This window comes from Coregonus clupeaformis, chromosome 17 (assembly GCF_020615455.1).
Source record: "Coregonus clupeaformis isolate EN_2021a chromosome 17, ASM2061545v1, whole genome shotgun sequence".
In the NCBI taxonomy this organism is placed as follows: Eukaryota; Metazoa; Chordata; class Actinopteri; order Salmoniformes; family Salmonidae; genus Coregonus; species Coregonus clupeaformis.
The window spans coordinates 41703055-41763222 of record NC_059208.1 but is presented as its reverse complement, the minus strand read 5'-3'; the positions used below and the strand labels follow the sequence as shown (position 1 = coordinate 41763222).

Below are 60168 nucleotides of genomic sequence, written 5' to 3'. Positions count from 1 at the left end.
ACACACCCTGTATATAGTACCATACCACTGTAAAGCAGGGCAAACTTTCATTGCCTCATTCAAGAGCTACAGTGACAGTGCACCAAAAGGCTGATACTACCAAAGTTACTTCCCCAATGCCCTCAGTGCCTGTGATTGTTGACAGGGATGGATAGAGCAGTTTCACTTTGAGAAAAGTAATGGAAATGGGAGGTGTTGGCATTCAAGCCAAGACTGGCCACTTTGAGACACTGTGAATCGACCACACCTTTGACCTTCGACCTTTGATGGAGACAGGTGATAAGGAGGAGACTAAAATAGTTTGAGATAGTTGTGAGGGCATTGAAAACCCACACACTGTAGCACTTTACACACTAAAGGACACACACACACCAAAAGTCAAAAACAGACCGTGAGCAGGTGATAAGGGTGAGGAGGAAAAGGTGCAGGAGAGGGCAGGGCTAACCTGTGATCGTTACAAAGCAGAGAGACATGAGGAAAGAGACGCACAACAACAGAAGAAAGAGATTGACAGAGAGGCTGGGAAAGTGGGAGACGGCAAATAGCACAAACTGGAATTATCACATGGGGATTATAATACAATGGAGTGTGACAGACGATGGTTAATATCAAACGTGAAGCTTTGGATGCTGAAGACATTAATACCATTACACAATAATTGAGATTCAGCCTTACACAGGGAGCATGCCACGTAAGTTGACACAATAAAATGAGTGAAGAAATGTACACTTATGGTTCAAATAAAGGGTAGAATACATTGTCGGTTAAAATACAAGGTAAAATATATTGAAACCTAAAAGTTCCATGTTTAGTATTATATGCTGGGTGTGTATGTGTGTGGGGTTGTGTGTGAGAAGTGCATGTCAAAGAGCAATGCTGCTAGACTGGTTGAGTGACACAAACATACTTGGAAAGAGATGAGGGAGGGAAACGCAGAAATGCTGTCAGAATGTGCTTCCTAACAACACACCCTAAGCCTGTATATAACCAGATATAACCACATCCAGGTAGATAGTAGTACTGAGTGTCACGCTCGATTATGAAATACGATACTGTGGATGAGAGGGGAACAGGTGACCTTCAAGTGTTGAGTTTATCACTTTTCATTTGATTTATCCTTTTTTAGACAGGTTGAACTTGTGACCTGAAATAAAGTAAGGTAAGATGGACATAGCGTGGGTGCCAATTTGTTTCTACCATTGTCAACTTGTTGTCTTGTATGATAATTTGGCAAGACAATGATATAACATTGTTGAGTAAATACAGGTCCCCCAAGCTAGGCAGCCATGCTGTAAGTAAATAATGGTATTATAGTGTTATAATCCTAAATATGAATGTATAAACAACACAACTTGCGTAATTGAACTGGTTCTTAAGGTGACAGTATTTGATAACTTTTACCATTTTGAACGTTTACATTTGCACAGCAGTAAATCTATCCTCAAGCAAGAGGAAAGAGAATTGGCCCACTCGCTGTCCTCTCAAGTTGATTCAAATGTAGTTCCATTTAAGAAACAAATGTCCGGAGAACTGTCAATGGGCCTCTACTTGTTCTATACAACCAGTTGTTGCTTTATCTCTGTGGTGACTAACGAAAACAGGGGATGCGTCTGAAATGTCACCCTATACACTATGTAGTGGGGCCCATAGGGCTCTGGTCAAAAGTAGTGCACTATACAGTGAGGGAAATAAGTATTTGACCCCTCTGCAAAACATGACTTAGTACTTGGTGGCAAAACCCTTGTTGGCAATCACAGAGGTCAGACGTTTCTTGTAGTTGGCCACCAGGTTTGCACACATCTCAGGAGGGATTCTGTTCCACTCCTCTTTGCAGATCTTCTACAAGTCATTAAGGTTTCGAGGCTGACGTTTGGCAACTCGAACCTTCAGCTCCCTTCACAGATTTTCTATGGGATTAAGGTCTGGAGACTGGCTAGGCCACTCCAGGACCTTAATGTGCTTCTTCTTGAGCCACTCCTTTGTTGCCTTGGCCGTGTGTTTTGGGTCATTGTCATGCTGGAATACCCATCCACGACCCATTTTCAATGCCCTGGCTGAGGGAAGGAGGTTCTCACCCAATATTTGACGGTACATGGCCCCATCCATCGTCCCTTTGATGCGGTGAAGTTGTCCTGTCCCCTTAGCAGAAAAACACCCCCAAAGCATAATGTTTCCACCTCCATGTTTGACGGTGGGGATGGTGTTCTTGGGGTCATAGGCAGCATTCCTCCTCCTCCAAACACAGTGAGTTGAGTTGATGCCAAAGAGCTCGATTTTGGTCTCATCTGACCACAACACTTTCACCCAGTTCTCCTCTGAATCATTCAGATGTTCATTGGCAAACTTCAGACGGCCCTGTATATGTGATTTCTTGAGCAGGGGGACCTTGTGGGCGCTGCAGGATTTCAGTCCTTCGCGGCGTAGTGTGTTACCAATTGTTTTCTTGGTGACTATGGTCCCAGCTGCCTTGAGATCATTGACAAGATCGTCCCGTGTAGTTCTGGGCTGATTCCTCACCGTTCTCATGATCATTGCAACTCCACGAGGTGAGATCTTGCATGGAGCCCCAGGCCGAGGGAGATTGACAGGTTTTTTGTGTTTCTTCCATTTGCGAATAATCGCACCAACTGTTGTCACCTTCTCACCAAGCTGCTTGGCGATGGTCTTGTAGCCCATTCCAGCCTTGTGTAGGTCTACAATCTTGTCCCTGACATCCTTGGAGAGCTCTTTGGTCTTGGCCATGGTGGAGAGTTTGGAATCTGATTGATTGATTGCTTCTGTGGACAGGTATCTTTTATACAGGTAACAAGCTGAGATTAGGAGCACTCCCTTTAAGAGTGTGCTCCTAATCTCAGCTCGTTACCTGTATAAAATACACCTGGGAGCCAGAAATCTTTCTGATTGAGAGGGGGTCAAATACTTATTTCCCTCATTAAAATGCAAATCAATTTATAACATTTTTTACATGCGTTTTTCTGGATTTTTTTGTTGTTATTCTGTTTCTCACTGTTCAAATAAACCTACCATTAAAATTATAGACCGATCATTTCTTTGTCAGTGGGCAAACATACAAAATCAGCAGAGGATCAAATACTTTTTTCCCTCACTGTATAGGGCATAGGGTGTCATTTCAGACACAAGCACAGTCTCTTCCTACTATCTAGCCCCTAATAATTACTTCTCACATTGACCTGCCCTGAACCTGCCTACTGAATTTGAACAATGATATTCTGTCCATTTTCACTGTTGGTAGGAAGAGGTTATCCACGATTCAATTGGAGAATACTAGTCAGTCATCCAGCCAGTCTGTCTTAGCATTTTTCAAATGTCATGCCCAAATCATGTGAAAATAACTTGTCATCAGAGAATGAATAGTGACCAAAAAAAGTCGGACTGTGTTTGATAATGAGGCCTATAAAATATGTAGTTGAATGTAACATACTGTACTGTACCCAGGCCTGAATACCACCAATGCTGCGGCACTGTCATGTAAAAATCTTCCCAGTGAAATAGTTCCCAATCGTTCTGATCGTGTTCTGATTGTGACGTCATGCTGTAAAATCTCTACCAGCGTGAAAATGTTCCCAGTTCAATAATTGCACGCGCATCTCTTTGTGGATGGCTGAGCTCGTGCGGATGTTTCTCTCACACCCTCCCTCGACCTCAAAAAACGATTCTGTTGGCACGCACATTTTCTTCAACATCTGCCAATCAATGGTGGCCATGATTATTGACTGACCAATCAGAAGCTTGTTGAGGAGTGAGGTCTGCATATAAATACCCGGACTCGCGCGTCACGGTGCTGAGGGTTGATGTGAGGAGAGTTTTTGCGATTGCAAAGACTTGGGTGCGATGTTTTCGATTGACAGTGCATGTTTGTTTGCTATACTGTACAAACAAGTTAAAACTGCACACCTCTGAGAACAACCCATCTCGGCCAGTTTACAGCTAATTATGCTCGTTAGCTAGCTATATCAAGGGCGAGGGGGTGGGAGAGAAATATTTACACGAGTTCAGCCATCCACACTGACGCGCGTGCAATTATTGACTAGGAACATTTTCACGCTGTGAAATTTTCTACAACATGACGTCACAATCACAACGATTGGGAACCATTTCACCCTGGGAAGATTTTTACATGACACCCGGCATGCCCAACCCATCCAGGGTTTTACGTGATTAGGACACACATCCCAAATGCCAAGCGTGGGTTAACACTCTAGCCTTGCCAAGTTGGTGCCATATTGGACGCCCCCTGCGGAGCTATCAATATTACCTTCTTCTTGTGATTATACTATAGCCATAGTCACACTACTGTACCTTAAATTGCCTTAGCATCAGATCTACCCAGATACCATAGTTACTTGGGATTCCAATATCTAGAGTTAATCTAGGTTATTCATTCAGAAAGAAATATCTCAGATTACATAAGTGATACTAGCACTGTCAAAACATATGTACACGGAATAACAAATACATGTACCAGGGTTCAAAATACTCACATTGTCATCGTTATCGATTGGGAAAAAGTGTAAGCATGGAAATTGTATGACAAGTGTACAACTGTACAGTCTTTTTCCTTTCCCCTAAAGTAGGATTGATTAGCCTAGATCAGAGGTACTCAACTCTTACCCTAAGAGGTCCGGAGCCTGCTGGTTTTCTGTTCTACCTGATAATGAATTGCACACAACTGGTGTCCCAGGTCTAAATCAGTCCCTGATTAGAGGGAAACAATGAAAAAATGCAGTGGAACTGGCTTTGAGATGGAGAAAATGGACTCCAGATGTCATTACATGTGTCTTGTGTGACAGTAGAAGGTGTTGGACACTCCATGCTGTGTCGTTACACTGACCGGTGGTAATCTAATGATGATATCTCTGTGTGTGTGTGTGTGTGCTCCCACTCCTCAGGATGTCATCCTACTCTGATGCCGATAATCAGTGTCAACCGGGGGACACCATCTGTGGTAAGTGCTCCTCTCGCAACTCTTCTCTCGTTATCCTTTTTCTCTACCTCTCCTGTGTCGCCTTGTCTTGCCCCTTCTACAACTTATGTCCACTAGCTGTTGGGTCTCCAAGCCAAAGGCATTGACTAAAAACACTCCATGAACTTGGTATCTTAAGATTCGATAGACCAGTGTTTCCCAACGTTGGTCCTCAAGTACCCCCACCAGTACAACTTTTTCTTGTAACCCTGGACAAGCACACCTGATTCATCTTGTCAACTAATCATCAAGCCCTCAATGAGGTGTGTTTGTCCAGTGCTACAACAAAACTGTGTGCTGTTGGGGGTACTGGAGGACCAGGGTTGGGAAACACTGCAATAGACAATGCTATGGAAATAATGAAATGTTTAACTAGGTTATATGACATCTAGCTGTCCACTGATATATTTATGGGGAGTTTTGCCAAACTTTCTGTCAGTGTTAAAAGTGGGCTGTAACATTGTCACAAACTGGTTGTCCATTTACTGAGATTCTATTTGTGCTTACATATGATCAACATCACAGTCAATTTTACACAAGATCTTATCTAAAGATAATTTGTCAAATTGAATAAATATGGCAATCTCCCTAGGGTGGCAACTTGTTCCCTTTCCCAGCCTTTACCAAACAGAGCTGTAGCAAAGGAGCTGCAACCAATACGATAAAGCCACTTCAACCGTCTAGAAAACATTTTGGATACATAAAATGCAACGTAGATAGCATCAGACATGTGAAATATAGATTACAGGGGCTGGTTTTATTAGGCACCAAACAAATAAAAAGGAAACAACCTAGATTTGTCCAATAAGAAACACTCATTTTTGTTTTCTGCTGTGTGCCCTAATAAAACACTACAATACAATATTTTTTGATCCGTTATACAGAGATAACAGAAATGTGTTGTGTTTGTCACAGTACTCAGATCCACCATGCATACAAGACAGGCTGGGAACAGTACAGGGTCTGCCGCATTGTCAGCTACATTGTCAGTCGCAGAGCAGCACAGGTTAGGGGAAAGAGAGTTCAGACTCTCCAGAAGCTTTTAAGGAACAAGAAGAATGAAACACCTGAGAATTCTGAGTTCTTAACAATTGGCTTTAAGCATTCCAGTTACTTTGGATGACACACAGTAGGTAGACTTAGCCAGACAAGGTGTGGCGCAAACATATTGCACCACCACTTACACCTTTTTCAGTATGCTATTTCCGGTGCACTTAAAGGCCCAATGCAGTCAAAAACTAGATTTTCCTGTGCTTGAAACATATTTTCACACTACGAGGTTAGAATAATATTGTGAACATTTTGATAATGCCCTTTTAGTGTAAGAGCTGTTTGAAAAGACCGCCTGAAATTTCAGCCTGTTTTGGTGGGATGGAGTTTTGGCCTGCCTGCCCACATCACCAGGCGGTAAATTATTTAATAGACCACTAAGAAAGATAGTTCCAAACCTCTCTGCCAATAACAGCTAGTTTTCCCCTCTCCACTCAGACCATTCCCAGACAGTCCTAGCAAAATTGTTGCTTGAGAAGCTATTTTTGTTGCTTTTTGACAATTTTTTATTGAAAACAATCACAATAAGGTACTTCATTGTTACCCAGAAATGATTTGATATTGATATAAAAACAGCTGCATTGGATCTTTAAATGAAGGCAGTGTACATACTGTAAGTAGCTTATGAAATAAGATGATGGGAATGAGGAGCACTAAATCACCACTGACAAACAGTAATTAATAGTGTCTGAAATACATTCCTATTGGCATGTACTGTTCTTGCTACTTCAAGTGTATCCTACTCATGTTTGTGACTATCAAAACAAATGCCAGACCACACCTGTTTGCTTTTAAGTGTCATGTACTATAATGTTGACATAGACATTACAGAACACAAAGATCACCATTTCAGGGAGACAGATAAAAATAATAGTATTGAAAAATAAGCTTCTTCATAGTCATCCTCAACCATTTTCATTATATACTTCTTTGGTTCTTTTCCACTCTATTGCTGCCCATTGTGATTCAGAAATGTTGTCCTTTTGCAGCACAGGGTCAGCTGTAGCAGGTTAGAGGTTAAGTGCCTTGTTCATGTGCCCAATGGTAGTAATACTCTATGACTCTGATATTGATCTCTCTCTCTCTCTCAGATGTCACAGTGTACAAAGAGGAAGTCATCATCGTGCCCATCCTGCTCCTTGCAAGCTTCCTGGTCACTCTGCTAATCATTCTCCTGCTGAGGTACTGCCCTGAAAAGGGAATCCGCAGACGACCCAGCGTAATCCTAGCCCGACCACACAGCACCAGCAGGTCGAGCAGACACACACAGAGGCGAAGTGCCAGACAGAACCTACAGGGCATTGAGGGTAAGTTGGTGTGCACATTGATGTAATGCCAATGAGCTTGGCTGATGAGTCAGCATACTTGTATCTTCCCACTCTGTACAAGTCTCTCTAGACAGATGGGTTGCAATGTATTGACGCTCCAGCTTAATACGTCTTTACAAGTTGTTGGGACAGAGAGGACGAGTCAGAAATGGGACGCACGTCACCGGTAACGTCACTGCCCTATTTAAACATGAGCACAATTCCTGCTGACATTTTAAGCCCCTCCTACCCAAACTCATGATTTGTTGGGAGAGTTGTTTGTCTGAAAAGGACCCTCCCCTGAACACTTTTCCCTCCGCTTTCAAAATGTCATAGAGAAGCCGACATCCTCTCCAGACCTTGTGCCATTGCTGCCTCATTTCAACATGGAAATGTGGGTAATATTTGGTTGAGACGTTGATCAATGGAGATTTCAACCTTTATTCACCCAATCAAAAAGACAGAAGTTTGTTGAATTCCCAATGTGTTATCACTATGCTTTCAACCATCTAAAAGTATGACCAAATTCCAATGGAAATACTATGTCAGATTTTTGGTTTAGTTGTCATCTAAATGTGTTATCACTGCGCTTTCAACCATTTAAAAGCACAACAAAGTTAAAATGGGAATACAATGTCAGATATGTTTTATTTATACAACAACTTAATGTCTTATCACTGTGCTTCATCTAATAGTACAACCAAATGACCTGGATTGCAGTTGAGATTACATTAAAATTACATAGTGTAAGTGATCGATGCTGTTCAAGATTCTTCACAGATTATTATAGCAATTGTGAAGATCTCCACAGACCTGCAAGCAGACCTGCATTTTTAGTTACAGTAGGCTAACTTCTAAATGTGGCCATGGATGTGTTACTCATTTTAAGGTTGAATAAATATTGTTACATTAGTTTGTAAAATAACTTAACTTTAGGCTATTTAGTGTATTACAAAAGTAATATTGAGTTGTGTTTGGTTGACAATGCAGCCAAATATCAACATTTAAAGGATATCTAATGCTTGGATAGTTTCATCTGAGCCACTGGTTTAATCCTATTCTTTAACTTTTATTTTTGGTTTAGTTGGAGATGTGAATCCAAAATATCAATCAAATGTATTTATAAAGCCCTTTTTACATTAGCAGATGTCACAAAGTGCTTATACAGCAACCCAGCCTAAAACCCGAAACCGCAAACAATGCAGATGTATAGTCGTGGTCAAAAGTTTTGAGAATGACACAAATACTAATTTTCACAAAGTCTCCTGCCTCAGTTTTGATGATGGCAATTTGCATATACTCCAGAATGTCATGAAGAGTGATCAGATGAATTGCAATTAATTGCAAAGTCCCTCTTTACATTTACATTTTAGTCATTTAGCAGACGCTCTTATCCAGAGCGACTTACAGGAGCAATTAGGGTTAAGTGCCTTGCTCAAGGGCACCAACAGATTTTTCACCTAGTCGGCTCGGGGATTAGAACCAGCAACCTTTCGGTTACTGGCACAACGCTCTTACCCATTAAGCTACCTGCCGCCCGAAAATGAACTTAATCCCCCAAAAAACATTTCCACAAAAGGACCAGCTGCCATCATGTCAGTGATTCTCTCGTTAACACAGATGAGAGTGTTGACAAGGACAAGGCTGGATATCACTCTGTCATGCTGATTGAGTTAGAATAACAGACTGGAAGCTTTAAAAGGATGGTGATGCTTGAAATCATTGTTCTTCCTCTGTTAACCATGGTTACCTGCAAGGAAACATGCCGTCATCATTGCTTTGCACAAAAAGGGCTTCACAGGCAAGGATATTGCTGCTAGTAAGATTGCACCTAAATCAACCATTTATCGGATCATCAAGAACTTCAAGGAGAGAGGTTCAATTGTTGTGAAGAAGGCACCAGGGCGGCCAAGAAAGTCCAGCAAGCGCCAGGACCGTCTCCTAAAGTTGATTCAGCTGCGGGATCGGGGCACCACCAGTGCAGAGCTTGCTCAGGAATGGCAGCAGGCAGGTGTGAGTGCATCTGCACGCACGGTGAGGCAAATACTTTTGGAGGATGGCCTGGTGTCAAGAAGGGCAGCAAAGAAGCCACTTCTCTCCAGGAAAAACATCAGGGACAGACTGATATTCTGCAAAAGGTTCAGGGATTGGACTGCTGAGGACTGGGGTAAAGTCATTTTCTCTGATGAATCCCCTTTCTGACTGTTTGGGGCATCCGGAAAACACCTTGTCCGGAGAAGACAAGGTGAGCACTACCATCAGTCCTGTGTCATGCCAACAGTAAAGCATCCTGAGACCATTCATGTGTGGGGTTGCTTCTCAGCCAAGGGAGTTCTCAACCTACAATTTTGCCTAAGAACACTGCATGAATAAAGAATGGTAACAACACATCCTCAGAGAGCAACTTCTCCCAACCATCCAAGAACAGTTTAGTGACGAACAATGCCTTTTTCAGCATGATGGAGCACCTTGCCATAAGGCAAAAGTATTAACTAAGTGGCTCGGGGAACAAAACATCGACATTTTGGGTCCATGGCCAGGAAACTCCCCAGACCTTAATCCCATTGAGAACTTGTGGTCGATCCTCAAGAGGCAGGTGGACAAACAAACCCCCACAAATTCTGACAAACTCCAAGCATTGATTATGCAAGAATGGCCTGCCATCAGTTAGGATGTGGCCCAGAAGTTAATTGACAGCATGCCACGGCGGATTGCAGAGGTCTTGAAAAAGAAGGGTCAACACTGCAAATATTGACTCTTTGCATAAACTTAATGTAATTGTCAATAAAAGCCTTTGACACTTATGGAATGCTTGTAATAATACTTCAGTATACCATGGTAACATCTGACAAAAATATCTCATAACACTAAAGCAGCGAACTTTGTGAAGATCAATACTTGTGTCATTCTCAAAACTTTTGACCACGACTGTAGAAGCACGGTGGCTAGGAAAAACTCCCTAGAAAGGCAGGAACTTAGGAAGAAACCTAGAGAGGAACCAAGATCTGAGGGGTGGCCAGTCCTCTTCTAGCTGTGTCGGGTGGAGATGATAAGAGTACATGGCCATTAAGGCCAGATTGTTCTTCAAGATGTTCAAATGTTCATAGATGACCAGACGGGTCAAATAACAATCACAGTGGTTGCAGAGGGTGCAATATGTCAGCACCTCAGGAGTAACTCAGACTCCCGAGTGGCGCAGTGGTCTAAGGCACTGCATCGCAGTGCTAGCTGTGCCACTAGAGATCCTGGTTCGAGTCCAGGCTCTGTCGCAGCCGGCCGCGACCGGGAGACCCATGGGTGGCGCACAATTGGTCCAGCGTCGTCCAAGGTAGGAGAGGGTTTGGCCGGCAGGGATGTGGGTTCGTTTCCCACGGGGGCCAGTATAAAATAAACAAAAAACAAAAAAACATGTATGCATTCACTAACTGTAAGTCGCTCTGGATAAGAGCGTCTGCTAAATGACCAAAATGTAAATGCCATTTGGCTTTTCATAGCTGAGCATTATTATTTGTTAACTTGTCCACAAAAAAACATACCTAAGTATTCAGACCCTTTGCGATGAGACTCGAAATTGAGTTTCCATTGATTATCCTTGAGATGTTTCTACAACTTGATTGGAGTCCACCTGTGGTAAATTCAGTTGATTGGACATGATTTGGAAAGGCACACACCTGTCTATATAAGGTCCCACAGTTGACAGTGCATGTTAGAGCAAAAACCAAGCCATGAGGTCTAAGGAATTGTCTGTAGAGCTCCGAGACAGGATTGTGTCGAGGCACAGATTTGGGGAAGGGTACGAAAAAATGTCTGCAGCATTGAAGGTCCCTAAGAACACAGTGGCCTCCATCATTCTTAAATGGAAGAAGTTTGGAACTACCAAGACTCTTCCCAGAGCTGGCCGCCCGGCCAAACTGAGAAATTGGGGGAGAAGGGCCTTGGTCAGGGAGGTGAGCAAGAACCCGATGGTCACTCTGACAGAGCTCCAGAGTTCCTCTGTGGAGATGGGAGAACCTTCCAGAAGGACAACATTCTCTGCAGCACTCCACCAATCAGGCCTTTATGGTAGTGGCCAGATGGAAGCCACTCCTCAGTAAAGGGCACATGACAGCCTGCTTGGAGTTTGCCAAAAGGCACCTAAAGGAAAAAAGATTCTCTGGACTGATGAAACCAAGATTGAACTCTTTGGCCTGAATGCCAAGCGTCACATCTGGAGGAAACCTGGCACCATCACTACGGTGAAGAATGGTGGTGGCAACATCATGCTTTGGGGATGTTTTTCAGTGGCAGGGACTGGGAGCCTAGTTTGGATCGAGGGAAAGATGAACGGAGCAAAGTACAGAGAGATCCTTGATGAAAACCTGCTCCAGAGCGCTCAGGACCTCAGACTGGGGCAAAGGTTCACCTTCCAACAGGACAATGACCCTAAGCACAAAGCCAAGACAACGCAGGAGTGGCTTCGCGACAATTCTCTGAATGTCCTTGAGTGGGCCAGCCAGAGCCCGGACTTGAACCCGATCGAACATCTCTGGAGAGACCTGAAAATAGCAGTGCAGCGACGCTCCCCATCCAACCTGACACAGCTTGAGAGGATCTGCAGAGAAGAATGGGAGAAACTCCACAAATACAGGTGTGCCAAGCTTGTAGCGTCAAGAAGTCACTTTAATAATGTTTACATATCTTGCACTACTCGTCTCATATGTACAGTATATACTGTATTCTATTCTATAATATTCTACTGTATCTTAGTCCATGCCGCTCTGTCATTGCTTGTCCATATATGTATATATTATTACATTCCATTCCTTACTAGATTTGTCTGTATTGGGTATATGTTGTGAAATTGTTAGATATTACTTGTTAGATATTACTGCACTGTCGGAGCTAGAAGCACAAGCATTTCGTTACACCCGCAATAACATCTGCTAAACACGTGTATGTGACAAATACAATTTGATTTGATTTGAAGAATCGAGGCTGTAATCGCTGGAAAAGGTGCTTCAACAAAGTACTGAGTAAAGGGTCTGAATACTTATGTAAATGTCATATTTCAGTTTTTTTAATTTTACAAATTTGCTAAAATGTATAAACCTGTTTTTGCTTAGTCATTATGGGGTATAGTATGTAGATTGAGATAAAAAAAAAAATTCAATTTTAGAATAAGGCTGTAACGTAACAAAATGTGGAATAAGTCAAGGGGTCTGAATACTTTCCTAATGCACTGTACATTTCATTTGCTCTGTTAAACCTACTCATTGGAATGACGAATAGCAACAGTGCCACTGATTTGGTTATTAAAAGTCTCTCAATAATCATTCTCACGATAGCACATTGGTAGTAGTCAATGACAAATATAAAAGCTGGGCTCGGTTAAAACCCTGGATGGGAGACCAAATGAATAGTTGTAGATCAACTATCCAGTAGGAGGTGCTGCCAGACTATTGTTTTTTTCTTCTGATAGTGGATATAGTTGAACAGCTGACGTTGTTTCAAAGGTACAAATTCAACATATTTTAGGTTTGTCTATGTTGAAAATTGGTCACAATGATGACATGATCCTGTGGTTTAAAATTCACCCTCAAAACAACAGTTTACGTTAATTACTCTTTCAAATCCAATGTATTTTCCACTTAGATTCCACGTCACAATTGATTAAACCAGTTTGTGCCCAGTGGGTTACGATGCTCCAAGGTCTGGGATATCCGAGACTAACTCTGTACTAGAACTACATTAGTACAGTAAGGATTTACAAACTGTGTAAAGCACATAGTTGAAGTCGGAAGTTTACATACACCTTAGCCAAATACATTTAAACTCAGTTTTTCAAAATTCCTGACATTTAATCCTAATAAAACTTCCCTGTCTTAGGTCAGTTAGGAACACCACTTTATTTTAAGAATGTGAAATGTCAGAATAATAGTTGCGAGAATGATTTATTTCAGCTTTTATTTCTTTCATCACATTCCCAGTGGGTATTTGGTAGCATTGCCTTTAAATTGTTTAACTTGGGTCAAACGTTTCGCGTAGCCTTCCACAAGCTTCCCACAATAAGTTGGGTGAATTTTGGCCCATTCCTCCTGATAGAGCTGGTGTAACTGAGTCAGGTTAGTAGGTCTCCTTGCTCGCACACGCTTTTTCAGTTCTGCCCACACATTTTCTATAGGATTGAGGTCAGGGCTTTGTGATGGCCACTCCAATACCTTGACTTTGTTGTCCTTCCTCATGATGCCATCTATTTTGTGAAGTGCACCAGTCCCTCCTGCAGCAAAGCACCCCCACATCATGATGCAAGAAATTTGTGGTGGTTGAAAAATGAGTTTTAATGACTCCAACCTAAGTGTATGTAAACCTCCGACTTCAATTGTACTTAGTCAATTGCTTAAGCACAATGATTGCCATATGATTTATTTTAGACTTTTAATGTAAATGTTTGCCAAAACTAGACAAACTCCTGGCATATATTTATCTACTGGCTTATGGTATATTTATTTACTTTAAAAAGCTGACATAGGCAGAGACTGATGTTTGTTTTATAATGCATGAGTTGCATCTCTAGGTCTGAGGAATTTCATATATATAATTTAATATATGCGTAATACCCATCTGTTTACCTGCAGCTCCTCCTGAGCTGAACCCACTGGAGCATGAGGAGTTACCTCTGACCCGGCGTGACGCCCCAGCCACCATGTCTGCAGTACCGGAGACGCAGCATGGCTCTTTCAACCTGGTCACTCCGCTGCCCCTGTCCTTCTCTGTCAAACCGAACGACCCTGTCACCCTCTACCGGGCAAGGATGGACAACCGAGGCGTGGTTCTACGGACACTTAAAGGTAACAATCTTTGATATACATTGGAGTTATAAAATAGACGCTCCCATCCAGAGACTAACAGTCAGTTTATTGTAAGACCTTCAGGCTTATATGAATATAAAACCTGAAATGTTGGGGATGTTATCTTGTCTTGGTGTTACTATGACATCTTGTGATCTTGATTCGATATTCAAATCAACAGACCTAGGCCAACCTATAACAACAATTACAAAATTTCCCATGAGTAGATGACTGCCAGATATTGAAGAAAAAAAATACAACACATTCAGTGTGTTTGAGGGGATCAGTTTGAGCAAGGCGAGGCACAGAATCGCTAACCTTGATAACATATTGAGTAGTTATGAGGGACGTTAGGTCATTTGTAGATCAGTGATTCTACACAGTCCAACTGCAATGTAGTCAATCTCAACATGCACCTTTTCTCCTCCAGAGACAGCTGATGCAAGTGAGCGCCAGTCGTTCCTGGGCTTTGCCTCCTTCCTGTCTGAGCTGGGGCCCCACCCCTTCCTGCCTGGTCTGATGGGCGTGCTCTCTCTACATACCCCCATCATCACTGTGATGGAGGAACTGGAGCACAGGGACCTGCTGGGGTTCCTATGGAGGTGTCGACAGGTATGATACTCCCATAGAGATAGATAGAGGACTCATCTTCATATCTGTGACAGCATGGGCAACGCCATTGAGGCTACAACCCATAGGAATCCCCACCCAGTTGACTATTTTAAAATGGGGGAAGGATGGTGGAAGCCCTCAATGGCAATGTCCATGCTAAAATGGCTTATATCCATGATGAGTCCTCTATCTATCTTTATGGGTACTCCTACATTGCCAAATAGCTGGGGATGTTCAGTAGGGAGAACACTGTTTTAAACAGAGTGAAATGAAGAGGTAGCCTACTTGAACTTGTCCAATGAGAGATGATTGTTTCACCAAAACGTTTTGCTACGGACTGGAGTATACTGAATATGACCCTGATGCGTTAGGGACGGGTCTTAGCTAGAGATCTGCCTGCACAACTTTTACGTAAATTGTGAATTGTCGTCAGGTTTGCCTGAAAATTCAAGTTGTACGTGGATCTCAAGAGGCTGAGTAAACACTCTGTAACTCTGTGAACATATAGACAGTAGAGTGAATATGGACATGATCATTAGTGATGGTGTGAATGGATTCTCACAGTGCTTTTTCTTGGCAGGACACAGGTGGGGAGTCCCCATGCAATATCACAGAGAAGCGTATCTTCACCATGGGAGGACAAGTGGCATCTGCTCTGGTTGGTCTCTCTCTGTCTCCCCTTTCATTTAAATTTTTAAATTTTTTATTCATTTAGCAGACGCTCTTATCCAGAGCGACTTACAGTTAGTAAGTGCATACATTTCCATCCATCAAATGATCCATCCATCTCTGTCAGTGTGTCTACAATTGAAAATGATAGTTCAAGTTGAGCGCATATGTTCGTCATTCTTATTCAGAACTGTATAAGCACTGTGACAACTGCTGATGTAAAAAGGGTTTATAAATGCATTTGATTTGAACCTATGAGTAGGGGCCAAGAGTTTTACCTGCTCAGGTCATGTGTTTAGGAAAAACTCCTGGCCTTACCTACTTGATTCATCTGAATGCTTGGCTTTTATGTGCTTGAATGTCCCATAGCCATTGTAAAACACAGCATCCTCTCTATTTGTGTATTCAGGAATACCTGCATGGTCAGAGCTGTATCCATGGCAACGTTGGAGCTCGGAGCGTGTTGGTTGGCGGAGACCTGACGGCTAAACTGTGGGGATTGGGTCCAGCATACCGCAGGAAAACACAAGCAGGAACTCCAGGAGAGCTGGAGAACATTGAGATGAGGAAGTGGCAGGCTCCAGAAGTATTGGCAAGGAGACTTGTCAATCAAAGCAGTGACGTGTAAGTCGGCAAATCTGATTGGACAAATCATATTACACAAAAATATGAAAAAGTCATGAGACTTTCTACTTTGACAGTGATCTCTCCAACCATCCTTCCGTTTTTGCAGCTGGTCTTTTGGTATCCTGCTCCATGAAATGGTGACACTAGGTAAATGCTTTTCTAAATAAATAATGTATCATTACTGGTCTGCTGAACTGTTATAACCATAACAAATTAAAAACTTTTATCTCATGGATGTACAGTTGAAGTCGGAAGTTTACATACACTTAGGTTGGAGTCATTAAAACTCGTTTTTCAACCACTCCACAAATTTATTGTTAACAAACTATAGTTTTGGCAAGTCGGTTAGGACATCTACTTTGTGCATGACACAACAATTGTTTACAGACAGATTATTTCACTTATGATTCACTGTATCACAATTCCAGTGGGTCAGAAGTTTACATACACTAAGTTGACTGTGCCTTTAAACAGCTTGGAAAATTCCAGAAAATGATGGCTTTAGAAGCTTCTGATAGGCTAATTGACATAATTTGAGTCAATTGGAGGAGTACCTGTGGATGTATTTCAAGGCCTACCTTCAAACTCAGTGCCTCTTTGCTTGACATCATGGGAAAATCAAAAGAAATCAGCCAAGACCACAGAAAACAAATTGTAGACCTCCACAAGTCTGGTTCATCCTTGGGAGCAATTTCCAAACGCCTGAAGATACCACGTTCATCTGTACAAACAATGCAAGTATAAACACCATGGGACCACGCAGCCGTCATACCGCTCAGGAAGGAGACGCGTTCTGTCTCCTAGAGATGAATGTACTTTGGTGTGAATAGTGCAAATCAATCCCAGAACAACAGCAAAGGACCTTGTGAAGATGCTGGAGGAAACAGGTACAAAAGTATCTATATCCACAGTAAAACGAGTCCTATATCGACATAACCTGAAAGGCCGCTCAGCAAGGAAGAAGCCACTGCTCCAAAACCGCCATAAAAAAAGCCAGACTACGGTTTGCAACTGCACATGGGGACAAAGATCTTACTTTTTTGGAGAAATGTCCTCTGGTCTGATGAAACAAAAATACAACTGTTTGGCCATAATGACCATCGTTATGTTTGGAGGAAAAAGGGGGATGCTTCAAGCCGAAGAACACCATCCCAACCGTGAAACACGGGGGTGGCAGCATCATGCTGTGGGGGTGCTTTGCTGCAGGAGGGACTGGTGCACTTCACAAAATAGATGGCATCATGAGGAAGGAAAATGATGTGGATATATTGAAGCAACATCTCAAGACATCAGTCAGGAAGTTAAAGCTTGGTCGCAAATGGGTCTTCCAAATGGACAATGACCCCAAACATACTTCCAAAGTTGTGGCAAAATGGCTTAAGGACAACAAAGTCAAGGTATTGGAGTGGCCATTACAAAGCCCTTACCTCAATCCTATAGAACATTTGTGGGCAGAACTGAAAAAGCGTGTGCGAGCAAGGAGGCCTACAAACCTGACTCAGTTACACCAGCTCTGTCAGGAGGAATGGGCCAAAATTCACCCAACTTATTGTGGGAAGCTTGTGGAAGGCTACCCGAAATGTTTGACCCAAGTTAAACAATTTTAAAGGCAACGCTACCAAATACTAATTGAGTGTATGTAAACTTCTGTCCCACTGGGAATGTGATGAAATAAATAAAAGCTGAAATAAATCATTCTCTCTACTATTATTCTGACATTTCACATTCTTCAAATAAAGTGCTGATCCTAACTGACCTAAGACAGGGAATTTTTACTAGGATTAAATGTCAGGAATTGTGAAAAACTGAGTTTAAATGTATTTGGCTAAGGTGTATGTAAACTTCCGACTTCAACTGTGATGTTTATCATGTACATACACCCTAATAATCGATCATTTAATCCTCCACTTTGTAGGTGACCCACCATTCCCTAAAGTATTGGCCAATGATCTTCTTCAATACCTCCAAAGAGGAAAGACTCAGAAGAGACCAGCTAATTGTTCTAACTCACTGTAAGAGACCACATTAAGTAATAATCCATTAATAATTACCTAATATAGCACAGCAAACATGAATATAACAGTACTTTAATAGTTTTATCTTTGACATTGGTAGAAATAGCCACAATGATTACCACAAAACAAGTTAGAATTGGTTACAAAAGCTACTGTACTTTTTTCAGGTATTCCATAATCAAGTCCTGTGGCCAGTTCGCTCTACAGGAGCGCCCTGCATTGCCTGAGGTGATCCGGAAGCTCCAATCAGGAGAGAAGAGTGCCAACAATAGGACAGTTCTTCGAGTGCCTGAGACACTGGACATTGAGAAGTACCTGCAGGAGGCGGAATATGGAGAGGCCTACAATTACGCAGTTCTCTGATTGGCTCCTGGGCTTGTCGTTTAAATCAAGGTCTAAATTCAGTGTCGCTTTTCTCACATTATCATGAAGACTGCTGGAAGAGCGTTTCAAATGTCAAAACACGAAATGTTGTTTATCTTTAGGCCCCATACTATCCTCAATACAATGTGAGAGACTGATGAAACACTCAGGTATAAGGACATATATACAGTATACTGAACAAAGATATAAACACAACATGCAACAATTTCAACGATTTTACTGAGTTACAGTTCATATAAGGAAATCAGTCAATTTAAATAAATTCATTAGGCCCTAATCTATGGATTTCACATCACTGGGCAAGGGGCACAGCCATGGATGGGCCTGGAAGGGCATAGGCCCACCCACTTGGGAGTCAGGCCCAGCCAATCAGAATGAGTTTTTCCCCATAAAAGGGCTTTATTACAGACAGAAATAAGCCTCAGTTTCATCAGCTGTCCAGGTGGCTGGTCTCAGACGATCCCGCAGGTGAAGAGGCCAGATGTGGAGGTCCTAGGCTGGCGTAGTTACACGTAGTCTGCGGTAGTGAGGCCGTTTGGACTTACTGCCAAATTCTCTAAAACGACACTGGAGGTGGCTTATGGTAGAGAAATTAACATTAAATTCTCTGGCAACAGCTCTGGTGGATATTCCAGCAGTCAGTACGCCAATTGCACATGCCCTTAGAACTTCAGACATCTGTGGCATTGTGTTGTGTGACAAACTGCACATTTTAGGGTGGCCTGTTATTGTCCCCAGCACAAGGTGCACCTGTGTAATGATCATAATGTTTAATCAGCTTCTTGATATGCCACATCTGTCAGGTGGATGGATTATCTTGGCAAAGGAGAAATGCTCACTAACAGGGATGTAAACACATTCATATTTTTGTTTAGTGTATATACAGCTGTGGAAAAAATTAAGAGACCACTGCAAATATTTCTTAAATCAGCATCTCTACATGTATGACAGCCATTCTATTCCAGTGTCTGATGAATTCCAACACAGTCACACCTCATTCTACTGAATTAGGTACTGATTAGGTGATCACATGAACCAAATCTTATTTAACGAGGAAAAGTATAAAAACCACTGCTGTGGTCATCACTATCCTCTTGCAATAGGACCAGCTGGATGGCAAAAACAGTGCTAATAGTACCTCAAAAGTAATATTAATCAAAAAATAACTACTGACCATGCCAAAAGAGTTAAAAAGGAAAGTTTTGAGTGAGGAAAAGAAGGGTTCAATTCTGGCTTTACTGGCAGAGGGATACAGTAAGCGTCAGGTTGCTTCCATCCTTAAAATGTCAAAGACGGCGGTTCATAAGAACAAGGTCAAGCAGCAGACATTGGAGACAACAAAGCTACAGACCGGAAGAGGGCGAAAACGACTCTCTACTGACCAGGATGACCGCCAACTCATTCGAATGTAACTCAACAACCGTAAGATGACATCAAGTGACCTACAAAAAGAATGGCAAACGGCAGCTGGGGTGAAGTGCATGGCGAGGACAGTTCGAAACAGGCTCCTAGGGGCAGGGCTGAAGTCGTGCAAAGCTAGAAAAAAGCCCTTCATCAATGAGAAGCAAAGAAGAGTCAGGCTGAGGTTTTCAAAAGACCATAAGGACTTGACTGTAGAGGACTGGAGTAAGGTCATCTTCTCTGATGAGTCCAATTTTCAGCTTTGCCCAACACCTGGTCATCTAATGGTTAGACGGAGACCTGGAGCGGCCTACAAGCCACAGTGTCTCGCACCCACTGTGAAATTTGGTGGAGGATCGGTGATGATCTGGGGGTGCTTCAGCAAGGCTGGAATCGGGCAGATTTGTCTTTGTGAAGGACGCATGAATGAAGCCACGTACAAGGTTGTCCTGGAAGAAAACTTGCTTCCTTTTGCTCTGACATTGTTCCCCAACTCTGAGGATTGGTTTTTCCTGCAGGACAATGCACCATGTCACACAGCCAGGTCAATCAAGGTGTGGATGGAGGACCACCAGATCAAGACCCTGTCATGGCCAGCCCAATCTCCAGACCTGATCCCCATTGAAAACTTCTGGAATGTGATCAAGAGGAAGATGGATGGTCACAAGCCATCAAACAAATTGAATTTTTGCGCCAGGAGTGGCATAAAGTCACCCAACATCAATGTGAAAGACTGGTGGAGAGCATGCCAAGACGCATGAAAGCTGTGATTGAAAATCAGGGTTATTCCACCAAATATTGATTTCAAATATAGGATTTCTTCCTAAGTTAAAACATTAGTATTGTGTTGTTTAAAAATTAACATGAACTTATTTTCTTTGCATTATTCGAGGTCTGACAACACTACAAATGTTTTGTTATTTTGACCAGTTGTCATTTTCTGCAAATACATGCTCTAAATGACAATATTTTTATTTGGAATTTGGGAGAAATGTTGTCAGTAGTTTATAGAATAAAACAAAAATGTTATTTTTACCCAAACACATACCTATAAATAGTAAAACTAGAGAAACTGATAATTTTGCAGTGGTCTCTTACTTTTTTCCGCAGCTGTATATTGTGTATTTAAAGAGTAATACACTGAGTATACAAAACAACCTGCTCTTTCCATGACATAGACTGACTAGGTGAATCCAGGTGAAAGCTATTATCCCCTTTTTATGTAAAATGTTAAATCCACTTCAATCAGTGTAGTGAAGGGGAGGAGACAGGTTAAAGAATGATTTTTAAGCCTTGAGAGATGGATTGTGTATGAATGCCATTCAGAGGGTGAATGGGCAAGACACAAAATGTAAGTGCCTTTGAACGAGGTATGGTAGTAGGTGCCAGGCACACCGTTTTGTGTCAAGAACGGCAACGCTGCTGGGTTTTTCATGCTCAACCGTTTCCCCGTGTATATCAAGAATGGTCCACCACCCAAAGGACATCCAGCCAACTTGACACAACTGTGGGAAGCATTGGGGTCAACATTGGCCAGCATCCTTGTGGAACGCTTTCGGCACCTTGTAGAGTCCATGCCCCAACTAATTGAGGCTGTTCTGAGGGCAAAAGAGGGGGTGCAACTCAATATTAGGAAGGTGTTCCTAATGTTTGGTATACTCAGTGTATATATTTATCCACTGTGTGTATACTGAATATCTACGTGGTTACAATGGAAAACAAAATGAACATTCCCTGCTTGCTGCAGGTTCTAATGCCAGTGTCTTCCAAGGCCCTACCTGGGTCTCTCTCCCACACTAGCAGATATATAATTCTACATGTAAACTGTAGTCACTCACACTTTAACCCTTTAAACAACCACAGTGCCATCAGTCTGCCATTTAATCAAATAGAAATTGCTGAGTATCTCATCATAATAAAAGTTAGCCCAGCAGGGAAGGTAAATTAAAGGGAAAATCCACTCAAACTAACTTCTGGTCTTTTTTTCCCATTTGTCCACTTTTTAATACTGTCCCAAAATATTTTGCATGTCAGCAGTTTCGAAGATATTCAAGAAGCAAAGTGTCACCAGCCACATCATCATGATGATGCAAAATGCATCATACATGTATATCATACATCATTTGATTTTCCCTTTAAAGCATATGTCATTCAACAAAGCAAAGTGATCCTTTCTTTATTTTCTTAGTTGAGCTGGGATCCCTGCCTAACAAATATGCCTTAACAAACTCAGAAGTCTTAACCAGTCAAAAGACTGTCATGTAAAGAGCACAACTAGCTATTCCACACAATAAAAGTTCAGTTTACACAACACATCAATTCAGTTGCAAAACAAAAGCACTACCACTCCTGCATGGTGTCCTAGTAGTTGGTTTATTTTTTTTGCATGATATTGACCTCGCCTTCTCCAAGCTTAAAATGTAAACACACAATTAGCAGAGCACCTAATCATAAGATTATTGATAATAGCCACAGTCACTGCTACTGTAACAAGAGCCTTGGATAGGTACAAGTTATGAGGAAAGCTATGAGGAAGACTACAATCCAGGGTCATGTACATTAGGGCACGCAGCAGGAAAATGACTGATTCTTATTGGATAAGCCCAGGTAGTCCTTCCCTGTTTCAGTCAGTTTTATTCCGTTTGATGCCCAATGAGTACGACCTTGGTGACATTTTCTGTCGACTACTGTAAATAGCTCTTTCAATGTATAAAACTGCAAAGACCTTACTTAAAAAACTATAGGCAGGAGGGCATATAATCTGAAATACGTTTGGAAAACTGCAGTAGCCTATGGGATGGTATAATTTGGATCGGATATACCTGTACTTCAGATCCGCATAGATTATTGCTGCCACTTCATAGACATTTTAAAAAGGACGTTTTTTTATATAAATCCTGTGCACCAATTGAGTTTCTTGCTCATTTCAGCGGACAGAAAATGTCACCCTCTATTTGTCAAGTTTCCTTAGGCCAATATATTTGCTACTCCTCAGTAATGGTTGGCAAAGGCAATGGTCCATTACTTTACATGACCTTACCATACATAATGGCTTGTAAAAATAAGGAACGATATGAAACAGGTTTTTTTTTTTTACGGACGACTCCGTTCTAGTACTATTTTTAGATCGCCGAAACTACTTAAAAAGGCCACAAGTTCCACAATGATTCTCTACAGCGTAAACAAAGGCAGTCCAGCCAACAAAGATATATTTAAATATATAGGCAAATATTACACACATATACAGGGTTTCCTCACTCACTCACATAATACTCTACATTTAAGGTCCACATTTTGTGGGTAGAAGACTCATTTTTCCCACTTTCATTCTGTTTGTTTAGACAAAATATAATAAAATCAACAGGGACCCCACTTAACACAGTTAAAAAGTATTTCAACAGCCATATTGTCACCTCCTCTCTCTCTCTCTCTCCATCCCTTCCTTCTCTCCTTTTTCTTTTGGGAGTATCTCTCCTTTCCTCCGTTCATTCTTCCTCTCAGTCTCTCAGGATGTTGATGTGGGCACAGATCTTGAGGGCGGGACCGAGCTTGATGTTCATGGTGGACATGAGATGCTCCTCTCTGAGTAGCAGCAGGGCCTGTCCGTCAATCTCCTGGGACAGGAAATGGGCCGCCAGCTCCTCACAGCCTGGGAGAGGAGAAAAGGAGGAGAGGAGAGAGGGAGAGAAAGAGGGAGGTTGGGAGTAAGTGAGGGCGGGAAGAGAGAGAGGGAAGGAGGGACGGTAACAAGACAATAACATGAATACATGAATTACAAGGGTGAAAATCCAATAGCAATGGCCTGCTACCTCAACATTATAGAATAATAGAGGGAGTAAAAAAAGCTACAAAAACAAGTAAGATAACTGTAATTATAGATTTCAAAAGCCACAAAAACACAGAGTAGCATTTGGGTGTTGTTGCATGACAACGCATATCCTTCTGAGCTGATGGTATCAACTAATGATGTCTATAGTAACTGAACTACAGTTTAGAGCTCAGCTCTGTGGTACCAACCTTGCAGAGAGGATATGAACTGAGACACTTCCTCCACACTCCACTGGGCGGGGCTGCCGGGCAGGAAGTAGGACGCCTTCGAGACCTCCAATCGGAGTGTGGGCGGAGGCTGGTGGCAGGAAGAGGAGGAGGCCGGGGAGAGGGACATGGGGTCGTCCTCTTCCTCCCCGCAGCTGGAGACGTCCTCCGAACGGCTGGACTCGGAGCGGCACTGTAGACAATGAACCAGGACTGTGTGAGAGGTGCGTGTGCAACAAGGTAGTCACAAGATGGCCACGCTTGAACTGACAAATATGGCATTATCGGCAAGTTTGATACGCAGATTTTGAGGCTATTTGAGGATTGAAGGTAAACGTTTAAATTAGGGTTAGTGGTTTAACCCATCTAGAAAGCGCCATACTTTCCACCCTTTCTAGTTGTGACAGAGATCTCTTCAGTCATCCATGCCAGCTCAAAAACAAGTGTATAACTATCAATGATCATCTGACCATTACCTTAACTGGTAAGGGTCTCCCGGCTATTTTGGCACTGGCAATCTCGGAGCTGGTCCTGTGGGGAACCCTCCTCCTTAGGACCCCGTCCTCGTCAGAGTGGGAGAGGTGACCCCCCTGTCGCAGGCGGTAGTGCTGGCTGCAGCTTACATTATACCTGGAGCAACAGAGAGACATATTGTAGACATACACTGAGTGTACAAAACATTAGGAACACCTGCCATGACATAGACTGACCAGGTGAATACAGGTGAAAGCTATGATCCCTTATTGATGTCACTTATTAAATCCACTTCAGTTAGTGTAGATTAAAGGGAGGAGACAGGTTAAAGAAGGATTTTTAAGCCTTGAGACAATTGAGACATGGATCGTGTATGTGTGCCATTCAGAGGGTGAATGGGCAAGACAAAAGATTTAAGTGCCTTTGAACGGGGTATGGTAGTAGGTGCCAAGCACACCGGTTTGAGTGTGTCAAGAACTGCAACACTGCTGGGTTTTTCACGCTCAACAGATTCCTGTGTATCAAGAATGGTCCACCACCCAAAGGACATTCAGCCAACTTGACACAACTGTGGGAAGCATTGGAGTCAACATGGGCCATCATCCATGTGGAACACTTTCGACACCTTGTAGAGTGAGCCCATGCCCCGGCGAATTGAGACTGTTCTGAGGGCAAAAGGGGGTGCAACTCAATATTAGGAAGGTGTTCCTAAGGTTTTGTACACTCAGTGTATACTGACATATAGTAGACTTATAATAATGACATATAGTAGACATACAGTATACTGCAGTGAATTTGTACTATGACTGTACCTCTTGGAACAGGTCAATGAGCAGAAGCGCTTAGTCCCTCTAAACTGTCTGGCTGGGGCGAAGCTTTTACAGTACTCACACTTCAGCACTGGGAAGAGAACAGGAAAAAGGGGGTTTAAAGAACTACATCAATTGCAGTTTGTAGTCAAACCAGTGGCTTTGATGGAAACGTGACTTGGGACTATGGTCTGAGCCTAACCTGTAGCTGTATTCACAGTCTCAGGCTGACTGGCGTTTGGATTGTCCATGGCCAAATCTTCTCCAGCTGCCTCCTTCACTGGCCCACTCACCTGTCAATTAAAATACAGGAACAAAATGTGTTGTGTTCAACATTACTGATTACAGGGAATTATTGATAATATTGTTTTAATCTATAGTACATGTCATTATTTATATCAGGTGGTATATATCCTCAAAGGGTATGAATGAACGTTGTATTGTATATGAGAACTACAACTACTCCAAAAACTACAAATCCCAAGGTGAATACTGTATGTACAGGGAAAGGTTCAGCTCCCTCCTGGATGACGAAGCCCGCTATGAGGTGGGTGAGGACGTGGGGTTTGACCACAGCCTGTGGAGGGGGGGCTCTCTCCCCCTGGCCACCCCCCATACGGGACACCGAGAGGGCAGGGGAAAGAGAGGGAGAGGGGGAGGGAGAAAGTGGACCAGGGCCTTGAGAAAAGAAGGGTGGGGGGAGAGAAAGGATTTGATCACTTATTTTTGAACAATTTGACCAAGTCTGCCTGGCCACAGTGGCTAAATCTGTGCAAACGTGAGGTTTTTGGAATCATGCATAGGTATTGATCCACGGGTCAGGTTGGTGGCTGGGCCAAGGTAGAAAATTGTCTCCTTGCACTCTTATCCTTTCCTCCTTTCAGTGGTCGTAAATGAGAGGAATGAGAAAGGCAAAGTATTGAAGACAAGTGGGCCCATTTATAGCTGATTCCTTACCTGCTTCCATGGCGGAGGAGGAGAGGGCAGGGGAGTGTTCACTCATTGGAACAAGGTGGGGAGGAGGGGGACCATCTTCGTCATTGGCTGCGACTGACTCGGATTTCCTCTTCATCGACTTACCCTGAGAGGAATGTCATTATTTCACAAATGGAATCAACAACCACTACGTAGTTTAGAAACATCAGTCAATTGTAGTGTTATCAGTGCTATCAGTAATGAACAACTCACCTGGGGAGGCTGAGAACACATAGACTCTCCATTGGCAGCCACTACAGCGGACACGCTGCTCGCCTCAACCAAAGGCAGGGGTAAAGTGAGGGAGGAACGGGAGGCCTGGGACTGAGAGGAGATGCTGGCGGCCAAGGTGCAATTTGGATTTGGATTCAGCCCAGGGCTCTGATTCTGATTGGCTTGTGCGTGCACGTGAGAGATGTGGGCCAATGGGAGGGCTTCTTGGGCTGATTGAAGGCTCTTTAAATCCGCCCCTCGGCTTATCCCCCCTCCCTCTCTGGAAGCGATGGAGGCCACCATGGTGAGGAGGCTGGCGCTGCTGGAGCTACTCAGAAGGGTAGCTCCATCCTGGGAACAGGTGTTCCGGGCCTGGACCAAGGCCAAAGCCTGGGGGTTTCCTATGGAGCTCTGCCTGGCCCCTACTATCTGGACTGGGATGTGCGGCGGAGGCTGGGTGGCAATAGTCTGATTGTTGGCGGGGGGTGCGGGGAGGATGGGAGGCGGGTTGCGGGATGGCAGTTGCAGGGGCATACGGAGGCCTTGTTGAGTTTTCGGCTGGATTGGAACGGGACCGTTCCCATGGCCTCCTTTGTCGTTAATAGTGCTTTTCTGCAGAGGCTGAACCACCAGCGTTTGAGTACTAACATTGGGCTTGATGGTGGCAGCACCCACCTGGTAAATGTGGGACTGGGCGGGCGCATTGGAGGTGGGCACCAGAATGTGCGTCGCCGTGGCGGCAGAGGTTACCGTGGTGATAGCCCCACCCCGGCCAAAGTTGGGTCCGGAGAGGAGGAGCTGTGAGAGTGGGACAGAGGTGGAGGGTGAGGAGGGGGCGTTGGAGTGGTGGTTGCCCGTCTTGAGGTTGAGAGAGGACAGGTTGGCGTTGGAGCTCTGGATGTAGGTGGGGATCTTGATGTGGGACTGTTGCTGTTGGGTTGGTTTAGTGGTATACTGTGGAGTGGACTGGTTGAACTGCTGGTGAGATGACTGGATAAGGGAGTAGGTCGCTGGACAAGAATGAGGAAGGAAATTAATAACCAACAGGTAAGGAAGTATGCTAAGTATGTAAGGCTAAGTATGCTGCGATTTCACTCCCCACCTGTTTCACCCCTCTCTGGGGTTTCAGTCTTGACCCCGACCCCCTTGGGACTGGAGAGACATCGCAGAGCCAGGTTCTGCACCTGGTCCAGAGAGAAAGGGGGAGATGGGTGTATGAGGATTGATGGAAAGAAGAGGCCAGAGAGAGGGATGCAAGAGAAGTACAAGCCAGAGTTTCACCAATTTCAGAGCACAATACTGTAGTTTTACTGCACAAATATTCTAGATTTTGCCTGGTCCCAGATCTGTTTGTGCTATAATGACCACAGGACCTGGCAAGACAGCACCAACAGAACTGGGAACAATCTATTCTAGATTACATCACTAAAGCAAGACTCACTCCAATGTTCTCAGTCACAAATACAAAGTTGATCCATACCTGGTCATTGTCTGATTGGTTGCTGGAGGAAGTAGGTGTAATTTCCTGTTGTTGCTGCTGCTGAGTCTGTGGCTGCTTGGTGACTGTTGCCATGGCCGTGGTTGCCGTGCTACCAGGCATAAAGATGAGCTGGGAGGAGAGGGGAGCCCTCAGAGATCGGTTCACCTACAGTACAACAAAAGAGACTGTCAATCAAAGAGTCCTTTCATGGAGGCAAATTACAAAAGCAGATACTATACTCACACTCTTGAGCCAAGCCCGAACCAAGCCAAGCTAAGCTGTACTAGGGCTGTTGCGGTGACCGTATTACCGCCACACCGGCGGTCACCAGTCATGAAGGCAGTCAAATTCCACGTGACCGTTTAGTCACGGTAATTAGGCTTCTCCAAACTCTGATGCTGCTGATGGTCATTAGTAGCCTACCAAACTTGCTAACTGCCTGGTACTCAGCACTCTATTGTCCCTCTAATCACTCTGAGATCAATGCAAATGTAATCGAAAATCTAATCAAGCACTTCATGATAGCCCATGAGCTCATGTTGCGCAACATTTCTATTGGCTATAAAATTGCGCGAGAAAACAGAGTGATGGCCTCTACTAAAAAGAGGAGGATCCCATCAGCTTTCTATAGGCTAGGCCTACTATATTTATTTCTCAACTTTCCTAATATTAAGCAAATATTAAGCACATTGCTTATCTTTACAACAGGAGTATAGCCTACCTGGCTGGGATGAAAATGAACCACAGGAAAAGCGTCCTCCATTCACTATTTAAGTGCTGAGAATTCATGTATTTTTTCCCCTGCTCCTGTTTCGAGACAGGTGCATGATAATGGTCCATTCTAAATCAAAACGAATTTTACACATATATTATTTAGTATATGTAAAGACAAGAATAGTCTGATGGGTGACAATATTAGCTTATCACTTGTGAATTATATATTATCACTTGTGAATGATGCCCAGCTTAAGGCAAGAAACAATGCCTTTTTTATTTTTTGAATCATGTAGCCTAGCCCATAGGCCTATATGTTTTGATAAGGTTTGTATCACAACTAAAGTGGCCAAATAACTTCTTAAAATTAAGCACATTAATCCGCGTTACAAGGGGTGTAAAGCCTAACTGGCATACATAAGCAGCGTGTGAGTTTCAAGTTTGGGGAAGAAAATTTTCACCATAATAATTCACCTTTATAATAAATGCATTAGATGCATAATCGCATTTGTGGTCACTTTTGATAATGGCGTTTTCCCGCTAATGGAACATTCACGCTTATAGCCTACTGCCGTGTGCGCATTGCTGCGCTTATAATGTGAAGAAATAGCCTAACAGTTTATCAACATTTAAAGCTAAATGTTCTCATCTGTTGCGTCAGCCACAATGCGTACATTTTTTGATGCTAGTGGTTCTATTAATTTGGGATCTATCGCATCCCACAACTGTCCCAGAATATGTTTGGAATATTTATTTCTGACACAGAATATAATAGGTCAACTTTTGTACTATGGGGGATAGTAGATTGACATAGGCTAGTGCTTTTGCTGTTCGTTAGGCCTACTCATCTTGTTGGCTGACAAAAAGTAAATGTGGACAGTTCTTCCAATATCTTCAATATGCACCTCAGAATTGGATAAGGACGTGCGCAGTTGCGTCCCCGATGTGTCTGTCTTCACTTATAGCCTGTGAGAAAGACCAGATCACATGATGGAGGGCGGAGTGAGTGATAAGTGCTTAGGAGCAGGCAGCACTCAGGGAGAAGGGGTGCAAAAGGCATGGATTTTTTTAGGGTGCATTATGGCCACACAAAGGGAATGCCGCCAGGAAATTTGAGGCATTATCAAGTGCTTCTCAAATTGTGAACGAGAGACTGACGAAGTGTGTACAGCCTGCGCAAAAAACAAAGCAGAGCTCATGCTTTTCAAGCAACTTTTTTCAAATCATCATTAGAGACGCATCATGCAGCCTTACAATGTATAAAAAATCTAAACATATAGCGCAACGTTTGTAGAACAACTGAAGTTACATGAATAACTCTAAATTAAGCATACAGTGCCTTCGGAAAGTATTCAGACCCCTTTACTTTTTTCACATTTTGTTACATTACAGCCTTATTTTAAAATTGATTTAAAAATATAAAAAATCTCATCAATCTACACACAATACCTCATAATGACAAAGCAAAAACAGTTTTCTGTAAATTTTTGCTAATTTATTAAAAATAAAAAACAGAAATATTACATTTACATAAGTATTCAGACTGTTTACTCAGTACTTTGTTGAAGCACCTTTGGCAGCGATTACAGCATTGAGTCTTCTTGGGTATGACACTACAAGCTTTGCACATCTGTATTTGGGGAGTTTCTCCCATTCTTCTCTGCAGATCCTCTCAAGCTCTGTCAGGTTGGATGGGGAGCGTTGCTGCACAGCTATTTTCAGGTCTCTCCAGAGATGTTAGATCGGGTTCAAGTCCGGGCTCTGGCTGGGCCACTCAAGGACATTCAGAGACTTGTCCCGAAGCCTCTACTGCATTGTCTTGGCTGTGTGCTTAGGGTCATTGTCCTGTTGGAAGGTGAACCTTCGCCCCAGTCAGAGGTCCTGAGCAGGTTTTCATCAAGGATCTCTCTGTACTTTACTCCATTTATCTTTTCCTCGATCCTGACTAGTCTCCGAGTCCCTGCCACTGAAAAACATCCCCACAGCCTGATGCTGCCACCACCATGCTTCACCGTAGGGATGGTGCCAGGTTTCCTCCAGATGTGACGCTTGGCATTCAGGCCAAAGAGTTCAATCTTGGTTTCATCAGACCAGAGAATCTTGTTTCCTTTAGGTGCCTTTTGGCAAACTCCAAGCGGGCTGTCATGTGCCTTTTACTGAGGAGTGGCTTCCGTCTGGCCACTCTACCATAAAGGCCTGATTGGTGGAGTGCTGCAGAGATGGTTGTCCTTCTGGAAGGTTCTCCCATCTCCACAGAGGAACTCTAGAGCTCTGTCAGAATGACCATGAGGTTTTTGGTCACATCCCTGACCAAGGCCCTTCTCCCCCAATTGCTCAGTTTGGCCGGGCGGCCAGCTCTAGGAAGAGTCTTGGTGGTTCCAAACTTCTTCCATTAAAGAATGATGGAGGCCACTGTGTTCTTGGGGACCTTCAATACTGCAGAAATGTTTTGGTACCCTTCCCCAGATCTGTGCCTCGACACAATCCTGTCTCGGAGCTCTACGGACAATTCCTTCGACCTCATGGCTTGGTTTTTGCTCTGACATGCACTGTCAACTGTGGGACCTTATATAGACAGGTGTGTGCCTTTCCAGAGTCTCATAGCAAAGGGTCTGAATACTTATGTAAATAAGGTTTTTCTGTTTTTTATTTGTAATACATTAGCAAATATGTCTAAAAACCTGTTTTCGCTATGTCATTATGGGGTATTCTGTGTAGATTGCTGAGGATTTGTATTTATTTAATCCATTTTAGAATAAGGCTGTTACGCAACAAAATGTGGAAAAAGGGGGTCTGAATACTTTATAGGCACTGTATAGGAATACCTATTTCTTTGTTAACCGCTCAACACCGAATAGCCGCATGTGCGCACTCCCTCAAATCGTTTGGAGAAAATATCCTTTCTATTTTATTCAGCTTTGTTCAATTGTATTCTTCATACTATAAAATAATGCCACGGAATTCTAAGCAAATCTTGTCTGCTAAATGAACTAGTGTAGCCCACAGCCATTTGGCATAGCCAGATCAGGACCTAACATAAGAACAACTCTGAGTATGCTATTCTGTTCTTCTGAAATAGACTACATTTTCTTCATATCATGTTTCTTTAGACCTGTCTAAAATAAATAATAGATTTATTGTGAAGGTGTAGGCTATATTACATGGATTTATTAGACTTTTTTAAATGTAGATGTTCCAAAGGTCTGCATCAGTGGCTTGTAGGCTATGTGTGGAAGCCAGGAGATGCTAAATGTGTTTATGTTAATTAACGGTCAGTTACCGTGAGACCGACAGTTATTTACTTGACAATCACCGGCTGACAAAATGTCATGACCGCCACAGCCCTAAGCTGTACTGTGCTGACCTGGTTATGCATCCACCGTAATGGAATAGGAACTGTGCTGAAAATATCTGAGCCAGCAAAGTTTTGTTCGGGTCGGCCTTATAGTGTGAATCAGGCAATGGTGCATGTGTTCTCACTCTCAGATACATCTGTCCCTGTCCTGCCGCGTTCCCACCCAGCAGCACTGATTGGCTTATAGTGGATGTCGCGGAGGAGCCTGGGCCTATAGCGCGGGTGCTGGTTATGGCCCCTCCCACAGAAGTGGTTACATTCATCTAAAGCGGAAAGAAAAAAAAGTGAATTTGAGAACAATCAAAGCTAACTCTATTGACTATTTTGGAGACAATAAAACAATGCAAGTGCCAGTGATTCTAAATATATAGAATGTCATTAACATGCTCAAACAGCAAATTGTGGTTTTAAGTCAATATTACTGGAGTGCCCTCTTTGAAGCTGTATTCTTCTCAGTGATTTTGGGTAGCAGGCCTACTAGTTGTCATAGATGTGTAAACGTACAGATGTGACTGTTGTGCTTGTGGTCTGAGATATGCTGTTGGCGGGAGGGCTGGACTGGCGACTGGCAGCAAGGGTGGCCTAGAACAGGGACAACAGGGACTAATGTCAAAAGCCATTGCCATACTGTATGGACAGAAGCTCTATCCTAGTCAAGTTTAGAGCAGTATAAATGGACTATGTAGCAAACCTCATGATGATGTTTCAACATATTGTACTGTCATCCTATAGCCTAAACATTCGCAACCTGACCATGTCAAAACAGCAGCCATGTCCCCTATTCTGAGCATGCATTATTGGTAGGGCTGGTTCATAAAGATGGTTCTTTACCTGTTGTACTGCAGCCAGGTTTTGTAGCTGGGCACTGTTGATCTGTTGCTGCAGCATCAGCTGCTGGAAGTACTGTGCTGCATTGGGCTGCCTCTGCAGCGCCTGAAGGGCCTTCAGTTGCACAAGATAGAAAACAGGGAGAGTGAGTTATGACATTGAACTGTCAATAGCCTGCAGGTTGATATACGAGCACTTACACAGTGATAATGAGATAACTACACTACAGGCAAGGATTACAGATGATCCTGTGTGACGCTGAGTACAACTTGGGATTGCCATGTCAGAAAAAGGCATAGGCTATACATAATATACTCATTCATATGCATGCACACCCGTACACACGCACGCACACCCACAGTTACTGACCTGCACAGCCTGTCTCTCGTACAGGGACATGGAGTTCATTTGAGAGGGGCGGGAGTTCAGCCCTGACGGAGTGGTTCCATTGGTAGAGCCCTGGTTTTGGTCGCCATCTGTCTCCATCACTGATGAAATAAGAGAAGCTTTCAATCAAATGCTGACTAGAAAACAATGTCAAAAGACATGGCTATCAGTCACTGGTGGAAGGTAAAGGATTATTCACACTGCAGCTTTGTGGAGATGTAAGGTGTGGAATATATCTGTCAATCCTGGATAACTAACATCTGTATTTACATGTTGACACGATATTGTATCCATCAATCAAGAATGCCATGCCTCCTTTCACTCCTTCACCTGACTGTGTTTGCAAACATTTGATTGTCATGCAACATCAATTCAATAAATCTCAGCTAGTAATAAATGCATTATTAGTCGCTTGCAAGGTAAATCATTATTAGCTAGCTAGCTATCAACATGTTATGCAGCTCACTTGTTGCACTATAATTAAAAGCAATTCGAGTGCTGCTAGCTAGTACAGTAGTTAGCCAGCTAGCTAAAGTAACTAGTTGCAGCCAGTGCTAGCACACAAGCTAGCTACTGTAGCTAATTAGCTACCCGTGACAACCGTATGCTGAAAATCCATTGCTCACCGTGGACGTTGGTGTATTGCCACCTATGTTTCTCTCGACTTCAATGCGTAACAGTACGCAAGAATTCCTTTTGCACGACGATATTACAGTACATTCAATTAGGTTGATATTTTGCATAAATTTGGGTGGAGGACAACGCCTCCTTTTGATGTTTGTCCTTTTCCGTCGCAATGGAATGACGGCACACGGAGGTCGCGTGCCAAAATATGTAACAACAACATAGTTACAATGTAATCTCTACCTGCAATAGCAACACGGTTAATATGTCAGTAATTGCAACAATGTATGTGATGCTCCCTGTTACACTGTAGCTGCATCATGAAATAACTCCTGCAGCCGTGTGCATCCGCTACTATGAACTTGATTACCCCAATTTTGCGACCATAAACAGAAATCATTGTTTCATGTGTGTAAAAAGAAAGAAACCGTTTAACCTTCCTATTAACTAAGATGCGTTTATAAGTAAAGCTACCTTTACATTTTCATTTTAAAACAATGTTTAAAAATGTACTTACTTTGATCACTTTCCTCCCAAGCTTGAAGCTCTAAACCTGTCACTCAAAATGGTCACTCTCAGCATCAGCTAATCCGAGTAATGTTGAAATACTATGTCCAAATGAAGCACACAAACAAACAAACAGGTATTGCGGTGTAATGCCACCTGGTGGATGTCATAAATTAGGTTAACAAAACATTTATTACACTCTCACACACAGACAAAGTACATTGATTGATTGATTGATTGATTGATTAAACCAAGCAAGATGCTGACTTTGTATTTGCCAAGGATAGCATCTGGACAGAAGGTTTCAAAGCTTGTGTGTTTGTTAGATGTGTGATATTTTATTTAACAACATTATATTCATATATACAAACACAAGTGAAACAAATGCATGTAACATATGGGGCTGTATGATTGTTGTTAGTTTGTTGTAATGTTTCATTATGCCTCATAGGCCATTTCAAAGCCAGATTTATACTGTTTGTGTGATAGATTTTTTAAATACAGGAAAATTACTAAATGAATTCAAAAGTGTGCTTTTCTGCACTCCACATGATCTTGATATTTATGAATTCGACCATATTTTCCAATTCAATATCAACATTGATTATTTTTTTTAAACATTATTTAATCCCTTTTCATTTCAGTTGTTTATGGCTGGGCTATAGACCTTGCTGAAATGCCCTTTGTTTGGTGCCTCATGGAGAATAAGAGTACAAGACTTTGGAAGTAGGAAGAATGTGTTCACACACACACATACAGTACACATTAGCTGAAAGGTGTTGAAGAAGAGGCACAAATAAGCAGCAGAAACAAGGAACTCACAAACACAATCACTCAAAGTAAATGGAAGGCCATGAAACACAGGCCAGGAAAAATAAACATAAAAGCAATACCAACCGCATGGGTAAAAATCAATTTCAAAACAACATGGTTTTCTGACATAAAATGGAATAGATCTCTGTGATAATATAGGATACAATGATCATCAACTAAAAATAAAAAAATGTGGGCACACACTGAGGACAACATAAGGTGGATACTGAACAAGTGGAAGGCATATGGAAAGTGGAAGAGAGAGGGAGAGTGAGGGAAAGTGTTGTGGAGTAGTGGTAAGGGAGCTGATTTTTTTATTATCCAGTGTACATTGTGACATAAATAATACTTTAACCACAAAGTTAATATGTGTATTACTTATTACTTATTCAGTGTATTACTAGGAAACAATCCAAATAGTTGTTCTCTCTTTTTCCTTCTCCTTTTCACTCATTGGATGATTGGCACCCCATAAGCCAGAACAAGCCCACATTCAACCACTGCAGACAACATATAAATACATATTTACAAATAAATACTCTCCTAACTTTGTACAGTAAGTGAATGTGCATAAGGTAGCTGGGTATGGTTCAGTTACTAAAGTACCACGGTCTTGTTTACAGTAATGAGGGAGTGCTGCCATTGAAGAACATTTTTTCCTTGGAGGAGAGGTCAAATGCTGAATAGTACCATCAAAGGAATGTATTTTACCAGTGCAACACATACATATATCCACAATATATTATATGAATACAGAACAAAGCCATGACCCTGTCATCTTTCTAGGCAAAATAAATTGTGAAAGTGCTTGGGGCAAAATTACTACATCTAATTTACACAACCACAAATAAAAAATAAATACTTTTTTTGTAACACATTCAAATATACTACAATATATCTATACAATAAAATCTTTGAATAAATGAATATTTTTAACAATGTTCCACATGGTTAATCTTCAGACAAAGTGTCACAAAGTAGAGTATAGACTCAAAATGGAGTCATTAAAAAGCATTTTGCACAAATCTTCACATTTGGTCACAACTAAATTCCCATTGTGGTATTCCATATACACATTGAATTGACAACCATCACAATTATATTCAAAATGTTTGACTGAATGCTCTCACAGCAGAACAATTCAAAATTGCACTCAATACCACAGAGAAAACCGCTGGAGTCCTTTGCTCTATGTGGTTGATTCTTATCGAATCCAAGTTCATAACATCGCGACTCATATCACAATCTATTATAATTTAATATCCAAAATAACTATCTTCATTAAAGTTACCCATCCTTCGAATAAAGTTTTAACCTTTTTAATTTGAAACCTCTATTGCAATCCCCTTAGACAATTCTACGCTATCCTAAAGCTTTTTTATTTTATAGGCTAGCTGTAAAAGCACTCCCTCAGGTAAATATTTCTCTAATTTTTCCTTATGTTGATTAATTTACCATAAAGCGCTTTTTGAAGAATGTATTAGCAATCGTGGAGTTTTAATTGATTTCTATTTGGTTAATAAAGTGCACCTAAAGCAAGTTAAAGTGAAATAAGTACCATATTTCTTACTCTCTCTCTCTCTCTCTCTCTCTCTCTCTCTCTCTCTCTCTCTCTCTCTCTCTCTCTCTCTCTCTCTCTCTCTCTCTCTCTCTCTCTCTCTCTCTCTCTCTCTCTCTCTCTCTCTCTCTCTCTCTCTCTCATTGAAAACAACAACCATCTTACTTCATTATGCAACCATCCAAATGTGATTCTTTATCAGTGGATTCTTGCGTAGGGTAAAAGCATATCATTTTGTTCTCAAATACAACAACTGCTGAAATAAAAGTATGATAATCATGGGATTATTGGGTTATTTAAAAAAGCTATTTCTAAACCAAGAAAGCCAACCAATGTAATTTACCCCAATCTACTGTTTCACTGTTAAAACCACTGTTTACCAGAAACACTATTGAGGTTGTTTGTTTTGTTGTTTTGACTAGGCCCACTTTGGCCTTACTAAAAGCTGTTTAAATGATGATGCACTCAGTAAAAGAAGGCAACAAAATAAAAATAAAAATGTTGACCTATAAGTTGAGAACACTTCTATACCACTTTGATAAGATGTGGCTACCAGTCAAAAGTTTGGACACACCTACTCAAAAAATGGTTTTTCTTTATTTGTACTATTTTCTACATTGTAGAATAATAGTGAAGACATCAAAACGATGAAATAACACATGGAATCATGTAGTAACTCATCCCAAACCATCTCAATTGGGTTGAGGTTGGGGGATTGTGGAGGCCAGGTCATCTGATGCAGCACTCCATCACTCTCCTTCTTGGTAAAATAGCCCTTACACAGCCTGGAGGTGTGTTGGGTCATTGTGCTGTTGAAAAACAAATGATAGTCCCATTAAACGCAAACCAGATGGGATGGCGTATCGCTGCAGAATGCCATTGTAGCCATGCTGGTTAAGTGTGCCTTGAATTCTAAATAAATCACAGACAGTGTCACCAGCAAAGCACACCCACACCATAACACCTCCTCCTCCATGCTTTACGGTGGGAACTACACATACGGAGATCATCTGTTCACCCACACCGCGTCTCACAAAGACACAGCGGTTGGAACCAAAAATCTCCAATTTGGACTCCAGACTAAAGGACAAATTTCCACCGGTCGAATGTCCTTTGCTCGTGTTTCTTGGCCCAAGCAGGTCTCTTTTTCTTATTGGTGTCCTTTAGTAGTGGTTTCTTTGCAGCAATTCGACCATGAAGGCCTGATTCACACAGTCCCCTCTGAACAGTTGTTGTTGAGATGTGTCTGTGACTTGAACTCTGTGAAGCATTTATTTGGGCTGCAATTTCTGAGGCTGGTAACTCTAATGAACGTATCCTCTGCAGCAGAGGTATCTCTGGGTCTTCCATTCCTGTGGTGGTCCTCATGAGAGCCAGTTTCATCATAGCACTTGATGGTTTTTGCGACTGCACTTGAATAAACTTTCAAAGTTCTTGAGATTTTCCATGTTGACTGACCTTCATGTCTTAAAGTAATGATGGACTGTCGTTTCTCTTTGCTTATTTGAGCTGTTCTTGCCATAATATGGACTTGGTCTTTTACCAAATAGGACTATCTTCTGTATACCCCCCTACCTTGTCACAACACAACTGATTGGCTCAAATGCATTAAGTAGGAAAGAAATTCCACAAATTAACTTTTAAGAAGGCACACCTGTAAATTGAAATGCATTCCAGGTGACTACCTCATGAAGCTGGTTGAGAGAATGCCAAGAGTGTGCAACGCTGTCATCAAGGCAAAAGGTGGCTATTTGAAGAATCTCAAATATAAAATATATTTTGATTTGTTTAACACTTTCTGGGATACTACATGATTCCATATGTGTTATTTCATAGTTTTGATGTCTTCACTATTATTCTACAATGTAGAAAATAGAAAAAATAAAGAAAAACCCTTGAATGAGTAGGTGTGTCCAAACTTTTGACTGGTACTATATATTACACAAAAAATGTGACAAAATAACACTAATTCATCTTAGCTACTGTATCCACCAAAATATGTATGTGTTGTGGCTTTCCATGTACACGAACAGTATATTTCCCATCACCTTAATCACTCGTCCCCATGTACCTGAACTGCCAAAGAATGAACCTTTGATCTGTTTTTGAACCAGCTGACCGCCAACCCCTGACCTTTAACCCTTGACCCGACACAGGATTCTACAAGCTCTCCTGTACAGTTGAGTTGGACTTATCCTCTGCTGCTGCCGCCTCCACCAATGGGACCTTCTCCTTGATGGGAGAGGCAGGAAGTGTTATGCTGCTACTAGTGGCAGGAGCTTCCACGGAGGTGGCAGGTGGCAGGGGGCCCCCGCCAAACTCGCGGGCGATCTCGTCAAAGGTCTTGCCCTTGGTCTCTGGGACTTTGATGAAGGTGAAGATGAAGAAGAAGAGGAGTAAGATCATGAAGATGATAAAGACGTAAGGCCCACAGAGCTCCTACAGAATTACAAACAAAGAGAGAGAAAATGAGTGGAAGTCAGTAATTACTTTAATTAGTCAATGTAATAATTGAAATTTTGACTTAAGTGGAAGTTAGGATTCGCCCCTAATGGGAAACCAAGAGAAACCTCTCGCACCTCCAGTTTGGGGAAGCTGATTCCCACCAGGAAGTTGGCGGTCCAGTTGCAGCAGCCAGCCACGGCTATGGCGGCAGGCCGCGGACCCTGAGAGAAGAGCTCCGCCACTATGAACCATGGGATAGGACCAGGTCCCATCTCAAACATGGCCACGAACAGAAACACAGCCCCAATGCTTAGGTAGCTCAGAGACGAGTAGCCCTTCTACTCAGACAGAGAGAGAGAGAGAGAGAGAGAGAGAGAGAGAGAGAGAGAGAGAGAGAGGAGACGAGAGAGAGAGAGAGAGAGAGAGAGAGAGAGAGAGAGAGAGAGAGAGAGAGAGAAAAAGAAAGAAAGAAAGAAAGAAAGAAAGAAAGAAAGAAAGAAAGAAAGAAAGAAAGAAAGAAAGAAAGAAAGAAAGAAAGAGGGAGGGAGGGAGGGAGGGAGGGAGATAGAGAGAAAGGAGATGGAGATTATCATCAATAATAGCAATGAAAAGGAATTACTGTAATTAATGACATATCTGTTATGTTGAATGACAACCAATAGAAACTGACACCCACCAACAGGAGGGCAATAGTCATGAGCAGGGCACTGACAGCCATTCCGGCCAATCCGATGAGATGCAAAGTCCTTCGTCCCACCCTCTCGACCAGGAAGAGCTGACAAAAACAGAGAAAGAAGTTCCCTTACAGTAAACATACATTACATACACACATAAACTCAATAAACACTAATAAATGCAGCATGTTATACTTACAGATACCACAGTAAAGACAGTGTTAACAGCTCCTGCTCCAATAGTGGCGTAAATGGGTTGGGTTACACCGGCTGATTCAAAGATACCAGTTGAATAGTAGAACACCTGAATAGGGTTGGGGGAGGGCAACAATAAAATGAGGTTATTGATCTGCAACAAGGCCATAATCTATGAATAGGAAGCCACATCTTATCAAAGTGGTATTTTATCATACTGTAACACTATGGAGTAATCCATCGAATAATCCAAACAAATCTCCCAAACATGCAGTCATTAAGCATATAAGGCATGTTGAATGCAGCTGTCATTCAACTATTCAACTATGCATAGGCAGCTGCAGTTCCTCTCTGTATGAAGCCTGGGTCATCTTCTTAAGGACACACATCATTTTTTATTGGATAAATTCAGATAGTACCTCCCCGTCTCTGCCTTTTTTCTTCAGTTTCGTGCCTAGTGAATGCGACCCTGTATTGTTAGGCTGTCCTCTTGAGATATCCTTGGTGACTTTTCAACTAATTCGAATGTGTTTGTACTGAGGCCACCTGGGAGTCATAGTTCACTCACAGCATTGATTCCGGAGAGCTGCTGGGAGAGGTGGAGCATGACGGCGATGAGGAGCGGCTGCCGATAGGCTGCGGTGCGGAACAGCTCAGGGATGGTCACTTTCTTCTCCATGGCCATCTTGGAACTCTCCTCCTTCATCTCCTGCATGTCTTTACTCACGTCCTCGGAGCCACGCAGACGCACCAGGGCTAGGGGGGAGAAAATGGCGGAGTGAGAGAGGCAGATAAGTGACACCATAATGTGAAGGACATACAAGTTTTAAAAGGAGACAATATATTTGTAAAATCATTAGGTAAGTAGAGAGTCAACCAATGACAATATGTTAAAGAAAATATTGAAATACATGAGGTGCATAAAACCTTCTTAGTTTTGTACAAAAGATCATACAGATATCCTTTTCTTTGAGAAATGAAGTAAAAAATTTGGCGCAAAACATTTTTAAAGGCCCAGCGCAGTCAGAAATGTGATTTTCCTGTGTTTTATTTATATTTCCACACTATGACATTGGAATAATACTGTGAAATTGTGAAAATTATTATTATGTATTTTTATAACCCCATTTTTCTCCCCAATTTCGTGAAATCAAATTGGTAGTTACGATCTTGTCTCATCACTGCAACTCCCCAACGGGTTTGGGAGAGGTGAAGGTCGAGTCGAGTCATGCGTTCTTAACACACTGCAAGATTAACCCGGAAACCAGCCGCACCAATGTGTCGGAGGAAACGGCATTCAACTGACGACTGAGTCAGCTTGCAGGAGCTCGGCCCACCACAAGGAGTCACTAGAGCGCGATGAGCCAAGGAAATCCCCCCCGGCCAATCCCTCCCCTAACTCAGACGGCGCTGGGCCAATTGCGCCCCGCTCTATGGGGATCCCGGTCACGGTCGGCTGTGACACAGCCTGGGATCGAACCCGAGGCTGTAGTGTCACCTCAGCACTGCGAAGCAGTGCCTTAGACAGCTGCGCCACTCGGGAGGCCCCTAAAATGTGAAAATGATGATAATGCCCTTTTAGTATAAGAGCTGTTTGAAAAGACAGCTGAAATTTCAGCCTGTTTTGGTGGGATGGAGTTTTGGCCTGCCTGGTGACATCACCAGGTGGTAAATTAGTTAATAGACCAATAAGGAGTTTCAAACCTCTATGACAATAACAGCTAGTTTTCAGTTTTTCCTTCCCCACTCAGACCACTCCACGAAAGTCCATGCAAAATTATTGCTTGAAAAATTGCTCTTTGCTAAGAGTCTTTTTGTCACACCCTGGCTCTGGGGACTCTATATGTTGAGCCAGGGTGTGTAGATTCTATGTGTTTTTGTTCTATGTTCACAGTCTAGTATTGTATTTCTATGTTGGCCAGAGTGGTTCCCAATCAGAGGCAACGAGTGTCAGCTGTTGCTGGTTGTCTCTGATTGGGAGCCATATTTAGACAGGCTGTGTTCCCACAGGTGTTGTGGGATCTTGTTCTTTTTGGTTTGTTCCGTGTTGGTTGTGTTTAACCTAGGACGTCACGTTATCGTTTATTGTTTTGTTCGTGTTATCACTTTGGATAATAAAGTATGTTTGCCTTCAACGCTGCGCCTTGGTCTACTCCGTTCAACGATCGTGACAGAAGATCCCACCATACCAGGACCAAGCAGCGTGTCCAGGAGCAGGCAGCCTGGACATGGGAGGAAGCGCCGGGTAAGGAGCTGGAGAGGTTGGCGATGGCCCAGGTGGGCCAATTGTGGTCCTGGGAGGACATGCTCGGGGGAAAAGGGCCATGGGCTAAGGTTAAGGCCCTGGCGAGAGAGGAGCAACGGCGGCAACAGTGTCGTCGTCGGACGGACGAGAGGCAACCCCAAAACATTTTTAGGGGGGGGCACACGGCATGGGCGACTGGGCAGCAGGAGGCTGCCACAGGGCAAATTGGGAGATTAGGAGAGGAGGCCACCGGGTTTGGGGGGCCAGAAGGCAGGTTGGCGGAGCCTGGATGGAGAGCAGAGCCAACTCCCCGTACTCAGGCATGGCAGCATGAGACTGGGCAGGTTCCGGGGTATGCGGAACTGCGTACTGTGCCACGAGTGGTCCGGCATAGTCCGGTACGTCCTGTGCGAGCACCCCGCACGTGTCGTGCGAAGGTGGGCATGCAGCCAGGACGGAGTGTGCCGGCTCAGCGCTCGTGGCCTCCAGTGCCTCTCCTCGGTCCCGGATATCCTGCGCCAGTGTCACGTGCTGTTATGCCAGTACGGGTACACAGCCCTGTACGTCCTGTGCTGATGCCTCACACAGAGTGTGTGAAGGTAGGCATTCAGCCAGGACGGGTTGTGGCAGCTCTTCACTCCAGGCCTCCTATCCGTCTCCACAGCCCGGCCCGGCCTGTTCCTGCTCCTCGCACCAAGCCTCCGGTGCGCGTTGCCAGCCCAGCCCGGCCTGTTCCTGCCACTCGCACCAAGCCAACGGTGCGCATTGCCAGCCCAGCCCGGCCTGTTCCTGCCACTCGCACCAAGCCTACGGTGTGCGTCGCCAGCCCGGCCCGGCCTGTTCCTGCCACTCGCACCAAGCCTACGGTGTGCGTCGCCAGCCCGGCCCGGCCTGTTCCTGCCACTCGCACCAAGCCTACGGTGTGCGTCGCCAGCCCGGCCCGGCCTGTTCCTGCCCCTCGCACCAAGCCTACGGTGCGCGTCGCCAGCCCGGCCCGGCCTGTTCCTGCCCTTCGCACCAAGCCTACGGTGCGCGTCGCCAGCCCAGCCCGGCCTGTTCCTGCTCCTCGCACCAAGCCTACGGTGCGCGTCGCCAGCCCGGTCCGGCCTGTTCCTGCCACTCGCACCAAGCCTACGGTGCGCGTCGCCAGCCCGGCCCGGCCTGTTCCTGCCACTCGCACCAAGCCTATGGTGCGCGTCGCCAGCCCGGCCCGGCCTGTTCCTGCCACTCGCACCAAGCCTACGGTGTGCATCGCCAGCCCGGCCCGGCCTGTTCCTGCCCCTCGCACCAAGCCTACGGTGCGCGTCGCCAGCCCGGCCCGGCCTGTTCCTGCCACTCGCACCAAGCCAGGGGTGCGAGTCGTCAGCCCGGTAAGGCTCGTTCCTGCTCCACGCACCAAGCCAGGGGTGCGAGTCGTCAGCCCGGTAAGGCCCGTTCCTGCTCCACGCACCAAGCCAGGGGTGCGAGTCATCAGCCCGGTAAGGCCCGTTCCTGCTCCACGCACCAAGCCAGGGGTGCGCATCGTCAGCCCGGTCCGGCCCGTTGCTGCTCCACGCACCAAGCCAGGGGTGCGCATCGTCAGCCCGGCCCGGCCCGTTCCTGCTCCACGCACCAAGCCAGGGGTGCGCGTCGTCAGTCCGGCACAACCCGTGCCTGGTCAGGTACCGGTCAGCTGCTCCACACCGGAGCTTAAGCAATCCGCTCCTACGATATCCAGTCCAGCTCCAGCCAGCGGGGCCAGACCGGACCAGGGGCGCTACGGGGGGATTATTGGAGGGTGGTGGGCAAGCCCGGAGCCGGAACCGCCTCCGAGGAGGAATGCCCACCCAGCCCTCCCCTGTTTGGTTTATGTTGAGGCGCGGTCGCAGTCCGCGCCTTTGGGAAAGTACTGTCACACCCTGGCTCTGGGGACTCTATATGTTGAGCCAGGGTGTGTAGATTCTATGTGTTTTTGTTCTATGTTCACAGTCTAGTATTGTATTTCTATGTTGGCCAGAGTGGTTCCCAATCAGAGGCAACGAGTGTCAGCTGTTGCTGGTTGTCTCTGATTGGGAGCCATATTTAGACAGGCTGTGTTCCCACAGGTGTTGTGGGATCTTGTTCCTTTTGGTTTGTTCCGTGTTGGTTGTGTTTAACCTAGGACGTCACGTCACGTTATCGTTTATTGTTTTGTTCGTGTTATCACTTTGGATAATAAAGTATGTTTGCCTTCAACGCTGCGCCTTGGTCTACTCCGTTCAACGATCGTGACACTTTCTTTGTTTCATTTTGACCATTTTAATTTAAAACAATCACAGTAAGACACTTAATTGTTAGACAAAAATGATTTGATATTGAGATAAAAACAGCTGCATTGGACCTTTAAAAACACTAATTGAGTAAATAGTAGCACCAACACTAAAACCTGCCTGCGTTGTAGTTGTTTGTTCAGTAGCATGGTTCCATGGTCATAGCATTGTTCCATGGTCCTGCCAGTTCTTTCATAATGGTATCCATCACATAAAAGACTGACCAAACAAATGTTCCCTTTTTTATTATCTTATTCACCAAAGAGTTTGAAACAAAACAGTGTGAAGGAGATTAGGACATGCACTCAGGTGACCCCCACAGTGTGAAATACTGTAGCGACCGGTGCCAAAACCTGCTGTTGGCCTATGCTGTGCGTCAGTCAAGGACTCTTTTCTTGGCTCAACAAGCTTCCGTCTCGCCTGTCCTGTCTAAGCCTGTCACTGTATGCATTAAATTCATGCCCAGTCAGAGGAAGGGCAATAACGCCACAGGCCTATGTTTGGCATGCACAATTCACACCATTCAAGGGTATTTAATGGACACTACATGATCAAAAGTATGTGGACACTTGCTCATCAAACATCTTATTCCAAAATCATGGGCATTAATATGGAGTTGATCCCCCTTTGCTGCTATATCAGCCTCCAGTCAGGGCTCTGTGCAGGCCAGTCAAGTTCTTCTACACCGATCTCGACAAACCATTTCTGTATGGACATCGCTTTGTGCACGGTGGCATTGTCATGCTGAAACAGGAAAGGGCCTTTCCCAAACTGTTGCCACAAAGTTGGAAGCGTAGAATCGTCTATAATGTCATTATATGCTGTAGCGTTAAGATTTCCCTTCACTGGAACTAGGGGGCCTAGCCCGAACCATGAAAAACAGCCCCAGACCATTATTCCTCCTCCACCAAACTTTACAGTTGGCACTATGCATTCGGGCAGGTAGAGTTCTCCTGGCATCCACCAAACCCAAATTTGTCCGTCGGGATGCCAGATGGTAAAGCGTGATTCATCACTTCAGAGAACGCGTTTCCACTGCTCCAGAGTCCAATGGCGGCGAGCTTTACACCATCCAGCCGACACTTGGCATTGCGCATGGTGTCTTAGGCTTGTGTGTGGATGCTCGGCCATGGAAACCCACTTCATTAAGCTCCCGACGAAGCTCTGCTGATGTTGCTTCCAGAGTCAGTTTGGAACTCGGTAGTGAGTGTTGCAACGGAGGACAGACGATTTTTACGCGCTACGCGCTTCAGCACTTGGCGGTCCCATTCTGTGAGCTTGTGGCCTACCACTTCACGGCTGAGCCGTTGTTGCTCCTAGATGTTTGTACTTCACAATAACACCACTTACAGTTGACCGGGGCAGCTCTAGCAGGGCAGAAATTTGATGAACTGACTTGTTGGAAAGGTCGCATCCTATAACGGTGCCACGTTGAAAGTCACTGAGCTCTTCAGTAAGGCCATTCTACTGCCAATGTTTGTCTTTGGAGATTGCATGGCTGTGTGCTAGATTTTATACACCTGTCAGCAATGGGTGTGGCTGAAATAGCCGACCCTGCCTTACACAGGAAGCGGCACAGGTCCTAATCCAGGCACTTGTCATCTCCCGTCTGGATTACTGCAACTCGCTGTTGGCTGGGCTCCCTGCCTGTGCCATTAAACCCCTACAACTCATCCAGAATGCCGCAGCCCCTCTGGTGTTCAACCTTCCCAAGTTCTCTCACGTCACCCCGCTCCTCTGCACACTCCACTGGCTTCCAGTTGAAGCTTGCATCTGCTACAAGACCATGGTGCTTGCCTACGGAGCTGTGAGGGGAACGGCACCTCCTTACCTTCAGGCTCTGATCAGTCCCTACACCCAAACGAGGGCATTGCGTTCATCCACCTCTGGCCTGCTGGCCCCCCTACCTCTGCGGCAGCACAGTTCCCGCTCAGCCCAGTCAAAACTGTTCGCTGCTCTGGCACCCCAATGGTGGAACAAGCTCCCTCACGACGCCAGGACAGCGGAGTCACTCACCACCTTCCGGAGACACTTGAAACCCCACCTTTAAGGAATACCTGGGATAGGATAAAGTAATCCTTCTACCCCCCCCTTACCCCACCCCAAAGAAAGAAAAAAAAAACATATTGTAAAGTGGTTATCCCACTGGCTATAAGGTGAATGTACCAATTTGTAAGTCGCTCTGGATAAGAGCATCTGCTAAATGACGTAAATGTAAATGTAAATGTAATTTCAAGGGGTGTCCACATATTTTTTGTATATATAGTGTACATTGAGGGCTTATTAGGTACACCCATATAGTACCGGGTCGGATCCACCTTTGCTTCCAGAACAGGCTGAATTCTTCGGGACATGGAAACATTGCTCAATTGGTATCAAGGGACCTAAAGTGTGCCAGGAAAACATTCCCCACATCATTACACCACCTCCACCAGCCTGTACCGTTCACACCAGGCAGGATGGGGCCATGGACTCATGCTGATTACTCAAAATCCTGACTTTGCCATCAGCATGACGCAACAGGAACCGGGATTCATCGGACCAGGCAATGTTTTTCCACTCCTTAATTGTCCAGTGTTGGTGATCGTGTGCCCACTGGAGCAGCTTCTTCTTGTTTTTAGCTGATAGGAGTGGATGTCCGCTGCAATACCCCATCCGTGACAAGGACCGACGAGTTGTGCGTTCTGAGATGCCGTTCTGAACACCACTGTTGTACTGTGCCGTTATTTGCCTGTCTGTTAGCTTGCACGATTCTTGCCATTCTCCTTCGACCTCTCATCAACAAGCTGTTTTCGCAGGACTGCCACAGGCTGGATGTTTTTTGTTTGTCGCACCATTCTTTCTAAACCCGAGACACAGTAGTGCGTAAAAAGCCCAGGAGGCTGGCCGTTTCTGAGATACTGGAACCGGCGTGCCTGGCACTGACAATCATACCAAGCTCAAAGTCGCTTAGGTCACTCGTTTTGCCCATTCTAACATTCAATCGAATAGTAACTGAATGCCTCGATGCCTGTCTGCCTGCTTTATATAGCAAGCCACTGCCATGTGACTCACTGTTTTTGGAGCAAACCATTTTCATGAACGGGTGGTGTACCTAATAAACTGACCACTGAGTGTATGTTTTATTGTGACATACACCAGTATGTTGGTATATAAGTACCACTCACAAAATTACTCAATTTTACTATATTATTTATCCGCAAATAGATGCAATTCCAGGAACATTCAAGCTAAAATAGGACTATTAAATGAAGTGTTTCCATTTAACTTCCTGACGGTCCAGAGTAAATGACTGCGTTTGGAGCATGGATATAGAATTACTAGAATGTGCAAATTCCCTCAAACCTCAACAATTTGATGGTTTCTATGGCTTGGAGCACCCACCTTTGCGGGCCTGCTCCTCCTTGTTCTGGTTGATGAGGAGGAAGCGGGGGCTTTCGGGACAGAAGGGCAGCAGGATACACTGCAGCACGGCCGGGATGACCGTCAGAGCCAGCAGCAGAGGCCACAGCTTGTCCGACCCCAGCAGAGACTCCAAGCCAAAGACCTATAACACAGAGAGGTTTAAGTAGGATTAACTTTACTACCAGGAATGTTTAATTCACAGCACCACAGCTTACATGCAAACATGAATGGGATATACTGTACATTGATGGGATGGGAAGCACTGATGGGATATACACTATGGTTGATAGTATTAAACAATACACTAATCCATTGATGGTATGGAATGGAAGAGGCAGTTCTATAAAGCAATTCTAATGGAGAAGGTTCATGACAGTGTGTGGAAGAAAATGAAGGGGAAGAATATTAAGAATTGTATTCCTAGAGAAAGATGCAGTCGCTCATTAAAAACGAATGTAATACTCATTAAATAATTACAATAAATAGCAAATAATTAGGCAAAGACATTACTCCAATGTTAAGTGGCAAGGGTGCGTGATGAGAAATCTGAATGTCTGCTGGCTACGACTTAATCATTTAAGCAGTGGTGTAGTGGAGGGTAAAAGCAAGTAAACGCAGTTTACGCACTTTTATTTTTTGCATGAACATTTACCCACCCTTTGCGGGAAAACACATTGAAAGTATAGGGAGTGTAACTTTATTATCCCCTAACAGCGATCAGCGTTTACCCACCTATTGTTGTTAACACTACATCACTGCATATAAGAATACTCCCGCACATAAAACATAATATTCTTATATGGGGACTTTATTACCAGCATCACAAGCACACACGGTATGGTAACGTACGTGTTAAGACTATTCCTTTGTTTATGGGCAGAAATCAAGATGGCTGCCGTCAAGGACTGACCTGAGCCACCAGGATGCCAACCACCACGCCCAGCTGATGTAAGGTGCCGAAGGCGCCCCTTAGAGGGGTGGGGGACAGCTCCCCCACGTACATGGGTGTAAGGCCAGTGAAGAGGCCGCAGAAGAGGCCGATGACGAGGCGTCCGGCAATGACCATCTCATAGGAAGAGCAGAGGGTGGAGAAACCCATGAGGAGGCCTCCGATCACAGCCAGGATGTTGACCAGAAACATGGACAATTTCCTTTATCCCAATACCCGAGACACACACACACACACATATGGGAGGGTTACGAGACAATGTGTAGAGTAAGAGATAGACAGAGAGAGAGGTAATGAGGGAGGGAGAGTGAGATGTAGAAGGAAGTAGTGGGAGAAGGAAACAACGGAATAGTTGAAGGAATTTTTTGTTGTTGCAGTGATTCCAATCACACTCCACTGACTCCTTGGAGCTTAATTGGTTCTGACAGCTTAGCAGAGGCAGAAACAGAAAGAGACCAAGGAAAGGACCGGAACTGGAGAGTGACTAAATTCACTCCTAAGGAAAACATTCCCAATACTTTTAATAAACTTTATTCACAGCTGATTGTTGTACCATCGACAATGTGTGGGTAGCTGATAAATGGTTGTGTCTTTTAAAATCAGTGCAGATGACTGGCAATGCACTAGAAATGTTGTTCTAAGTATCCTGACTCAAATAATATTGTTAGTGTGTGAAGGTGCAGTGGTTTTTAATCTACATGTCAACATGTTTGGTTTTTGCATTGAGAACTTCACTTGCTACCCTGTTCGGAAATGTTAACATTAGAAAACAACCGATAGTCAGTGAAAAATGGCACCGGTGTGAATAGGTGAATACTGGGTCACCACTCACCTCCCAAATCTGTCTGCCATCACTCCGACGCTGAAGGAGCCCACCATGCCGCCCACACTAAAGATGGCCACCGAAAAGCTCCACACAATGGTACACGTTCCTGGTGCGATGGGCTCGCCATACCTCTCCATCCACGTGTTGTTAAAGAAAGCCCGCAGTTTCTAAACAGGTGAGGGGGAGAAAGAGAGAGGGAGAGAGGGAGAGAGAGCAATAAATAATTATTAGATAAATCAAGATATTATCTCTTGATTTAACGCTTAATGAAATGCAGTGTAATACAAATCAGTAGTACAATATCCACAAGCATAATGGAAAGCGATTAAACATAACGTACAGTTTAACAAAACCAAAGCCCACACATGCTTTCACTGTTATAAGAAAACACAAAATAAACCTACAAACCTGTTCAGGTGCATTAATGACCCCTGTGTTGTAGCCAAACTGCAGCGAGCCAATGACTGCAGTGGCCAGGGAGAACAGGAGGTATCCTGTCACCTGCTTTTTCTGTTAGAGACAGAATGGGGATAGTGTGTGTTATTAGGGGTTTATGCATAGTACATTCGGATCAAGCAGCCCCTACAGTGTAAAACTAAAACTCTTTCAGAGGCATTAATACTGTTGTCCATGCACCATCTGGAAATTACATCATACAGTTACAGGTTAAGCTATTATAATGTCTCTGGCCGGGTGTCAAACCCAAGTCATCTGCAGCCTACATGACTTAATACAGCATTAGCCCACTGAGGTAAAGCCTAAACTTCCAGAAGTCTCAGACAAGTTTACACATCTTGTTTACTGAACCACCTTTATTCTTCTCTCGACCTGTACCACCACTGAATACTTAATTATTTATTAGAAATAAAATTTATCTTGAGATGCACCATCTTGTTTTCAAGTGTGCAAGTGATTATTTAGTTTTTTTTACAAAAAAACAATACTTAGTAGCAAGAATAATATGGCAACTACTGTCTAATAATAATAACAATGAAATAATAATAATACAAATGTACATTGACAACATCAAAAAGTTGTTGTACAACTACTCATAGGCTTACAACTAATACAAACTACTGCTAAATACTAATACAACTAAGTACCTATAATATATACATACATACAGGTATATATTTACAAATATCTTCACATGGGGATGTTTTTATTAGTTAAAATCACAAACAGTTTGTTCTTAACATTTGAAAAATTACTTTCTTAAATTCCCTGTGTGATTTTAATGCCCTAATTTCTATAGGTAAATTATCCCTGTCAGTTAGGCCTTTGTATCTGAAAGATCTTACTCCAACCTCAGGATGTACCCTTGGAATTTGTAATTGCTGCTGTTGTCGAAAGGAGTAGTGTGAGTCTTATAAAGTTAGGTGTTCCTTAATATATACAGGAAAATTTAAGTTGAAACGTTTAAAAATAAATTGGTACCAATGCAGTTGTCTTCTGTTTGGGAGTGACAGACAATTTAGTGATTCATACATTGTGCAATGATGTCTTATAAATGGCATCCAATAATGAATCTGCAAAGATTGTTATAAATGACATCTAATTTGCAAAGTAAGGTATTGGTTGTGTTTTGATAGATTATGCCACCAGAGTCTAGGATAGGAAGCAGCAGTTGGGTTAACTAAGGTCTTTCTAATGGATACAGTAAATCAATTATTAGATCTGGTAACCCAAGCTTATAGATAATTGTTTTTCTAATGTAATCAATATGCTTTCCAAAAGATAATTCAGAATCTATCCTCAAACCCAACACTTTTAAGCATTGTTCCATGAATTTTGAAATTGCCAGCTGTGGAGTTTATTATTTGCCGTGTACCAAACAGCATGATATAGGACTTTGTTTGATTTGAAACCAAATTATTTGCAAGAAACCATTTTTGTAAAGAGGTAAAATAATCTTGGAGAGCACTGTATCATCAGCGTATAAGTGAACATGTTTATTCTGACACATTAGAGGCAATTCATTTATGAATATAGAGAAAAGAAGGGGGGCCAATACTGAGCCTTGAGGTACACCTCTACTGAGTACAAGAAGTTGTGATTTGTGTCCTATGAAAACACATTGTTTTCTATTGCTAAGATACGCATGGAACCAGTTAAGTGTCCGTTAGTGAAACCAATGTTTTTAAGTTTTCCTGGTAAAATAGAATGATCAACTAAACCAAATGCTTTTGATAAATCAATAAAGATGGCAACAGTTAGTGTGCCTTGGTCAGATTAAGAATGTATTTAATTTGTGAGTTTCACTAATTCTGTAGTAGTAGAATGGTTGGGTCTAAAGCCAGATTGAAAGGGTGAAATTAAATTAAATTAATCTAGGTACTGATACAGTTGGGAACATATTAATTTCTCAAAGATTTTTAGCTATTGAACAGATTACTGATACTGTAGGACTAAAATTATTTGGGTCTAAGGAGTTTCCACCTTTATGAAGAGGGGTCACTCGGGGACATTTCCATACAAAAGGTATTTCACCAGTCTTTAAATAAGTTGAATAAATCTGCTAAAGTATACATTATAACATTAGCAGACCACGTTATAGCCTTATGCATATGCATTAGGCTACATGCTGGATACCAAAATGCAGGCTGCATCTGCATTGCTTGCTGTTTGATGTTTTAGGCTGGGTTTCTGTATAGCACTTTGTGACATCTGCTGATGTAGAAAGGGCTTTATAAATAAATGTGATTGATTGATTGATTGATTTACATTGGACTGTGCTCTTAAATGATGCTGTAGCCAGTTCTCAAATTAAACTCCTTGAAGGCCATATAAATCAGGCCACTGGGTCTTTTCTGCTGAATCCTGTAATATAGAACACTATGCAGAGACACTGCTGAGAAAGCATATTGTTAGAGGTTATGTGATACTGGACTGGCCATGCCTCGCGGCTTAGGTGCCCTTTGGTCCACCTTTAGAGCTTGTGGTTGAGGTGGTGTTTAGACCGTGTGTGAGCCTCAGTTTGTGAGAGAAGAGATGTGAGGGACCAGTGTAGGAAATGTTAATAAGGCCCCAAATGTTGGTTGTAAATTGCCTTGTGAATACAATTAAATAATAAGATCAAAAATGTTCTTGGCATCAGTATAATTTATTTGATCTTTACATCACCTTACATCTAACTATAGTTGAATGATGCAATTCTGGTCCATTATAAACATTGCCCTTCCATCTCCTCCCCTACTCATCAACAATGTCTGAATTACATTTTCTCTACCACCATATGTCAGATTTCCAAACATATTTGAATTGCTTATATTTGCTGTGTTTTTCACCTCTGTGTTTTGACGGGAAGGTCTCCCAAAGTGATGGTGGCTCCATTCAATAGTGGAACTGTTTTCACAAAACCCATACAAATCTTTAACGGAAATCCCAATGAAAAACAGGAACTGAAGTAGGCAGGGATGTATCACAAGACAAAGCGTGTGTCCGCAAAACATACATTGTGACAGTCTGTGGTATTTTAACACACTGTAAACAAACAGGCGCAATACACCATAGCTCCCACCATACCCGCTCCCCCCCCTCTCTCTTCCCTCCCCCTCTCACTCTGTTTATATACTGAAGTTCACCTTCCACCACTCCCCATCTCTCTTCTTCTCTTCCCCTAACCCCCCATGCTGCCTGTCAAGTCACAATGACTCAGTAGAAATAAGCAGCCATGAGATGCATTCAAAATAGTGTACTAATTGATCAAATTATCTTGATTTGTACAATAATTTGATCAATATTGAATGCGTCATTTTAAAAGAACACCCAAGTCATGAAACAGGATAAGAGTTGAGTGAGTTTTAAAATAAGACTGTGGTAAAAGAGCGCTTCATTTTCAGCCCGGCCAAATACTGCGTGTTCATTTCACGATTACGCACCGTCATACATCAGTTATGTTTACAATGCAACTCTGTGCTAGTAGCCTAGTAATAGGGTTGTTTGCAAAGTGAGCAAACGCTCAAATAAAAATAAGCATGCTACAGGGTAGTCCTTTTCAGAGTCACAGAAGTGGAACTTATCCATCTGACCTTAGTGAACTGTACACTCAGGGCTCCATCTCGCTTTCCCTCTTTTTGTTCCCCTCCCTCTCTTTCTAATGATATAACACACTACTTCTTCCATAGCCCCCTCCCAGACTGCATCTCTTTCCCTTTCTTTTTCCCCTCCCTGTTTCTAACAATGCACACATTGCTTCCTCCATAGCCCCCTCCATCCAAGAGAATCTGTCTCATCCTCGTTGTCATAACAACTGCCTGGAGGTGGCACTTGCTAAAATAGACCAAAACACACAGCGATAAAACATGGCATTGCTGCTCCTTGCACCAATGCATTGTGGGAGGGAAAATACCTCTCTCGCTCTCGCAATTAAATTAAATTAAATCCAATTTGCTTTATTGGCATGACATAAGAATGTACATATTTCCAAAGCGTACTTTGGAGATTCTCTCTCTCTCTTTCTCTCTCTCTCTCTCTCTCTCTCTCTCTCTTTCAGTATAATAGCGATAGAGATTCTGGCCTAATTCTTTGAGACATTCACTGAACTGGTCACTCTTATCTCTTTCATCTACGAGAACCAATCAAACCCATTCATGTAATGCAGGACGCTGAGGCCAAATTGTATTGATGAGTTGATTAGCTTTGGCTATATATTCAATATCACAACATAGATTGAGATCCAAATGGCCTTGGGTTATTTCATTATGTCAATATCAGAGATTAATGATCAGAATTGTATGCCATAGCCTATGGCATGATAACTGTCATTACCTAAAAGCTATTTCTGGACCCTATAATTCATAGAACAGTAAACTGTCCAATTCTATCACTGGGTCGCTCATGGAAGCTCAGCATAGAACATGAGGATGACTCACTGATATACAGCATGGATGGTACAACACCCACCACCATGAAGTGGGTTTTGAACAGTCACATGACATTCTGACTGCATGCAACAGAATTGGAAATCATTTGATGGATTGTACCCATGCAAATGTTAAGGGACCTTTTGAGGGGCCACACATTGTATGGTCAAAGTATAGTATGCCTGAGTAGTGCATGGTCAGCATATAATAACAGCAGCATAGATCACTACTCTGTCCACATTATTAAATTAGGGAGCAGCACTTACCTCCTCCACCATCTTCAGTGAGATATTCACTAACAAAAAGCAGCTCTTGATGAGAAGTTGACAAACAGGACAGGAGGACAAGAGAAAAGATCTTCAGGTGGAAAAGGCTTGCGGAACCGCCCAGTCTTCAAAGCTGCAGCCTCAAAAATAAGGAACTGATAAGTCGCTGTCCTTGGTGCTGAAACTGATCACAAGTAGAAATACAACGTTGCCCTGCTGCTTTTACGAATTAAACTCAAGTAGCCCTACAATAACATTGTTTTATCTAGCCTTCTTTTAACATCTTCATAGATAGCAATGTCTTCATTCGTTTACGATTCCATTCAATTTGTTTATTTTATGTTCAGTTGTTAGGCTACATTGTTACAATGCATACAAGGCTATAGTGAATCCGATGGCAGCAAATGCAATATACTTCGCTTAAAAATCACTACTCTATGAAATGCAAAAAAATTAACTTGGCGGTCAAATCGAGCCATTCCCACACAATGTTGGGTGACTTCTTAATGGGCCTAAAAACACTACTTTTGACCTACCTACTATCAATCCTTTATGCGGACGATTTGTCAGCAATGCCCTACATATGTTATATAATAGTATAAATCAAGCAATTTACCGCAATTCACCTGTCGTGATCAGACGTGCTATTCCTCTCTCACCCTCAACGATTCCACTGGCACCAATGTGGTACTATAAAAACAGGCTCATGAAAATGTATTCGTTATTCGTTTCCTATAGCTCAGGCTTGTGGAGTCGATGCTCGACAACCCGCACATTTCCTTTTGACGATAGCCCAGTTTCCATCAACCTATGAAAAACGAGATGCTCTCTGCGTAACCCAACTCGCTTTTTTGCATCACATCTCGTGACAGCTATGCGGTCATGGGCAAAGGCGTGGGTCTCCTATTATGGTGAGGATAGTGAACCAACGAATTTTTTAGTTGTAGGGAATGTAGCGGTCCCCGGGTAGAACCAGTGTATTCAGTTTCCTCCCCATGATGCTCAGCGAGCCGACCTTGAGAGTGATCAGCTGATGATGGATGCGCTTTCGTGCGACCTATTCCTCCATCTAATATTTGTTTAAATGGATTAAGTTGTAACATAGGCCAGTTCGACAATAAGGTTGATAGATATATGCTGAATAAATTGACTCCCGTATATTGTTCTCAAGCAGAATTTGTACTAGCCAGTGGGACTGAAACTGAATAACTGTATTGGGTATCACATCACATGGCTGTCAGAAATCTCGTGACCCAGTGTGAGAATAATAACAGAGTAGTCCATGGCTCAGGGTTATTCAGTCAGCAAGAACAAGCAGAATTAAACACATTTTGTTCATAAATAGTTACATTGTTAACTTGTAGGCTATGTTCCAAAATAAAGAGCAAAGCTCTTGGTAATTATGCATACCATAGGCCTAGAAAGCATTCGTTTTCAATTCTTTGAGATCAAAATAAACATGCTCCCTTACACAGTGCCCCATTATTCTCAATATAAAAGAAGGCCTACAAGACTTTGGCTATACTTTTGAAATGTGGGTTGGAGTAACATGGCACAAACAATTTGTTGCAGCATCAATGTCAATTGAATTTGATGGTATTGCACCAGGTTATGTGCCCTTTCATCATCCTGATAATGTAATAAAGGTTGTGCCCTTTCATCATCCTGATAATGTAATAAAGGTTGTGCCTGTATTTAGACAATGAGCACTTCCCTTCTGTAATTGACCCATTCCTCATTGCAATTCCTCCCCTTCACCTCATTCAGTTTCATTTGACCAGCATTCAGCAGTCTTTCCTGCAACCCTCATGGTCAGTTGCATCATTTATTTTATTTTTATTTTTATTGTTCTAACAACTTAATTTTGTAGTTTCTGTTTAAATTACATATCTTTAGCAACACACATGCAAATCAATGTTCAACCATAGGCACACATAGGCCTGTATACACTGTTTTCAACCCATGCTATGATGGGTTAGTGGAAGAAAATAGTGGTATCCTTTAGATTAGAATGTCTCAAACAGGTTGTGACAGAGGCTGGTGGGAGGAGCTATAGGATGACAGGGTCATTGTACTGGCTGGAATGGAATAAATGGAACATAGTCCAACATGTGGTTTCCATATGTTCGATGTGTTCGATACTGTTCCATTTATTCCATTCCAGCCATTACAATGAGCCCATCCTCCTATAGCTCCTCCCACCAACCACCACCTTGTTGTGGATAGCAGTGGAGGCTCCTCAGAGGAAGAAGGGACCATCCTCCTCAGTGATTTTCATAAAAAATAAAAATGTTAAAACATTACAAAAGTTATCCTTTTTAGATAAAACTGAACTAAATATAATCAAGTCACCAAAGAATTGATTAAAACATACTATTTTGCAAATAAGGTCTACAGTAGCCTCAACAGCACTCTGTAGGGCAGCACCATGGTATAGCCGGAGGACAGCTAGCTTCTGTCCTCCTCTGGGTACATTGACTTCAATACAAAACCTAGGAGGTTCTCACCCCCTTCCATAGACTTAAACAGTAATTATGACAACTTCTGGAGGACGTCCTCCAAGCTATCAGAGCTCTTGCAGCATGAACTGACATGTTGTCCACCCAATCAAAGGATCAGAGAATGAATCTAGTACTGAAAGCATAAGATAGCTAGCTAGCACTGCAGTGCATATAATGTGGTGAGTAGTTGACTCAAAGAGAGAGAAAGACAATAGTTGAACAGTTTTGAACAAATTAATTTATTCCAAAATGAAGGAGAAGCAAGAGAGAGAGATAGAGATTTTATTGTTTTTCACTTTAAGTTTCACTTACTTAGCTAGCAAATGCAGCTAGCTAGTTTAGACTACTCAAACACCCTGCTTAAACAGAGGGATGCAACACTGGAACTCTTCTAAGTCAAGGTAAGCTTTTGGCTTTACCGGGGCCGTTGGTGTAAGAGCTAAACTACTTACTGACTGTACACTGTAATGTTACTGCATGATTGTAGCAGGTTCTATTAGCTATGTTGACTATGACATTACTTTAGCTAATATGGTGACAACGATGTAGGCTGTGTGTAGCAGTTATGATATGCCTGGTCACATACAGCTGATGTGTTGTGCATTGAAGTCCATAAGCGACGAAGGGAAAAGGTGAGAGGAGGAGAGCGCATAGATACGAGAAGGAATGCAGCATGGCTGTTATGAAAGTGAACTGTGTTTACGCGTGATCAGGGGTGTATTCAATCTTCTGATTCTGTTTTTAAAAAATCTTAAACGGAACAAAACGGGGATAAACATACCTGAATTTGTCCAATAGAAACTCTTGTTTGCAACTGTTGAACTACTGATTACACCCTATATCAGTTAGATGCAGGAAAGAGTGTGCAAAGCGGTATTGAATGTGTCACTGTCTGTCCATATGTCACCTAAAATTATTCTCTCGTCCTGTGTGCATCTACGTTGTCAACTTTTATGAAGAAAATTTTACTGTGTGAAGAAACAGTATTGAAAATGTTAATCTTGTCTTTGGTTTCATAAACAATCCTTGGTTTCTGCCTGTGCCTGGTAAAGATATGGAGGGGGGGGGGGTCATGACCCCTTCCTTAGGACCATCTGCCAGAACGCCCAGAATATGTTCTTTAAGTTAAAATAGGAGACGGTGCCAGACAACCCTATGAACTATGCCTATGTAAGGTGTCTGTAACCAGTATATAAGGGAACTAACAGGACTGCAACGGTGGAGCTCCTGAACGACATGTGTACTTGGTGCATTGAGTTGGTTGGAACCTCTCCAGCGCACTGACAATAAACAATGATTCATTTAAGATTGACTTCGAGTGTCCCTGTGTACGAATTTCCACGACAATTTCATTCATAGGCTAGGTTGTAGTAACCTCATGATGGGTATAGGGAAGATTCAAGTATCATGTAGTAGCCTAAACCTATCGCTGTTACATTGAACTGGGTGAATGGAATATGAATGACAGTCATCAAATATGCTGTAATAGAAATAAGGCCATGCTCATGATTTTTTTTTGTCCTCTCTCATCTTAAACGGCACTGACCGCAACTGGTGGATAGGGCAATAAAAAAAAAAGTGCCAAGAGTATAGTTCTTTTCAGTCAATATTATCCTCAGTTTATCAAAATACCATAACTGTTATTGCTAATAATTTTACATAAAATGTAAATTAACTACACACTTTGAGGAGACAGAGGCTGGGAGGGAGTGGCTGAGGCTTATTCAATCTTCTTATGTAATATACTACATTCAGGACCTCTCAGGAATGATGAGAGAATGTGAACAAGCCACATAGTACAATGACACCTGGTGGCCAATCAGGTGAGAGTATGTAGTCTAGAAATCAAATCAACTGGCAAAAATGCTGCTATAGATGTTGGTCCCAGAAGTAGAGTAGGTACATACAGTACCAGTCAAAAGTTTGGACACACCTACTCATTCAAAGGTTTTTCTTTAGTTTTACTATTTTCTACATTGTAGAATAATAGTGAAGACATCAAACCTATGAAATAACACGTGGAATCATGTAGTAACCAAAAAAGTGTTAAACAAATCAAAATATATTTTATATTTGAGATTATTCAAATTGCCACCCTTTGCCTTGATGACAGCTTTGCACACTCTTGGCATTCTCTCAACCAGCTTCACCTGGAATGCTTTTCCAACAGTCTTGAAGGAGTTCCCACATATGCTGAGCACTTGTTGACTGCTTTTCCTTCACTCTGCTGTCCGACTCATTCCAAACCACCTCAATTAGGTTGAGGTCAGGGGATTGTGGAGGCCAGGTCATCTGATGCAGCACTCCATCACTCTCCTTCTTGGTAAAATAGCCTTACACAGCCTGGAGGTGTGTTGGGTCATTGTCCTGTTGAAAAACAAATTATAGTCCCACTAAGCCTAAACCAGATGGGATGGCGTATCGCTGCAGAATGCTGTGGTAGCCATGCTGGTTAAGTGTGCCTTGAATTCTAAATAAATGTCAGACAGTGTCAAAAGCAAAGCACCCCCACACCTCCTCTTTGATGCTTTACGGTGGGAAATACACATTCAGAGATTATCCGCTCACCCACACCACGTCTCACAAAGACACGGCGGTTGGAACCAAAAATCTCAAATTTGGACTCCAAACCAAAGGACAAATTTCCACTGGTCTAATGTCCATTGCTCGTGTTTCTTGGCCCAAGCAGGTCTCTTCTTCTTACTGGTGTCCTTTAGTAGTGGTTTCTTTGCAGCAATTCGACCTTGAAGGCCTGATTCACACAGTCCCCTGTGAACAGTTGATGTTGAGATGTGTCTGTGACTTGAACTCTGTGAAGCATTTATGTGGGCTGCAATTTCTGAGGCTGGTAACTCTAATTA

General features: G+C 43.1%; 3 protein-coding genes across 8 annotated transcripts; 1 reads left to right on the top strand and 2 right to left on the bottom strand.

Moving 5' to 3' along the window:
- Positions 1-471: 471 nt before the first annotated feature.
- On the top strand, positions 472-18669 carry LOC121585576 (tyrosine-protein kinase STYK1-like). The gene is made up of 10 exons (XM_041901900.2): positions 472-691; positions 4911-4966; positions 7126-7341; positions 13956-14168; positions 14599-14780; positions 15361-15438; positions 15859-16073; positions 16183-16223; positions 17992-18088; positions 18259-18669. The coding sequence occupies exons 2-10, from the start codon at positions 4912-4914 to the stop codon at positions 18452-18454; spliced, it is 1293 nt and encodes a 430-aa protein (XP_041757834.2). The 5' UTR covers positions 472-691; position 4911; the 3' UTR covers positions 18455-18669.
- Positions 18670-22036: 3367 nt separating this feature from the next.
- LOC121586420 (polyhomeotic-like protein 1) lies at positions 22037-34393 on the bottom strand. Of its 3 annotated transcripts, none has more exons than XM_041903083.2 (15): positions 34288-34393; positions 33129-33247; positions 32763-32873; positions 32436-32513; positions 32057-32194; positions 27863-28027; positions 27485-27566; positions 26383-27392; positions 26152-26275; positions 25697-25872; positions 25397-25487; positions 25198-25285; positions 24388-24541; positions 23894-24104; positions 22037-23525 (listed from the first exon to the last, which is right to left on the bottom strand). In XM_041903083.2, coding segments are annotated over exons 1-15 (2700 nt in total). In that variant the 5' UTR covers positions 34289-34393; the 3' UTR covers positions 22037-23373. The 3 variants fall into 3 exon arrangements, with proteins under 3 accessions (XP_041759017.1, XP_041759018.1, XP_041759019.1); XM_041903084.1 differs by lacking the exon at positions 34288-34393 and adding an exon at positions 33773-34082; XM_041903085.2 differs by lacking the exon at positions 32057-32194.
- Positions 34394-38521: 4128 nt separating this feature from the next.
- LOC121586419 (solute carrier family 2, facilitated glucose transporter member 1-like) lies at positions 38522-55758 on the bottom strand. 4 transcript variants are annotated; one of them, XM_041903078.2, is made up of 11 exons: positions 55423-55758; positions 54807-54990; positions 50084-50185; positions 49682-49842; positions 48811-49051; positions 47880-48042; positions 40531-40718; positions 39967-40071; positions 39770-39868; positions 39228-39431; positions 38522-39087 (listed from the first exon to the last, which is right to left on the bottom strand). In XM_041903078.2, the coding sequence occupies exons 2-11, from the start codon at positions 54816-54818 to the stop codon at positions 38809-38811; spliced, it is 1554 nt and encodes a 517-aa protein (XP_041759012.1). In that variant the 5' UTR covers positions 54819-54990; positions 55423-55758; the 3' UTR covers positions 38522-38808. The 4 variants fall into 4 exon arrangements, with proteins under 4 accessions (XP_041759012.1, XP_041759015.1, XP_041759013.1 ...); XM_041903081.2 differs by having other exon boundaries at positions 54807-54939; XM_041903079.2 differs by having other exon boundaries at positions 55433-55758.
- Positions 55759-60168: the final 4410 nt, after the last annotated feature.

What these genes read in the sequence shown, in the direction of transcription:
- LOC121585576 (XM_041901900.2), top strand. Translation starts at nt 4,912, where the DNA reads ATGTCATCCTACTCTGATGCCGATAATCAGTGTCAACCGGGGGACACC. An exon ending in GAACCTACAGGGCATTGAGG is followed by an intron (nt 7,342 to 13,955) that starts GTAAGTTGGTGT and finishes GTTTACCTGCAG; the next exon opens with CTCCTCCTGAGCTGAACCCA. An exon ending in GTCAATCAAAGCAGTGACGT is followed by an intron (nt 16,074 to 16,182) that starts GTAAGTCGGCAA and finishes CCGTTTTTGCAG; the next exon opens with CTGGTCTTTTGGTATCCTGC.
- LOC121586419 (XM_041903078.2), bottom strand. An exon ending in TTGGCATCCTGGTGGCTCAG is followed by an intron (nt 48,043 to 48,810) that starts GTCAGTCCTTGA and finishes TCTGTGTTATAG; the next exon opens with GTCTTTGGCTTGGAGTCTCT. An exon ending in CTGTCTTTACTGTGGTATCT is followed by an intron (nt 39,869 to 39,966) that starts GTAAGTATAACA and finishes TGTTTTTGTCAG; the next exon opens with CTCTTCCTGGTCGAGAGGGT.
- LOC121586420 (XM_041903083.2), bottom strand. An exon ending in TGTGTTCTCAGCCTCCCCAG is followed by an intron (nt 26,276 to 26,382) that starts GTGAGTTGTTCA and finishes CATTCCTCTCAG; the next exon opens with GGTAAGTCGATGAAGAGGAA. An exon ending in GACTGTGAATACAGCTACAG is followed by an intron (nt 25,286 to 25,396) that starts GTTAGGCTCAGA and finishes TTCTCTTCCCAG; the next exon opens with TGCTGAAGTGTGAGTACTGT.